The 58,440-nt window shown below is 42.0% G+C and overlaps 1 protein-coding gene across 1 annotated transcript; it reads right to left on the reverse strand.

Moving 5' to 3' along the window:
- Positions 1 to 10,850: 10,850 nt before the first annotated feature.
- Positions 10,851 to 48,645, reverse strand: trim71 (tripartite motif containing 71, E3 ubiquitin protein ligase). The gene is made up of 7 exons (XM_065471212.1): positions 45,858 to 48,645; positions 28,535 to 28,702; positions 25,016 to 25,150; positions 18,990 to 19,232; positions 18,369 to 18,866; positions 17,978 to 18,118; positions 10,851 to 17,782 (listed from the first exon to the last, which is right to left on the reverse strand). Exons 1-7 carry the CDS (start codon positions 46,611 to 46,613, stop codon positions 17,210 to 17,212), a joined length of 2,514 nt encoding a protein of 837 aa, XP_065327284.1. The 5' UTR covers positions 46,614 to 48,645; the 3' UTR covers positions 10,851 to 17,209.
- Positions 48,646 to 58,440: the final 9,795 nt, after the last annotated feature.

Below are 58,440 nucleotides of genomic sequence, written 5' to 3' on the forward strand. Positions count from 1 at the left end.
TATGAATGAGTGGGAGGTTAAGAGAAAGGACCCAGAAAAGAACACAATCGTGACACAGATGCAGGAAAATGGGTGATGATGATTGATCTGTGTTCATGTGATGACCTGCGTGCATGTATGTATGTGTGCTGACCTTTTCACACCGGCAACATGGGAGTTTAGTTTTTAAGAGTAGTTCATTCAGTCTTCAGGCTGTTGACAGACTTGCAAGAAACAAGAACAAGAAAGATGAGGAGACATGCTGAATGAATAAATAAAAGTATTATATTGACAGCAGCACCTGTTTATGCATGGCTGACTTCAAGGGGGTTGATTTAACAAACAAGAGAAGTGGGGGGGAAAAAATCACAAATTGGCTGGGCGAATTATTAAAAAACAGACAAATTGTTAAATTAAGCCAATCTCTGGAGAGACAGAGCTTATCTGGAAGCAAGACATAGACCAAAAAACAAGTGAATAGATGAATATTTATACTGAAAACGTAAAGATGTTTTATGTTTTAGCAGGAAGCCTGTGTCTTTTCCTTTGCATCCTGCTGTGATTTCAAATCTGTGGGGACCTCAAAACTGCAGCTGCTTGGAAAAACTTTCTGTATTACTGTCCACCAGCCAGTGCATGAAACGTAATTGGGCAGTTTCACTCATTGTGGCCAACTTGTACATGAAAGGAGTGGAAAAGAGGGCTCTGTTATCCTACCCTGGAACACCAAGTCATCAGTTCAGGTATGTGGATGGCACCTGGGTGAAAATCAAATAACTCGGTGGACCAACACATTCACCTCGGACGACATAAAAAAGGACAGGTTAGACTTCTTAGACTGTGAGATTTCTATCAGTAATGGGGGACACCTAAAAGCTGATGTGTACCGTAAACCCACGCATATGGATCAGTATTTAAGGTTTGACTCTCATCGTCTCAGCATAAACTAGGTGTCATCAGGACGCTACAACACAGAGTGAAGACCATCCACACAGAAACAGCGGCCAGGGAAGCAGAAGAAAATCATATTAAGAAGGCCCTGAGTAAATGTGGTTGTCCCAGCTGGACATTTGTCAAAGCTGAGAAGGCACCTAAAGAAAACTCCAGGTGATCCAGGAGAGAAGAAGGACAGCTGCTTCTTAAGCGAAAATCCTTAGTGATCCTTTATGTGTCAGGAGTGTCAGAACAGCTGAGACAATTTTTCTCCAAACACGGCATTTTAAAACAAGAAATGCCAAAAATTGGTCCACCCTAAGGATCGGGTCCCCGGCACAAACAGAGTATTATAGTTTACGCTGTTTGTGCCAGGAGGATTGCCATGATTTATACATCGGGAAACCAAACAACCTTTGGGGAGGCGGATGGCACAACACAAAAGAGCTAACTCGTCAGGCTAGGACTCCGCAGTCTATTTACACCTACAGGCCAGTGGACACTCTTTGAGGGATGAGGATGTACACATCCTGGACAGGGAGGAACGCTGGTTTGAGCGGGGAGTCAAAGAGGCCATTTACGTGAAAAGGGAAAGACCATCGAGGAGGGGGCTGGTGTTTACCTTCAGGGGACCGTCATATGAATTTTTCGGTCACTTAGATTCTGACACCACATGTACAAACTTTTAAACACTTCAGTTTTGAGATTCTCATATGACACCATGCACACATTAGAGTTGTCCGCCATATTGAATGTGATGCAACCACCAGTTGCTAGGGAAACATTTGCTTTTGGAGGCGGTTCCTGGAGGCTGGTGGTGGACCAAAAAACCTCGTGGTCATTGCTTTGGTTGCTAGCAGAACAGTTGCCTGTAATTTTTCCTTTCAGGGCAAGCAGGGCTTACCTAGTCATATCTAAAAACAGTCACCAATTATCAATTAAAAAGTGAAAGTGATATTTCCCATCCTCTTATAAAGCTTCTTGCCTATTTGCTTCCATTCTTTGCATCACTGCCATCTTGTGACCGCAGTTCGCTTTTGTCTCTGAAAGCTGTTCTTGCCTTGGATCCAGCTGAAAACTGTAGCATGTCTCCATTTCACAGGTGCGGTGACAATGCCTGGTGCTCTCCGAGCTAACAGGTTAGCAGCTTTTTTGGTTGTTTGCACATGCACATTATGGATAAACCTGTGGTGTTTGACACAAGACTAATGGGAGGCGTGCAATGAAAGCTGCCTCTGGCTCTACTTTTACTGCTCTGAGACAAGTTGCACTTTGGAAACAGCAAGCATTACCTGGTAAACAACCTTCTATGATTTGGCATCATGACATGGGTTTCTTCTCGCCAACCACCTTGGCAAATATCTTTGATGTAGAAAAGATGGAGTGTGAAAAAGTTATTAGTAACTACTTTAGCATTTTAGCAAGGAAAGCTTTGGCGATGAAGAGGAGACGTCAAATTTGAAAAAAACAAAAACAAAACAGGCGTGCTGAATAGGTCAAACCTCAGCTAGCACATTCAGAGCAGCATCTCTGCGTAATCACTCAAGTTTAAACAACTGTTTTGCCAACACAGAGATATAGATTTAGAGATATGTGGTCCTCACAGGAGAGTCACACAAACATTATTTTATAGAATATGATGTACTATAGTAGATTAGACAGTTAGTTTGTGTGTTTCAGTAGTAGTATTAATCCATATAACACTGATTTGGAACATATTCCTGCAGAATCATGTTTTTATTCTTACATTTATGTACAACACAGATCTGTGTGTGGTGAGGTTTAACAGGATTTAGATATATTTTCTTTCCTGTGCTTCCTCTGTGACTTTACTGCTCATAAACACAAATGAAAGAAGCCTAATCTCTGGAAAGGAGGGGGTTACATCTGTGAAGGAAAGTCAGTCATCCAGAGTCAGTCTCCTTGTGCTAAGAGGGTACGTGGGATGGATGGACAGGTAATTTGCACCGGAGAATAACTGTGCCCAGAACAGCAGGGGTCAGTGGGCTCCAACATGACTCTATGTTGCACCAGTCACTTCATGTGGTTGTCAGTGCACTGCTTTCTATGAAGGCTTGCTTAAATGTGTGTGTGTGTGTATCTTATAAACAGCTCTGATGCACGATGACCACGTAGAGAAGTGGTCAGCCTAGGCAAACTTTGAGGTTACAAGGCTGCTGTGAGTCTGTATTGATTTATGTCCCGCCTCACATTACTCACATTGTGTCTGACAATGGTGCAATTGTGGAGTTGCCATGACTCCCTGACAGGATGGGAGAAAGCTGAAGATGTCATGATGAAATCAACATGGGAAGAAATAAATCAGAGTTCATTGTATACGTCTATAACTTACCCTATGGCTCCAGCTGCTACATGAGCACAGTGTCTTCCACGCTGCTCTATCCCATTTTCTGAAAAGAGGAGTTACCAAAAAAAAAAAAAAAAACTACCAGGAAGGAAAATGAGCCAAAGCATGACTCACCATGTCACTTCGATCTTCCTCGGTAGAAAAGGGGGCATGAACTTCTTAGGTTAGCATTCATTGAGTATTGTTGTCATCTGTGTAGAAGAGCTGGGTGAGTAAGTGTGCTCAGGATGTATGAGAGTGGGTTTGTGTGTGAGAGTGAAACTCATGGACTGTCCTGAAAATGGGTCTTTGCTTCCGTTAAGAAGGTTAGCTTGTATACATGAAATATTTCAGAGGTGGTCCAGTGCCGGTGAGTACTGACACTGTATTTAAAAGATGGATGCAGCAACTGTGACATCACCCACACGAACATATGAAGTCTCAAGTTTGGCATTATGGCCATCTTTGTTTTTTGGAGGGGGGAGTGAGTACATTTGGAAGAAAAGATGCAAGTTATGAACTAAGACTAGCAAGCTCGATTGGGAGTCTGTAGCAAAAATTTCTTGAATGCCTTGTGGCAATATTAACCACACAGCGAGCCCTGTTATCACATATTTGAATTAAAAACACGACAAATAGTCTTGAGAGATCTTAAGAGTCTTAAGTGTGGGTGACAGCAGACTGTAAGCACTTTCCTCGTAATCCAGGCAGCTAGCAGCCTCTAACAATGCAATAATGCTAAGCCACAATATTAATAAGAGCTAGCTCAAGCAGGCTTAGAGACCAGTTGCAGACCTGCTGGCAATCTGATTGCAAAGGAAAAATGCATGTTCCCCAACTGTTTGACAAGTAGTTACTGGCGGCTGTTGGGTGAAATTAGTTACAATAAGGGCCAAAAACCTCCTTGGTTGCTAGCTATTTGCCAGTGTCACCTTTACTTTGTATGGAAATTGCAGATTTGTTTGCAAACAATCATAAACTAACCACTGAATTGTAAATGGACTGGTTCTTATGTAGTGCTTTTCTACTCTACCCGAGCACTCAAAGCACTTCATACAGCATGCCTCATTTACCAATTCATACAAGCTATTTTATCTGTACTTGCTTTCTAACATTCACACACAGATGGACAAGGATATTTAGCATGCAGACTGGAGCAGGTAGGGATCAAACCGTCAATTTTCTGTAGTAGATGATCTGCTCTACCTCCTGAGTTGCAGGCACCCCAGTGGGATTGAAACTCTGTTTCCAAAACTGGAAAAGGTGAACATTCAGCATTGTGTAACTGAGGACTGGCAATCAACTTTAATGTCAGCAACCAATCACAAAGGGCTTAAAAGTTTTTGGGTATTTCAAAATGTGAGTCTTTGGGGACTTGCTCACTTTTGGAGCCAGAGTCAAGTGGTTACTCAGTGAATGACAGTTTTTGATGTTTTAGCTTCCTTCTTTAAATTGCTTGTTCCTTATAGATGAGGTGGATGAGGTAAAGTCTTGGCCTGACACAAACGGTCCCAGAAGCAACCACAGAGAACTAACAGTTGCTGCTTCTGGACATAAGGATGACTTTAACACCTTATTTTTAGCTCCCTGCTGAGCAAAATCTGTCTGTACATTTCTGTCCACAGCTCTGTTCAGCAGGCATGAAAAGAGGCAACAGAGAAAAATCCAACTGCACACATTACATGACACCGCGCACAGTAAGAGATGGAGCAGACATTAGCAACTTAGGACAACGCATGAGAGCTAAATGAAAAATAAAATGGGGAAAAATGCATAAAATGTTTTTATGTCAGTCCAGTCAGGAGAAGTTTTTTGAGTTTTTTGTTTTTCCCTGTCTTCACTGTGTGTGTCTTGTTATCTGTCTGAGTGGAAAGCCTCATTATCTCATGAACAGGCTTGTTTTCTGGTTGTCTCTGTGATGAGGCGGAGCGTAAACATTTCTTGGCTGTGAGTTGGGGTCAATCTGCTTGAAAAGTCTTTGAAGACTGTGAAATACAAGACAAAATCGATGTGCATCTCTCTCTCTGTGGTTTCCTCTCCCTGCCGCTCGTGCCACACATCTGCCCCCTCTTTACCGCCTTCCTGACACCACCTCAACTCAGAGGCTTCAATTGGATGTGAAGGCACATAAAGGGTGGGGGGGAGGGCGGAAGGGACGGTCACATTCCTCTGGAGCCTCGAGGACGTCACGACCGTCATCGCCTCAACGTCAAGACTGCGTCAGCTGCCAGCTCCGCTCCGTACGAATGGGGTCGGCCAAATCCGCCCACGCCTCGGAGTATCAGGTGAAAAATCAGGTCCCTCCAAGAAGAAAGAAAGAAACTTCTTAACTCGTTCACAGCAAACGTAGCAGTGCATAGATGACTCAAAATGACTTTTTACCCAGTAAAGTGTGTTTGAGTTATGATGCATTTTCTTCCCTTCTCCTTCCTTTCTTTTGCCCCCACTTGAGAACATCATTACTGAGATTTGATCTGATTTGACACCTCAATATACATGCAATGTGTCTCTAAGGGTAGCCCTATGAAGCTATATAAACTTGCAGTATTGCACAGCACTACTGTGTAGAGCTGTAATGCTCACCCTCGCCCAGCCATGTGACAGAAACTGCTCATTTCAGAAAACAGAAACAAGGGTTTCCTCAAGTAGGTGTCAGAGGGGGAAAGAGTTAAAAAGAATCACTTTTAATGGGACCGTAATGGGAATGTGCTGTTGATCACCTTCACGTTAAACCTCCATTTTTAACTTGTTAGTGGTTTTAATGGAGCTAGCTAGCTATCTGAAAGGTCCTGATGCATTTTAATCATTACTTCAATTTCTTCATGATTTCTTGATTCAGTTATTTTTCATTTTTTTCCTCTTATTAACTACTAAAAACTGTGAAACTATGCTGAAACTATCTTTCAGCTCTTTGGTGGCTAAAGGTGACTGAAGCTTTCGGCGGATTCTGGCAGAACAGTCGAGTTTGTGCCGCCACCAAGGCGAAGCAGTCTGGATCTCGGTGCTCTGCGGGGCCTTCTCAGTCTGCTGCAGCTAATTGGCTCCTCTGAGAGCCGCGTACAGTCACTCATAAACACAGTGGATGCAGAAATCCACACGAAAAACACTGACACACCAACTCAGGACCTCCCAGCCATCTGCTGGGGGCTCGCACATACAGGTGCTCCTGTTTTCCCAACTCTGAGCTCAGGAGACGCTCGGGGTCCCAGCAGCCTGCTGTTGTGTTTGATCAGTGACACCGCGCCGCTCCTTGTCATTGTGATTCTGCAAACCTGCGGTTCACGACTCATGTCTGTCCAAACAGCTGTTTCTTTTGTAAGAATCCCCCTCTCTCTGCCCGAGGACCAGAAGAGCACTTTACACAACAAGAGAGCTCATCATCATCATCACTTTTATGGCCCACAGAAGACCTGCATTTCACACAGCTTGCAAACCTCATCTTGATCGGAGCGCAGTCACTGCATCAACATGGTATCATACCACAAATCCACTGTGTCATAATTAACCCACAGTGGAGCACTCAGGGAGTGAGGTGTAGCACTGCTGACATCAAGTTGTAGAGAAAGGGAACTGCATTGGATGCACTTTTTTCCATCCTCGAGGGGGAGAGAGTGGCAGTCAGAAAAACACTCCAGCTCACGGGAACTTTAGAAGAAAAGAGCTGCTCAATACAGACGTCAAAACACAATCAGATTTAGAAATGGAAAAACTTGAGAGGATTAAAATACCCTCCATTAAACAGCTCACATTTAAAACAGCTGCCTTCAGGTTCAGCGGTTCCACCCTCCCAATGCTGCACAGTGGACCTCCATGTCCATTTTTGATTGATCTGCACCATCGTTGATCAATTTTGCTTTCAGAGAAACGGCCAAAAAAGTTTAATGCTATTGTCAGACGAAGATTTTAGGCAGTTTTGTACTTAATTATACTAATAGGTTTGCTTTCCTTGCTTTTATCAGTAGTCGGGAAATTTTATCAGGTATGAAAACGAGCCTTGTCCAAAGGATGGCTGGGCTTCCCTTAGTGATAAGAGACAGGGGTGCCAACAGGGATCTGGGGCCCCATGGGGGAAAACAAATGATCACTTTGGGCCCCACCACTTTAATATTGCAAACAATTCCAGCCCCAGAAATATAACACTGTGCAGACATGGATCAATATTCTGCTTAGATAAATAATTTTTTTGATTAGATTGATGAGAGATGTGCAAGCCATTTTTCTTCATTTTAATGTTGTTAATGAAATTATCAACATTATCAGGGTTTGTTTGTTTTGTTTTTAACATTGATTGGTTCCTTACACCAAAATAAACATTAACTTTTTGGAATGAAGTAAAGTTAAATTCTCGTCAATAAAATTGTGTAAAACTGTTTAAACATTTTCATTTATAATATTTAGTATTGGTAAATATAACCTAAATAATCTTGGAAAGAAAAGTGTCTGGACCCTTAAAGGTTTCTTGAAGACGTTTCACCTTTCATCCGAGAAGCTTTTTCAGTTCTAAGAGCAATTGGTGGAGAGTCCCAGATTTTGACTTTGGTGACCCACACCCGTTTTCACACCTTGGCTCATGTGATTAGGTAGACTAGAGGATCAATAGGGAGTCGAAGGCCCTTCAGATATCAGTGGGCCTGGTTCAGGGTCAGGAGTGTGGGGAAATGGGAGTGGGACTGAGCCTGAGCCAGAGGGTTGATCGGTTTAGCCGGGCAGCAGGTCGGCAGATTAGTTATTTAACACTCAAATGTACAAAGTGTCTGCGCGCTGGCTAAAATAACACAAACATTATCTTCTGTTAGGAATGAAGCTAACTAATAAGCAGTTTCTTTCGTGTGGACTCTCTAGGAGTTTAATTTCCACCTGTCTCTCTTTTCTTTTTTGAAACCCAACTAGCTGTTTAGGGTTTAGTGCTCATCATTAGCTAGGAGTGCGTGCACCTGGACCAAACCAAATCATGAAATAAGGAAGGGGTGTTAGCAGCTAACTGAATTTTATTATTTGTTGCCAATAATAAAATAAAGCTAATGATAGCAAACAAACACCTTTATAAGTTTAGACAGTTTTTAACGCCATCAATTTAATGGTTCTCAAATGTAACTTGATATCTGAGTCTTCCTTGTCTAATGTCCGCCCTCCCCTTGTTTAGTCAACTAAGAAATGAGTCACCAGAAACATACCTAGCTAAACAAGCTTGCTAGCCTTTGCTGTCAGCTCTCCACTCTGTCATCCAAATATGGTTTCCATTTCTTTCTAATGAAAAAACAACAACAAACAAAAATAGCGGCTGCCAAATTGGGCTATGTATGGGCAGTCTATGCATGTATCACCCAACCCTGGATTACCTTAGTACCTAAAGGTTTTCTTAATGACTCCTTTTCTATAAAACAGTGATTGTTTTTTTGTGTACAGTCTTCCTTTCAAAGCCTTTTCATATATTTTACTTAAATTCACGAAACCCCACCTGCTGTTTTTGGAGATAGAAGTCCAGCAGAGAGGATGTGAAGGTGTGGACTATTACATTAAAGACTAATCTAAATCTGCTTTAAGGTCTTTAATTCAAATAGGCTCTAAAATGTAGTCATCTTTAGGTTTCCTCTGAGAGTCCTTAAACACAAATATAGACCATCAGCACCCTGGAGAATGTGCTTAACCAGCTTATACCAGCTTTCCAAATTATTAATTTCATTTTTCTTGCTATGTGAAAGAAGAATAAATGAGACACCCACTTGATGCACATAGGAGCTCTGCAAGAAGTAATGATGTAGCGAGACGTTTCACTGAAAAGCAACATTAGAGAGAAGCTTTTTGCATTACTGATATTTAATGTAAATTTCCAGTGGGGTGAATGAGGTTTTCGCTCTACATTATGCAATTTTGCATTAGTTTAAATGATGTATCTTAAGGAGATGATGATTTTAGCAACATATCTTGTTGCTATTCCTACACTTCCACTGTAAGGCCTTTTACAAAATAAAAAATAATCATTGTGTGTAGATGGGGCTGCGGTCTCACTAGATGCAGTTTTCAAAATTCCACACAACACCTTAAAAAGTTCATTATGAGTTTTCCCTATACTCTTCTTTTAGCCTATTGCACATGTTTTGTAGCTACAGCTGACTGATTTAAAAGTCAGAGGCGAGTGCTTGTTTCTGGATTTTATACAGCAAAATGTTGGGAGTGTTGGTCTGTGCATGACAAAATTACTTGGATGTGGTTACTAAGGTTTAAATGTTTACAACCTACCCCAGCAGTAGGCCAGGTTGTAACAAAGGATATAGTCGAACAGGTTAAAAACTTTGCAGTGCACAAATAGTCTGTGAAGTGCTGACACGATCATCGCCGGTCTGGAGTTCAGTCCTGCATGTGAGCTTGTCTCATGATCTTGTAACTTCTTTGAACAAAGATTATTTTTACCCATCGTGTCCACTAGGTGGCAATGACAGCCCAGAATGCGCTAATCAAGGACCATCAACATGAGTTCCGTCAGTTTTTTTATAACTTAATGCACAATTTTAATCAAACAATACTGCTCCATTTCTTCACATATTTTTAAACTTCTCATTTTGTCCTTACTGTGGGGACTGTAAAGCAGCAAAGAAAGGATCATTGCCTAATAGGATGAAGTGCTTGCTTCCCTCCCCCAGTGAAACCAGTGTCTGTCCAATCCAGTTAAATAGTAATCTTGGGTGGGTGGGGGGGGGGTTCCAGCCTAGAGCAGGTTTACCTGTTTACTCAGTTATTCCTGGAAGCTTTAACTGGTGTGTGTGGTACTGCACATAAGAAACTTAACACAGACCCTTTAAAGTCAGTTCACAGTTATTTAGGCTCTAAATAAATGTGTGCTTTAATACACAGTATTGTGTTGTTTAACAGCTAAAGATTTTCCAGTTTCATGACCCAGCTCGGGCCAATGACCCCAAACAAATCAAGGTGCAACAGTGGTTCAAAGTCCAGACCTCAATCTGACTGAAATGAAAGCTGTACATAAACCACAAATATCAACACTGTAAAGAAGAGTGGGCCAGAACTCCTCCACAACAATGTGATGGACAGATAAAGTCATACAGAAGATTAGTTGATGTTATTGCTGATAGAAGTGGTGCTACAAGCTACTGAATTGTTGGGTGTGCTTAGTTTTTCCACTGGACTGCATACACTGTAAATACCAATATACTGTCTGGGGAAGTAAGCCAGGATTGGTCGACAAAAGGCAGCACGGCTCAGTGGACGTCTGAGCCACACCGTTTGAGAACTGCAGAGAACTGGGCATGACTTTTGTGTTTTTTCATTAGGAAGCAGTGGTTAGCTGTAGTGTTATCAGAGTGAGGTCTCGGCTGCAGCACTAACAGTGGTTGTGTCAAGGTTTCACTGATTATTGAATGTGTAGTGTCAAGCTGACCATTTGCTTTGAAAATGGGTGGCTCATTAAACAAAACCAAAAATCTCAGAAGGAAAAAAAAAAATTGTTATTTTAAAAGAATTTCACTGGTCTGGCCCACATGTGATGAAACAGGGCTGTGTGAAACAATCCTCATAAGTGTTTTAGCGTGGCCCAAGAGCAAAAAAAAAAAAAAAAAAAAAGAGTCACAGGAGGTTTAAGTCAAAGAAACGCAACTTTATTTAAGTGTAAACAAAGAAAACAACCCAAAAAAAAAAACTGCATAGGAAATGTTTAAAGTCCACAGAGTGCAGAGAGAGCAACACGTGGCCGTTATCTTATAGTCTCCAATGCCTTATTTAGACTGAAGACCTGACATTTGCACTTCCATCCATTACAACGTGCGTGTGTGTGCGCACGTGTGTAAAAAACACACACTGAGATTGAATTGATAACAACACACACTGCAGCGTGGATGAAAGCACCAGCAGCACCCATCTAAACTCAGCTGGCCACGCAGGCTCACCCCAGCTCTTGGACTGCGAGGAGGATACATTCAGTGGATTTCTGCACAGACGACACAGATGCAGCGCAAACACGCAGACACACGCACATGGCGCCCACTCGACACGCGACAACCAGCTGCTGGAAGAACAGGACACAGCTGACAGGACGAGCCGGCTCCCACCTCGGCCGGTGGTAACACCGATTTTCTGTGGTCTCTGCCGTGTTGTGTATCTGACACCAGCAGATGGCGCCGGCGAGTGAGCAGCAAGATGCCATTTAACCCTTTTCTTCACAAAATACATTCTAAAAGGGCCAATGAGCATCAAGTGGTGTGAATAGTTGTACTTTTTGTTAAAGATAAAAATAAACAAAACAAAACTTGAACCAGAGGGGGAAAGAAAAATAAAATCATGGTACAAATTGAAAGCATTATTTTCAAATTGAGAAATTATTTGTTTTATAATATGCAAGTGGACACACAAAAAGAATCAGACTAGTACAGAGATCATAACAGTGGGGGGTGGGGAGAAAAAAGTCACTACATTATCACTACACGATTCAATGAGACACCTGCAGCACAGCGCTGCTGAGAACTACCTGAGTTTTGTCTTTTTCCTTTCTAAACACATCCCAACCCCTTTTTTTTTTCCTCGTTCTTTTCTTAAGCGTATACAATCATTTAAAAGCAGGTCTATGACCTCGCACACCTGGCTTTGCTTTGTTCTCTCCTGTTAAATTGTGGGAGGCCAGAAATAAAATGGTAGCACAAAGAAACAAACAAAAAAACAAAAAAAGCAACGCAGAGCAGGGCCGCATCCGACTGATCGTGTGCTCAGCGGCCATCCCTGCACGCTGTCGGGTTCGGATTCGAGAAGGGGAGGCCATTTTTTTAGTTTGTGCTGTTCCTCACACCTACTAAAAGGATTTCTCATCTTAAATTTGAGCAGGGAAGGTTTTTACATCACTTCAGCATGAAAGGACAGCATGCCTATACGCCCGCTCATATAAAGCATTTTAGAGGGAGTTGAGGAAAATTCATTACTAACGGTCGAGGGTCACGCCAGTCAAAACTCTGCCGGTTGTTTCTGTGGATTCAAAGTATGGCTACCCAAACAGTGGGTGCTTTGCAGAGCCTCTAGAGAACAGGAAATACAATCACAAAAGTCAACGGTTAATTCCATCCAACGCAATCCTAACACACGCTCGCGCGCTCAAACACACGCATCTTTGGGTATCCATTTTGGAAACACCACCCCAATAATCAGCTACCCACTCCATCTCAGTTTATCAACATCTATCTAAAGAGACATCAGTATAATACATAGACTTTTTAAAGCATGCAACAAAATTAAAAATCAAAATAAAAAGGTTTAAAATACATTTTTTTCCTCTTTAAGAGTGAAGACCTAAGGATCTTAAAGATAGAATTCTGTAATCTTAATTAAAAAATAAAACCCGATGCAACACGAACGAACATGTCAAAGAGTAATACTGAGAAGAAGAGGAAAAAAAATGTTTTACTTTACTGGTTGAAACTGGGTGTTGTAGTCAAAGCAGCAGTGGTTAAATGTGCTAACAGCTACATCTACAATCCTGTCATGCATTTGTTTAAACCAGTGATTCCAACCTATTTCACGATGTTCCCGCCATTCATTCACTAGTAGCTATTACTACTACTACTATTACTACTACTACATTTTTATTTTTATTTTTTTGACATTCCAACTGGCTATTTTAACTATTCAATCCAAGCTATTAGCTAACAATTTATCTGCTACCTGTACTTTTAGTCAAATAACAGATGTTTTATAAAAATTGGAAAAATAATTTTAGCTAGCTGTTTAAGGTGTCCTTTACATCCTTTGTTTACCCATTCAGTTTTATTTGTTTATCCATACTGCCATTCAACTGTTTGGCTACGGTTTTAGCAAACAATTTAACAGTTCATCCATCATGTACTACAGCCTGGTCTCGCACCAAACCAGAAACTGTCAAAGAAAAATCCCAAAAAACATAGCGGCTAATTTTTGTCTTCTTGATCGATTGTGTTTTTAAAATTTTTATTCATAGACATGAATTGTGACCGAGCGCAAATTTGTGAGTCATTTGTCAGAAGCAAGCAGAATTTTCACCACAGAGTATGATGAAACATGGACGTAGCTTTTGAATGGAAAAACGAAGCAGATACGTCAGTGCCTTAAACCTGCATTCTATCCAAAGGCCACTAGATGGCGATAGCTATAGTTCTAAAAAAAGGCTTCTGGTCCTTCAGAAATATGTGGGAAAATGGCTGTCTTGTCTTTCCTCCTAAGTTTATGTGCTCAGCCACCTGTCTCAAGTCATACTAAAGTCCATTTTGTAAATCTTGTACGTACCATGTTTTTAAATGGAGGCCTATCCGTGGTTCGCTCATTGGCTAATGATTTATGATTAACTACTCGTTAGCCAAATAGTAAGATTCACAATCTGACCTGCCCCTCATCAAAAATGTGGTTTTTGCGAGATTCACATAACAGTGGATGCCATCATGGTAGCCAAGTCTATCTTTTGTATACAGTCTACGATTTTATCCAGAGAAAGTGGGGACGTGTCACCATGGAAACCAAGAAAACAAAGATTTAAAAAGGAGGTGACAACTGTGATATTCTAACCCAAATTAAATGAAATCCCATCTTGAAATGATACAAATCTGAAATGCAAGACTCCACCATTGATTCCTCAGAATATCCTCAGATATTTGACACCCCCCCCCCTTTTAAAAAGTGGGAAAAAAAAAATCTATTTCATACAAAAATTAGTACAAGGGTAGTGAACAGTTTAAATGTCATTTTCAGGGACATCATATAACATTTAAATTATAAGTATTCATTTAAATTTGTGTAGAAACAACAGATTAAAGTTGTGACTACATTGCATGCCATTGGCCTACCATCAAGCTTTCCAACCATTTTCTCACTTTTTGATACTAGTTAATCATTTTGCAGCTTTTTCCGGATTTATTTTTTGTTAACTTTACACCTCATATTTCTTCATCTTCACTCGATCTTTATTGGGGAACAGCTTTTGCTCAGTTGGGAATCACTGCTTTAAACCACCAGTCTGAAAGGATACTCCCAGAGGCTACTCCTCTGGAAGAGCCAACACCAAGCATCCTGAAAATCCACGCGGCAATATTGTGCTGAAATAAGAGGTAATTCATGTGCAGTCAAAAAAGGCGGACATGTGACGGTAACGCTTTAAAAAGAGGACATTTCCCCTTGCCCTCACCCCCGGCTCACTAGAACAACTTACAAGTGGAATGGACATGTCCATTATCATCATGAGGTAAAGGTAAACGGGGCCCAGCCCTCTTAAGTGCATCCAGTCAGAGGAAGAGGATTTATCCTCAGGTGCTCTGATTTAACATTTGTATCTTTGATAATAGTCCAGTGACATTAGTCGTCTACAAAGGCGTGGTCCAAATATTTTTAACTCTGCTTGGCACAGAACTATCACAGATCATTTTGGCACAATGCTTTCGTCTAAATCATTTGGTTTCTTGGTGAGAAAAAGCATAAACATACCACGACATTTACAGTAGATGCAACAAACCAAGGGCTGTTCAGGTTTACGAGCATGGAGCGATGACCATAAAGCGCATTTCATTCAAACTTTGAACAGTACCGTGGATCTTTGGTCCTAGAACTATGGGGCATGTACTGTACTGTGAGGTATGTGAATGAGGTATAAATATCCTAGGAGGTATGCATAAATAAAAGAGTAAACACGATCTATTCAGAATGAATAACAAAAGTAGAGGTATTTGAAGGTTTACATGCACAGTAGCAACGAGTGACAAACTTGAGGTATTTTTTAAGAGTTGAGGTATATGAAACAGGAGTTCTGAGGTAAAGGAAATGTGAGATGAGAGGATGGAAATCCTGATCACGTGCAGACAGACCTCACCTCAGAGGTGAGAGCCAGTCAGCCAATATTTAATAGTTCAAGAACTTTGCAAGGCTAAGGAAGTGGCTAAGAAAACCGCAATAGTCTGGTGTTTGTGGTGAGAGGCAGATTGAAGGACAAGGGGATTCCCATAGTGCTTTCACCACAAATGAGTCTCCATCACTTTATGGGAATCTGGATATGTGCGAGGATGACCAAAGACGCTACTTTGAGCCTATGGTAAAACTGTGGCACTGCTCGATGAGCTGGGGGTGATAAATGTGAGGGGGGAGGGAGAATTTCTCTTTGGTGCAAGTATCTCCTGTACTCTATGACAAGGATCTAATTTAAAAATGCACTCACACAGGCAGGGCCTCTGTCTTAGTGGGAAGCGGAAGTACTTGTGCACAACTAACTGTGACCCCAAGCACGTGTTCTTCTTCAAAACCCACAACTCATTTCAATGAGTGTTATCAACTTTTAGACTTCTCAACAACAATGATTATTTGAGAAATGTTTTACAATTGAGATTCTGATTTTCTTTAAAATCGCCAAATCTTCTGTTGGCCATTGTGCAGAATTTCTAACTTTGGTTGACTCTAGTAGTTATTCTGTAGACCTCCATCTTTAGAGGAATTGGTCTACTAGCGTTCAGTCTGGAGGCGTCTCAACTCCAAGCATCAATAAGTAGGGCCGGGCTTTGGAGGTGGTCCTCTCTCATTGGACAGGACTGAATACTTGGCCCCTGGAGCCAAAGAAAGTGGCTTTGAACCACAATGTGAATGCAGAGGATTGTAATGTTAGGCCTTTAATCTGATGTCATTAATGTCATCTGGATGGCCAAATGAGGTGTCCATTTCCGAGGCTTTCGTCACACAGCACGCCTCATAAGGGTGTCATTCGATTACTTAAATAACCATTTTAATTTATTTTCTTAATTAAACGTTCAGACAATTCTATTAGGTACAGATCTTGGAAGATTCAATTCTAAAATCCTTTATCTAGTCCTCCTATTGGGAGACCAGACAAAGGATGCTGCTTTCCTTGCATATTACTCTCTCTTTAATTAACTGACTGGGTAGTAATTACTAATCCAGTCAGTGGGTTAGAGGTGAGGCCAGGGTTTATGGGGGGTTATTCAAAGAATTCATATCATTAGAGGGGCTATGTAAATCTGACCTCCTGAACTTTATATTTCTACACATCAGTAAATTCATCATAAAAGCCTTAGCCAGTAAAGCTAGAGGGAGAGCCTGAGGTTACAGTTAATTAATGACCTGAGCTCATTTTAAGTCTATCAAGTTTGGCATCGCTTCACACAGTCTTCTTAGGCTATCATGACACTAACACCACCACAGAGCCGCACAAAGACGACGGTAAATGCGAGAGCAAAAAAAAAAAAACAAAAAAAAAACAAAAAAAGTGAAACTACAAACATCAAAAGACGCTATTCTACGAGTTTCCTCTCAGCCAAGCCTTCTAATTAGGGCGAATCATGCAACCTCTACAGCGGTCTGAGTATTGTCTCAGCAACAACATTCAGGAGGTTTACTCAAATTTCAAAATGCACAGAAAGAATTCTATTAATCCTGTGCAAATATTAAATGTAGAGTCTATTGTTTTTTTGGTTTTTTTTGTCTCTCTTAAATAACAAAGTATAGAGGTAGACTTTTCTTCTTTGTAAAACTTCACGGACAAAAACCTCTGCTCGGAGACTGTGTACATTCATAAGCTAAATGAGGTAGGTACGGAGCAGAGAGTACAAGATTTGAACAAGTGAGAAATTCCCTGAGATGTTTCCTTAAGGAGAGCCGATGCAGAGAATTCGGAACAGCTGAGGCAGAGGAAGGGAACTATGGCTCTTTTTCTATTGATTATCAATTTTTAGAGGTCCCCCTTTGATGTATATATCACAGGTATCAGATTTTTTTTTTTTAAAGAATAGAAATGAAAATGACAAAAATAATCTATAGTTTCAATTTCCCTTCTTTTCAGCATGCTCCCAATCATCTTTGAGCTCTCCTTTCTGCCGATCCATTCTCTCTCCACCGTTTCCTTCATCGGAAAAACTGCAAAAAAAAAAAAAAAGGAAAAAAAAAGGCAAAGGTAGGGAGAGAATACAAAAAAAGTTTGTGTTTTTCCTTTTAGAACTTGAGGATGCGATTATTTCCAAAGTCAACGACCACAATGGCTCCATCGGGCGACACGGCCACACCGGAGGGGCGATCCATCTGTCCGAAGCTGCTCCCCTGCGAGCCGAATTTGCATAAGAAGTTTCCGTTGGGCTCGAATATTTGGATTCGGTGGTTGCGGGAGTCGGCCACGATGATGCGGTTCTCTTGGTCCACGGCGACGCCCTGGGGACGCAGAAACTGTCCGTTCCCAGTGCCCTCGGAGCCCAGGAAGCGAGCAGACTGGCAATCTGGTCGAATAACCAAGAGGCGGTGGTTGTTGAAGTCGGTCACCACCAGGTGGTCTTCGTGGTTAAAGGCTACACCTCTGGGAGAGTCGAAGTGTTTCCACAGGGCCCCTTCAAACCCGTACTTGTTGAGGAAAGAACCGTCAGGGGCAAAGAGCTGCACACGATGGTTTCGGGTGTCTGAGACCAGGATCTTACCCTCAGAGTTGACAGCCACATCCCAGGGATAATTAAACTGCCCATTCTTGGTACCCTTTTCCCCAAACTTCAGCAGGAACTGGCCTTCGAAAGTAAACACCTGTCAGAGAGAGCAAACATTTTAGAGTCTCGTATGTTTACATGAGGAGTAGATAGAAAGTAAGCGTGAGGAGCTATGTTTTATCAAAAGCCGACTTTTTAAAGGGCTTTACCCTCCCACCTAATTTTTCTGTGAATAATGGAAAGTCAAAGGCAATTCCAGCTGTGTTGATCAGCTCTAATGGGGCTTTCATACCTGCACACGGTGATTGTCCTTATCAGCCACAACAATTCGCCTCTGACAGTCACATGCAACCCCAGCCGGACGATCAAACTGACCAGGCCGAGAACCCAGAGAGCCAAACTTATGGTGGAAGGCACCGCAAGGCTTGAATATCTGGAGAGAAAACACCGCTTTATTACTCTTTAAAAGTCTCACAGCGCTCCATACTGCAAGACTCATTCATGCACTCACACTAATGTAAACACAGCTAATGCTTTCATGCTAAGCATCACTAACACCTCAAAGACCTCAAACCAAGCTGTTCCTTGTATTGTACATCTAAAATTCATGCTCACTCTTTAATTCGATAAAGTGCTATTTCTAAGTCTTTCCGTTAGTGATGACATCACAATAACAAACCTACCTGTATACGGTTGTTGCTGCGATCAGCCACCACCACGTATCCCTCCTTGTCCACACAGATGCCCCAGGGTCGACAAAGTTGACCGTCTCCCTCGCCCTCACAGCCAAAGGATGACACTTGGGTGCCGAGTGACCCATAGCTCCGCCCAGACTTCACAATCACCTTGAAGGGGCTGCCCTGGATGTGCTGGTTGCACACCAGCACGGACACGAGATGCTCCCCCTCACATTTTGGCAGGTAGCCGACGGTGTACGAGCCGTTCTGGTGATCCGTTACATCAGCTGCGGACACGTTACCATCTGTAACCGACATGACTATTGCAGACACCGCGTCCCCACCTGAAAGACGTGGCTCGCCATCATGATCGTATCCAACCACAGTGAAGGAGGCAGGCTTACTGCGAAGGGCACTTTTCAGACCCTCACCGTGGGCTTTGGTCACGGGGGCAAAAGCCCCGCTGCTAATCAGGCCCATGGACTGGATGGCAATGTAGAGAGCCTGCAGGGACCATTGATGCAGTTAATTGAGCTTCTGTGTTATAACATTTATTTGTAAATGTGAAAATACTGAACAGTGAAATGAGGTAAGCTAAGACTGGCTTGCGATCGTTCTAATGCTGACCTGGTCTGGAGGAGTGAACATGAAGCGGTCGTCCTCTTGTGGCTGCAGCAAGCCTCTGAGGGCCTTGAGTTCATGGATCTGAGTGAGCATTCGCTCCCTCGCCAGCAACACATCCAGGTGGTGGCCCTCATCCAACACCTGGCTTACAGCAGCAATGGTGCTGTCCAGCTTGGTGAGACTCTGGTGGAGTTTCTCCACCTGCAGGTACAGAGACTTGGCCTTCACCTGGCGGATCTTCTCCACCTGCAAGGAGTTGGTACGGGTGATTAGGAAGACAGCTACAGCGAATGTTTACCCACATTCAAGAGCATCCTGTTCGACAAGATTCAACTCATTAGAAATGCACTTTGACTCACAATAGCAAAGTAGAGTCTTGCAAAAATAAATGTACCCATCAACACACACAGTTAGACTTATTTTGTTTCATGGTGTCACCCCCTCTTGTTCAAAAGAACTTAAAGGCTGAAAATGAAAAAGATCATTAAGAGAAATTTTAATTTTCACCCAAAATCCTGCCGCTCACTCGATATTTTCCCTTTTTCAGACCATTCCCTGTGAACTCCAGAGATGTTTCTGCGGGAAATTCCCAGAACATCAGCAGCTTCTTAAATACTCCAAAGACCATCAACCATGCCACGTTAAAAGTCACTTAAATCACCTTCCTTCCCCATTCCTATGCCATTTGATCTACAGCAGATCATCCTGACCATGTCTATATACTAAATAGCATTGCATAGCTGCCATGTGATTGATTGATTAGATGTGTGTTTTAACAAGCAGTTAGCGAGCCTAATGATGTGCCTAATGAAGTGGCCGGTGAATAGTTTCTGCCATGTGGATCAGGTCACACACCAATAATGTCTGTCAATATTAAACCACTGAGTTTAATGAAGGCTAGTAATGTTACTGTTATAAGTTACTTTCAATAATTTTATCAAACTGTTTAAACTACGACTAGAAGGAAACCGATTGCGCACCTTCTTATTTTCTATCATATACATACTAGAGATGGCACGATACCACTTTTTTATGTCCGATACCGATACCATAAATTTGGATATCTGCCGATACCGATATTAATCCGATATAGTGTGTTTTTTAATCAATAAAACTGTTTTTTTTAATATCTTGCTGCATTTTGTATAAGTTCATACTCAAGTTTAAATAAACAACAACACTAAAGCTATTCTGTTATACCTGTATGTAAAAAATACACTGCACCCAAAATATTTCATAGTTCAGCAATACTGATCAATCTAATAAACTTAAACCTACTCCATCCTTACTATTCTGGTATTTTAAAAAGTACTTAGCAGAAATATTAAGCAACCTAACTAATAGGGTTGCAAACTCCCAGCAAAAAAAAAAAAAAAGGGAACCACCCCCACCCTCCACCTCATGATGCTTAATCGACGTAATCAACTTTAATTTGATGCAGTGTGAAAAAAATGCACAGAAATAAATTATTTTTCAAGAATAATTAAATATATTCAACATCTTTCTTCTACAGAATTGCAGACTGCACAGATGGTACTTTCCGAAAGGAAAAAGTACTATAGCTTACTAGGGTATATTAGACTTAACAGTTACTATATACAGTAATGGACTTCTATACATTTTACATCAGATTAAAACTTTGGGTGTAAGATTCAGATAATTATTTATTAAAAGCTAGACATTTTAAATGAGAATAAGAAAGATAAGTATGTCTTTGTGCCCCCTTTTCCCTGTTAATGCCCTATCGGCCCCCCTGGCTAAACTTTGCTAGATCCGCCCCTGCACAGTTACCAGCCGTCAGCTACGTAGAAAAGGATCCTGGTGTAGAAAGTAATATTAAATAAATTCTAACAACAACTTATCAAGGTTAAACGTGCTGCTGTTGTTCAGCCGCTGGTTTCCTCTTTCTGGTGCAAAGTGGGCCAAAAACAAACAAGAGAGACAGACTCGCGACAGAAAAGCCGATCAGCTGATCATTATTAAGGTCATCTTATTAAGCAGTTTCACGATTGAAGTAGCAGCAAGAGAGGGAGAGAGAAGAGGCTCCATATATCGGTTGTTAAGCTTAACGTAGGTACGCTTTACAAACATTCAGAGATGAACTTACACACTTGCTTTACTTCTCTCTGGGATAACTTCCTCGGAGATGAAATGCTGGATTGCTAGCGAGGCTACAAATAAACACAGCCGCTCTATCATGTGAGCACACTGCTTCGACGTGCTACGGTTACAAGCCGAGTTACGTCGTGTCGCAAGTTTTGTGAGGTGCTTTTTTGATATTTAATGGATCGGATTACATTTTTTAATTTCTCGCTGATATCCGATCCAGTAATTTAGGTCAGTATTGGACCGATACCGATACGTAATATCGGATCGGTCCATCTCTAATACATACACAGTGAAAATATCAGGTCAGTGTATGTTTTACCCCGAACCAAAAAGCTCAGACATCAGGCTGCTCTAAATGTGCCGTTTCAGACAGTTTTTTCTACTGTTAGCCCTGTATGATGTCAGATAGGATATATAACCGTCTCAGGTACGCATCATCAGCTGTGACCAGCTGTGGCCTTTTAAATTTTCCATTTGTGAAGGCCAGCCAATCCAAAGAAAGTTGGCCTTAAGTCAGAGCAGCTCAACAGCTGGTTTCAAGAGCATGAACTGAGGAGCTGCGCCGAGCACCAGCATAACATACGTGATGATTATTCTGAACTGTGAAGCAAAGAGAAAACGGTCTCCTCTTTTATAAACTGAAAGAAAAACATTTTCTTTATCCAGGTAATAAAATCATGATGTAGCACATATTCTTAATACCTTTTTGGAAGACCTTTGCAAGTGAAAAACACTGATAAAGATTTGTTTAAATGTTCTAAATAGTTGCTTATATATTTCTGTTATATTTTAAATGCAACATTCACAAAACAAAATATCATCATCTATGCAAAAAGATGACTCTAGTCAAGATTTGCTAAACAATGTCAAGAGACCTTTTTTCCTTTGTTGAACAACAGAACACAATAAAGTGCGTAACACTGTATCAAAAACACCAGGACTGGAGATGAAAAGCTGAGAGGGGAAGAACCAAAATGATTTATTAGTTTAAAAAAATAATAAAAAAAAAGTGTGGTTTTTTCCCACCTCTTTTTAAGTACTTTGACTCTCGTTTAACTGTAACACTGCTCCTGTTAGAAGTCATATTAGGTTCCAGTAGAGTCAGAGAGTATAAAGCATTAAAGAGGGTGCTATAACCTGAGAAGCACCAACTGGGCTCTTACTTACTGCAACCCAACAAAAAAGAAAAAGTAAAACACAATAGCCCGACTGCCTCTGTGGTTAGAAGGACTTCTGATAGCGGGGAGGGACCCTGAAAGAAACAAAGACCCCAGAAGAGAGGGATTCTTTGTTAACCCGTGGCATAGGTGAAACTGTAATTTGCATCTGTGAGACTAGAGTTACACTTAAGAGTCGCCGAGGACAAAGACTCAAGTTGGGCTTTCTGATGAACCGACAACTAGTTTTAGTCCCTCGGCTGAATGTGGTGAAGAGAAGAATGGCTGAGGTGGTGTGCATTTCAACGAGACAGAGCAAAGCAGGACCAGCTCCTGTCCTAGTTATTCAAGCGCACACCGACTCAGTCACGTATGCAGCATGTTTACCCTCAACTCAGAATCATGAAACTGTCCACTTTCAGATATACAGTGCTGGGTGACTGAAGAGCACCTGACTAGAGACTGTTTCCTTTATTCTAGCACCACTGGGCCCACCAGTAACCCTCACAGTGGCCAGCAGAAGACGACATCCCTGTCCTGTTTCACGTGTGGTACGACCGGTCTGTTGGCGAACCATCCTTATGCTCAAGTTGGTTGTTGGAGCATTTGGAGAGATGTGCAGCTGGTATGTTGGAAGACAGAACAGGAGCCCATTTGCATTGGTTTAAAATGCAGTACGGTAAGTCAAACATGAGGAGCTGCTCAGTGCACCCTGCAAGCTCTCCATAGTATGAGAGCAAAGTCCGGAAACAGTCCTCATAGATAACACTGGTTACATTGTTACACTGCACTTAGGTTGATGGCTCATCGTGTTTTACTCCAATTAGCCATTATAAAAACCTCTTTAAATTGTGTTTTTACTGAAAAATAGTTACAAATAACCCAAATACCATTTTGTTTAAATTAACAGACACATAATGGAACAAAACTAGCTTGCAAAACTCACTCATAGCACATCAATATTATGCTAAGGACTTCCAAAGTGTTGTGAGGATGAAAGGCTGCTATTACTGTGGTGAGGATTCAAAATGAGAAAAATGAAAAACCACAAGAATGACTAAAATAATAGAAGAGTTTGGAGGAGCACTGTGTCACGCGCCATCAGGTCATAATATCAGACTTAGTCATATTTCCTAAACTCGCGACATACGGATTATTTTCATGTGATTCAAATAATGGTGCGCATGTTGGAGAATTGGAAGCAGAGTTATCCCAGAGTGATGGATCTTCCTTTAAACCTGAGTGGCCCTGCTTCTTCTGTAGGCTTTAGGCCAAACTGTCAGCGTAACAGCTGCCGCCTTGATTTTGTTTAATTAACCAATCTCGACATGTACGCTTTCAAGCACTGCGTATTCCCCTTAACTATGATTTACAGCCCTGTGTTTAATCCCCACGGAGACTGCGCCCCAATGGGTGCTATCATTTGCATTTTTACTCCTGCACTGGTGTGCGTGAATGCTAAAGCTGAGATGATTACATTGGATATGAACCACTTAAAGTAACAGTTATTTTACTGAAAGGTAGAAAAGAGAGAAGACCTCAGCTTGTGTCGAGCATAGATGGATTGTCAGAGTGATGAAAAGGAGAAAGAAAATGGATGGAGCAAACCAGATAAAAAAATAAAAAAAAAAACCCTCCATCCTGAAGTCCTTTAAAGACTGGGTGTCTAAAGTGTATGTGAATATTTCCTGCATTAAAAATATTTCTGGACTATTTTTGAACCAAGCTCCATTTTTCACATGCAAATAAACAGATCCAGCCAATCACATCACTGCATTTCCCAACAAATGCACTCACAGCTCAAGACATGCACAGATGCTGGATATATAATGATATAGAAATGGTAACATCCTGAAATATGTAAGCGGTTGTGATACAGCTTCAACTTGAAAATGGATTAATCCAGAATCTCTGTTTCTCGCTTTCGTGTTTAGAAACGTCAGGACCAGCTCATCGTCACTTGATGCTGACTTCAGTGCATTTTTGAGGGAAAATCTTTTATATATTTTGTTTATACGTTACAACAAGTTTGAATCCAAAAAAATTCTGAAGTGTGGGGTGTTTTTCTTCTGTGTGTAATGTCCTTTATCCTTGTTGTTGTGGTGTTGTTGCTACAACATGACCTGTAGTTACTTTTCCTATAGGAAGGTGTAACTCGGCGACACTGGAGGCAACATCTGAGTCTAATTTGCGTTGTTTAAGTCCCACTTTCACAGGAAAAACACATACACTCCACATAGAAAGACACAAGCCGGTCAGTAGATTAAAACCCAGGATGTTCTTAATGTGAGGACAGTGCTAACCCACCACACCACCATGCTGACCATGAACAGTGACCAGTAGTATACCTTTTAGACATCCAATATTTAGTAAAATAGTGTTATCAGTCAAACGTAGTGACATTTGGACTAATATTCCAGCTATAATAAGACAATGCACTACCGCCAATCCATTTAAAACTCAATGGCTAAAGAGGAATCAGATCCGTGAGCATTCATTTTGGACTGACCTGTAATCTTTGATGGTGTGTGTTTTTACTTTTATTTGCTGTTCTAGCTTTTCTTATTGGATTTTCACAATGTAATCTTATGTATTTGTTATACGCTGTCTGGTGGTGCTTTAAAGGACTACAGATAAAATGGTAGCCGTTTGGCTAACTCTGGCACATTTACACTAATATGGCCCTTTTGAATAAAATGAGTTCAAAGTCAGGTGTAAAAATGTTTCACTAAAGGCTGATAAATACACAAAGTAGCAGCTCACCTTCCATAGAAGCTCACACTCCCTCTCCTCCAGCGCTTTCTTGTGTCTCAGGACAAGAGCCTTCACTTCCGTTTGCACCACTTTAGCCTTGATCTCCACCTGCTCGGCCATGGCCTGGACCTTGTCCATGCTTAGCTAGAGACACACAACACAAAATTGTAAGATGTGACATAGAAATGCTGTCAGCTTTGGAGACAATCAGAACAGGAAAGAAAACCCAGGCTGCTATTTAAAAAAATAAAATAAAAAAAATACCACTAGCAACGGAAAGGCACAAAGAGAGGACTATAACGTGCAAATGTAGCTGTCACTCTGTAGTGACAAAGGGCTGGAACGTATAAAGACTGGCCTGTTTTATTAGCCAGATGGGACACAGAAACAGGACGCAGAGGATCAGGAAACATAAAAGGACACTGTATGTGACATCCAAATCAGTGCAGGAGCACCTGCAGAGATTTTGTGATCTATTCTTTTGTCACATTTGGTGGTACTTTTAGAAGGGAAGAGGAAACATGGGCCAGGAATAGGAAGTCACTTCACACTGCCCAAAAATGATGCAACTTCCTGCTGGAAGGGACAGACTTTGAAAAAAGAAAAAAAAAAATCACGTGAAGATGATGTTTGAAGTGGATTTCTCCATTTGCTGAGACACTGAGGATTTAAAGTCCACAGAATGGATACTGAAGAGTATTGGAAGATGCCACTGCATGGCTGGACTGGTTAGATTAGACTAAAGTATTTACAATGTGAATCTCGGTGAACTTAAAAGCAGTCTCATTTTACAGTCGGGCTCAACGGAAAGAGCACGTTTATAACCTGGATCAATACAAGCACTGAAAAGCAATAGCACCAAACAAAAGGTCTTAGCTTTTACAACACTGAGTTTCCCTTTGCCTCCCCCCGCCTCTCAGTTTTATCTGGCCTTTCCTCTGGCAGTTTCTGGGGGGTCAGAGGGTGATCAGGACCTCACAGGGACGAAGGGGAGGAGGGTTTAAGTCTTCCTTTGTGATATCGGCCGCAAGGATCAAAGGTCAGCTAAACCACCGCTCGCGATCTGCAGCCCCGGTCTTAAGACACGTAACAACCCCCACCCCCCCCAATGCATCCCTGCAGCAACAAAGCCTGGCAGCAGGGCTCTTTTCTCTTTGGCCTGGCTATCTGAAACAGCCAGCTAAAGGGACAACTAAATCAGGCCCCCAGAGAAGAGACAGCAGGACGGGAATTCTGAAGGAATCAGAGGGGCCAACTGTTATCAATAAAGTTAATAAGGAGCCACGTTGAAATTAAAACGCTACCACCTTTTTCTCACCGTCTGCACATTTCTACAAGATTGATTTTGATACTGATAGGAAATCTATTTAACGATTTCTTTCACCCTCTCTTCTCTTAACCATCTCGGTTTCCCTCCCCGTGATTTTTATTTTGCATCTCCTGCTTCCACCCCTCCATCTCTCTCTCTCTCCCTCGCAGTCTCTGTGTCTCCATCATCTTCCGCCTTTCTCTTCACATTCCCAGAGGAGCACAGCTTGCAGCACAAAGAGAGTCAAACTAACCAATCAAACCTTCTGAGGCATAGAGCTCCGGCCAACCAGGAGGTCACAAGTCCAGGGTCAGGGGTCAAGGAAGATAATGGATATAGAGTGGGCGGAAATTTCCTACCTCAGGGGACAGCAGAGTGTCTGTGTCTGTGTGTGTGTGTGTGTGTGTTGCCTATGCCTACGTGTGTGTTTGCACATTATCTGGCGTCAGTATTTACTCCTGCGGTGACCTGGACAAAAGTGGACAGACACACAAACACACACACAAAGCCCAAGGTGCTGCCAGATGGCAGGTGGTGTATCTTATGACTCAGCTACTCATACCCCAGTGCTTCTCATTAAACCAAGTGTGTGGTGTTTGTTGTTGTTGTTGATGATAATGATGATTCCCAGTGTGTGCTGTGGGACATGATTTTTATTTCTGGCCAGAAGTTTGGCAAATCTGTGTGGTGACATTTCAGAATTTGTTGACATAAGCGCTCCTCACGCACCAATAAATCAGCCGAGCAGCACAAAGATACAGAGAGTGTGACAAAGACCAAGGGTTAAAACAAACAACAAAACGAACACACGAAAAAGCCACATTTGTTAACTTGCTATTTTAAACACGGGTATCGGCTGAGAATTTCACAATCAGTGCATCCCTACAAGTACCCATCCATTAAGGTACAAAGCAGGGCGCGGTCACACAGAGGTTAAGCTGGGAAATGGATAGGTGAGGCACATGCTCTACTGAATAGATAGTACGTGCCAGCAAGTCATGTGACCTCAGCGCAATGAGCTAGTGTTTCATGTTTTGGGTGAGTGTTTACCAAGGTCACAACCACCACCCCGCCTTTGAGGCAAATTAGATAACACTCGTGTGTCTGACGTATCCCTGTGAGCCAGTTACCATTTCAAACTAACAACTAATCTATTACCCGACTTTACGATTGGCTGAGTGTTTGACAACAAGGTATTCAAAAAGGAATTTCTAAACTCCTTTTTTTTTTTTTTTTTAGAACTGCTCATTGCAATTTATCCATTCTTCCCCCTACCTTAATCAAAATTTAGATTGACATGTGAATAACTGAAGATTCCACTATTACTCACAGAAATCACAGGAAATCCTTCTGCTCATTGTTTGGAATTTTTAATGTGAAAAACTACAAGTGTAAAAAGAACCAAAAAAAAAACCCATAAAACCAAAACAAGACCAGGCAGACTAAAGTGTTAATAAAACTCACATTTTTTCCTCCAACTTATTCATGTGTCACTGTATAAGCAGGAATTTCGGTTGGGGGTGGGGGGGGGGGGGCTTAGGAAGCTGCCACCCAATCTATAATTATGTAAATGAAGAGAGGTGTTGTGTGTTTGTGTGGGAGTGGGAGAAAGAGGTGGAGGGGGAGCGAGTGAATACAGGGGGGCAAAGTGCTGCACTTCTGTGAAAGAAGAGGGGAGTTTTCCTTTCTCTGAAATCCTTTAAATACCTCATCTACCCTCCCCCATGCTCCTTTCCACTCCTCCTCCCCTTTGACCTTCAGCCTTATCCCCCCCACCCTCACCCCCACTCAAAAGAACTCATTCCATACAGCCCCACCCCCCTTTTTTTAGGGCCAGCTGGAGACCTCTAACCCCTAAGGCTTCCCAGCACCAGGGACTGGTCACTCTCAAACATATTGAAGCTGATCGTCTCCCATAGGTGGTCACTCTGTCCTGAAGGAAGACGGGGGGCGCGCACAGCTGCTCTCTAGTTTCCACTCAGCTTCATTAAGCAGTGATAAAGGTTCATTTGGATATTTTAATCTTCACAAGAACCTTGTTTTTGTCAGAAGTAGGACAACCTTACCTGTAAGTCCTTGAATTGTTTGGGTTTGTTGAGTTAACACTCAAATCACTTTCTTCTGATTCTGCTCCAATATTACACACAGTGCGTTGAGTCACCTCACCACCACCAACATACAAACAACAGAATTTATCATCAGTGAGGTTGTGGTCCTACCTGCACCGCCTGTCGTCCCTGCTGTGCATCTGCCAGCAGCTGGATGGTGATGGCCCGGCAGTCCTGAACGGCGTCTTGCAGGTAAACGAAAGTGTGGCCCATGTGACGGCCCACGCTGCACTCTCTGCAGATAGGCACCGTGCAGGTTTCACAGAAGAACAGAAACACCTGAGAAAACAGGTAGCACACACATCGTTTCAGCTGTGCGTTCAGACATCAACATCAAGCTCAAAGGGGCCAAAGTCTGGGTGCTGACCACAGCAACTCCAGTCTGCATGCCAAATATCCTTGGGCCAGATATTAACCTCAAATTGCTCTCAGAGGCATGCATCAGAGTATGAATGTGTGTGAATGCTAGATAGCTAGATAGCACTTACATAAAAAAGGAAAAAAAAGTGCTTATATGAATGGGTGAGTGAAGCATGTTGTACAAAGCGCTTTGAGTACTCAGGTAGAGTAGAAAAGTGCTATATAATAACCGGTCCATTTAACATAAGGCTTAATGCTACATACATGCTGACACATGAACCTCATCTCCAAATAATAAAATCAAGTCTTCTCTTTCAGATACTGCTAATATGGTTGTGTCTGGCAAAGAAAGCCCCACCCATCTGCTTCTCGAACCGTCGGTTTATGTGGAGCAACCAAACAGAAGAAAGCTGGCTTAAAGGGAGGGCGGGACCTAAAGCAGCTCGTTTCAGAGAGTGGATACAATGAGGGCGATGCACTGAGGTCCAGTGTAAAATAAACGAGTCTGCATAAACAATTATGCAGCACAGTAGCAACAGGTCTCCTTTAAATTTCCAAATTGCCACAAAATATGGCAATGCCACATAAAATGGTAAATGGACTTGTACTACTACCACCATCATCATTCACATATGCGTTCATTATTCAGCACGGGACTAGTAGACCTGAGCCACTGCCCGCCTACATGTGAATTTTATACTTTCAACCACAACAATCCGTCCTCTCAATACCCAGCTGTAATAACGTAGTGAACGTAGCTTTACCTGTGACTCAGTGTCTACGTTTCTATCATCTGTGACTCGTGTCCACACCACTTTGATGTCACTGGACCACTGAGAATTTAAACTTTCAGTTCAATCAGATTATATTGCACCAAAGACAAATTATTATAATTATATTGTCAAAGACAAAAACTAAGACCTGTGGCTATTCAGGTGATGGAGACACAGTTTTGCATCATTCACTATTGCTTTTCATTCACTGATTTAACATGGATAATGATTTTAGATGCATGGTTGACTTCCATCTATGCTGTATTTTGTTTTTTCGCATTTTAAAACGCTACTAGCACGAGCAGCAAATGTTCAGGTGATATGCGTTTTCATGCCTGTTACTGATGGATGTTATTTCTGAAACATTACCCGACCCCTCATCTCGACTGTAATGTGGATGCAGCGTCGGCGTTTGAAAAGCTGTTGTGTTTTGCTGCTGTGAGTCAAAAGGTCGACGGTAAAATGAGACAAGCAGCATGAATAAATTAAACACCACAATAAGTGTCATTCCCTTTCTCCCACACACACACACACACACACACACACACACACCTAATTAAAGAGAAAAGGCCTTGAATGATAAAGAAGTTATCCATATGCATGTCCTAGCAGGGAGGCTCAAACAGAGCTCAAAACCCCTGAGAGCACTTCTCTTCTTAAACATGGCGGCCAAGAGGCCACCGAAATTCAATCAATACTCAATCTGGAAAGAAATCTTGGGCTTGTTGAGATTTTTAACACAAATGTTGCTAATATGCTCCCATGTTTATCAGGATGCACCACATACAGGAGATGAGGTAAAAGCTGCACTGATCATTGTGGACAAAAATGTCCCTCAGGACAGAAATGGAAGATGTCATTTAACCTTTGCTGCTAAACACTGAGCTTTGCTTTAAACCCCCCTGCTTGAATACCGATCGCTTGTAATGGAGGGCTAATTAAATATGCACAGGGCGTCATATCCCAAAGAGACACCAGATCAGTGGCACCCAATAGCAGGAGACCTGAGTGGATGGGGAGGGGCCTGCAATCAATCCATCAATATTGGCTGTTCCCCTGGGGAGCAGGATAATCTAATAGGACGCACACCTCCCCCTTTATCCGACTTCCTCCTCTTTCTGCCTCTGGCTGTTGCATCCTTTTCTTCTTGTGCTTTTCTTACAATCTCTCCTTCTGTTAACCTCAGTGCCTCACTTCGGTCTCGGCACCACTTTGTCACTCAGTGCCTTCCTCTTCCCGGCTTTCCTGTCCCATCCCTCCCCCGATGACTTCTCGCAAATTCCAGGAGCACAGGACACACAAAAGCGAGGAATGCAGCTGGTTTGGAGAGGAGGGGGTGAGGAGGACGAGGAAGGTGATGTGGGGTGGGGTGGGGTTGAGCGATTGACGAATAGCTGCAAATCAGCAGTACAGGGATCAAACGCAGCTCCTCCAAGTGACTACTGCATGACCAGTTATATAATGAAATCCATAATGTTTAACCTCCTAGGACCTGGCGTCCACATATGTGGACATCACATTTTGGGATGTCTAGACCAAAATAATACATTTTGCTCTACAAGGGCCTGATACCCAGTTACGAGAACATTATACTGCCACTGTTCTATCGAAATTTAAAACGAATGTCCTCCTATGTGGATCTCATTTCTCTCAGAAACAAAAATCAGGTAAAAAAAAAAAAAAAAAAAAAAAAAAAAATCTGGAAATTCTTTGTTTTTACATTCATCAGGTCCCAACGTGCCTAAATATCAAAGAGAAATGAAAAATGCATGCCATGGAAGAGTTCGGGTCTTAGGAGGTTAAGGCGGGTGGCAAAATAATTTTAGATGAAGACTCTTCTTATAATCATTTAGGGTGATAAATAGAGGAGGGAATCAATTCCACTGAACACCTCTATCATCACTAAAGTTTAATATGGGTCATTCAGAAACCAATACCTCAAAGCTGTGTTATTTCAGGCTGCCATTTGTGCATGCTGTAACATGGCCAAGGGAAAAACAACGGGAGTCTTCTTTCACGGTAGCAGATCTTAGCTGCAAGGCCCTTCACACATTTTTAATCCTATCTGCTCCACACGTGTCATCAACAGTCCTTGAGGTGAATCATACTCTCTCATACACACAGTGTTGGAGATTACATAACACACCAGGCCTCTAGGAGCAAGGATCGATATTATTGACTTGCACAGAATACAGTCTCTTTAAGGCAGTGCTCTCTCTCTCTCAGCCTGCCTCTGTCTTCAGTACCTCTTTCAGTCTGAGGCAGGTTCTTTCTAGGAGATCGGTTGAAGTGGATTTGCAAGTTTTAAACTGTATAAGGACTGTGTTTTTATCAGAAATAGGAGAATCATGCCTGAGAGTTGTGGCTTTAAGTTAGGATCACAGATTGTACATGAAAGAGAGACACTGCCATCCTGTCGTTGCCCAGAGGTTTCTAGACTCTGTATTTCATTAAATGCTAACATTTGATGAAACAGTGATGTCTCAAGCTATTTGCAAAGGACGGGGGTATTACACAGTCACTGATTTTAAAATTTAAAGGGGGAAAAAATATGTAAAAAATTGAATCTGCCCCGAGTCCTTTTACTGCTCGTCTTCCCCCTGCTCTCTCACATTTTTCATGTCTTCTCTCTAACACCCTATATTAATAAAGGTTCAAAATTCTTTCCCTGGAGCTGTTATGAAGGAGGAAACCAGTTTTTGTAAAAGACTATGAACTTTCTTTTTAAAAAGGAGTTTAGCTAAAAAATTTATTTACAGATGCAGCCCACAGGCTTTTGGACAGTGAGACACTCTGTAATTGTGTTTATGTACCACCACAACTTTGCATTACCTGTTTAGGACTTATGGTCATTTTTAAGTAAACAGTGCCCCAATTTCAGAGGCTCAAAAGTAACTGGCCAATTTATTGATGAGCAGTGTCATTGTCAGGTGAAGCCTGTTCCCTGGTCACCCCATTACAAATTACGTAAAGATTCTGAGATGACTACAGGTGTTGGACTTGTATTTGAAAGCGTCTGACTAGAACTTCAATTTCCAAATCAAAATAACATTTGCCTCGAGGCGCTTTATAACTGTAAGGTAAAGGTTCTACAATAATACAGAGAAACCTCCAAATAGCAGACGTCCCCCTATCAGCAAACACTTGGCAACAGTGGGAAGGAAAAACATGCTTTTAACAGGAAGAAACCTCTGGTAGACCCAGGCTCAGAGAGAGCCCATCACTAGGTTGGAGAAAAAAAAACAAAGCTATCAAAAGAGATAGCAAAGCTTTAACAGTCTGCAGACTTTGAAGGACCTAACTGTAACATTCACTTTTCACTTTTCAAACTTAACATGTGCACTGGTGTTGAAAATTGTTAATAGTCGACGCGTCGTTTGAAGCTTTGTAAGATCCCAAAAGACGCAGGAATAAGTAGTAGGATTTAAGAGTGTAATAACGGACTGAAACAGAAGATGGCAGCACTGCATGTACAAGGATGCCAGCTGCCGTTAAACCCCGAAGAAGAAGAAGCAGTGTCCGGTATCATAGCTGTGTCCAAATTCAGGAACCGCATCCTCCTGTGCCCGCATTTGTAGGCCGATTACGTTACAGCGACACGACGAAGACTGTCCAAATTCGAAGACTCCGACAAATGCGCCCTTCATTTCCCCAGATTTGAAGGATGGGTCGGGTGTATACTTCGTGGCCCAACCTATCCCAGAATTCATGGCGCGGCCCTGCTCAGTTTCCAACAATGGCGGCAGCTAGTTAGTTTTAATATTACTCTTATTATTCTTTCTGGGTCACAAAATAAACATTTAACATATTTTCAGGCGAGAATGTAGCTGTGTAAACTTCTGTGTGTAAACAAACATCTGCTCAGTTTATCAAGACACCACATATTTTCAAAAGCGCTCCAACATTTTCGGAGACGTCTGTTACCCACCAGCTCGATAGCTAGCCGGGGTTCAAGGCTCACTAGAGCCGGTGAGAACACCGGACTCCCGGCAAATCGTTTTCAAACCCACCTCCGTCTTTCGCTACTCAGGTTAAACATGATAAAAGTTACTTAGATAACTTAAAAATGTTATTGTTTGGCTTTTTTCAGTATTTTCTTTGTTCCTGACTAAATCGGTTTGGCTGAGATTAAAGTTATAGTTTTTACACAGCTGAATAAACGTCTGATTATCAGAAGTGTGAGACGCTCGAGAATATACTCCGGTGTCCTGTTATATTTTAGATAGCAAGGAGCAGACGACTGAGTTTATTAAACTCCACCGAAACAATCTGCAAATTTCATTAAAATTTAATAAACTATCATCTTGTCTTTATTTTTAGTTAGCACATACCTTAAACACTTAAAACTGTAAGCTAATGATAGTTATATAAGAGCATATGCATGCTGGTGCAATAAGCTGTACGTTTTACGTCCAATGAATGCATGATCTGATTAGTCGACTAATCGCAAAAATTATCGGTGACTAGTCGACTATCAAAATAATCGTTTGTGGCAGCCCTAGAGACAATTGTACAATATTTTGGACATGTCGGATGTCACATCAGGCAGCACCATGTGCTTGCCATGAAGAAATGAGAACAACAACATGAAAAGATGTGAGATGTGGGTAATGCCATCAAAGTTGTAAATTCCACAGAGAACAGCCTGGAGGGGAGGCCTCGAGGCAGAGCAGACTCACCGACATTATTTATTACACACTAATGTCTGGCACAAGCAAAAGCTTCAGGCAGAGGGACATTCTGCTCGTCTACATCCAAAAGGCATGGTGACACAGAGGGTCAAGTACCAATCACGTCCAGACTGCTGGATCTTTGCACACTTTTATTGCTTGAATGTTATTTTGCTCCTATACCTTCTTGGTTCTTCTGCATTCGGCTCCACACAGTTCACAAAAGCCTTGTGCCGTAATGAGAATGTTAAATTAAATGACGATTTCATGAAAATGGTAAACACCTTAGCTAACACATCATTATAAATACTATTTTTCAGTTGTGTGATGTAGTGCAAAAGGTACATTATTGGGTAATTCATAATAGCGAAACGACTAATGTCAATACGCGTTAATATTAGCCATTTAATCATTAAACAACTTTAACTTTTTAAAATTTAAGATAACCTATGTTTACCACTTTAATGTTGTTCAAACAGGAGGTCTGACCCCCAAAATTCACCCTAAAATCATTGTTCAGTGTTGTGAACTTCATCAATTTTAGCTGTTAGTATTGCTGTATGAAATGTAGGCATCCCATATCTTAAAATTATAAAACTAAAAACAAAGAGGAGAAGCTGGAGAGGAAGAGGAGGAAAGAGAAACTGATTCAACGACAAAAATAAATACATACAAAATTTAGCGTTGATCTTTGTAACCTCAAAATCATGAATTGATTAATACACTGATGGGTTGGGTGTGCATTTTCACCCGAATCTGACATTGTGTTGCATTTTTGTTTTTTTAAATAAATGCCAATAGTTTCACACCGCAGCACCGTCACAAAGCAAAAAGGTTAACTCTTGAGGGAAATAACAGCGATGCACAATGGCTGCGAGTTCCCCATCTTTGTATTCACACAGCAGCAGGATCAATCCTGTTTCCCCTTTCCCACCATGCAATGCACTGGGAATGGGAGGGGGGGGGGCACAACCTTCAATAGCCAATTTAAAAAAAAAGAAAAAAAAAATCACTGCATGCAGCATGCGCTCCCTGCGTGCACAGCCGAGTGGGGGGAAGGGACGAGGGCCATGTAATGTCACACAGTGGTGCCACAGAAACAGGGCTGCTTGGGAAACTGAAAACAAGTTTGCTCAAAAAAAAAAAACAAAACAAAAAAAACTAATCGTCACACGCATTGCAGCAGTGAATTTCTAGAGCTGCCCACTGGTACCAGACAATGAATAGACGTTAACCTGCTGGATAGTAGTGTCAATAAAGCAGGTAACCATCACATCATTTGACCAGCCCGCAACACGCTTTATCCACGAACCAACACAAGAAAAAAAACTGAGTTTTTCCTGCTGCCAAGATTGCCGGGCAGAGACACTTGGACATCTATAAACTTCCGGCTTAATTCAGCTTATTACCAGTTAAGAGACTCTTGTTAACACGACCTTTAAACTACATTTGAGATTTGAAAAGGAAAATTTCAAGAATTTATTAAATTACACAAAAGACCAAGCAATTTTCAGACCATATTTCTGTCAGCCCCTACAAAGCACTTATGTCTGACAGCTGAAATTTGTAGGTATTTGTCTACAAAGGGTGACGGTCTATGTAGACTGACTGAACTATTGTAATGGTTTTTAAACACTTTGTATATCAGAACCTCGTCTCCTCCAAAGCCGACTCAATGATCAACAGCAGCACAAGCAGAAGATGGTTGTCTCCAGTGTTGTTGACAGTAAGCAGCTCCAGCATCTAGAAGGACGACTCACAGCCCTGCTAGCAACTGCATGTCCGTATGTGCAGCCTCCTCTAATTTGTACAAACACTATCATTTTAAACTCAACTGAAGTAAATTGAAGTAACCTGAAGCCAGCAAGATTTAGCAAGTTTATACTTTAATTTCATAATTCTAAAAACAGCTGTGATCCAAACGCGTTTCCTCCTGTATTTTATTTTTCCACCAACAGTGTGTAAGAGCTCTGTGAGAAAACTCATGAACATTTTAACCCAGAATGAATCTGTTTAGGAAAAGGCATTTTAAAGTTGAATTCATTTAAAACATCTTTTAAATGGAAATGGCTTCCAAAGTTCAAAAAGTGACCCATGAGTACAACAGGACTCGCTTGAATCATTTAAATAGAGACCTTCTGTTAATCTGTGTCAGCGCCTCAGGTCTCTGTGCTCTTTTCTTTAACTGCCTGTCAACACAAAGACACAGGAAAGGTCAGAGCGAAAAGGAAAATTCCTAGAAGCTGATGTCACATGTCAGTGTGAATTTGTGAAAGGCAGTTTTATTCACCAGTGGAAAAAATAAAGCTTAAAGTAACCAAGTAATTAAGTAACTCACTTTATGTAATTACTATAATCAGACTGCTCATCTCTTTTTTGAAGAAAACAACAAAACTTCAAACACTGCTTTTAAAGATAGTTATACTGGATTTCACTTGGAAGATGTTTTTATGTAAAACAAAGTTCAGTAATAAATATATTTCACACAATCATAAAGAGGCAAAAAAAGCTAAATAAATACTGTTGTTATCATTTTTAGAAAGTGTCTGTTTTAAACTTCCAAACACTTGATTACCAGTCCAGAATTGCAGCACACCCCATTGCAACACTTCAGGCAGGAGCAGACGTCAGGACATAAGGTTAAGCATGTGCACGTACACACACAAAACCTTCCTTTACTAAGACATGACTTAGAGGCCACAATGTGAAGTGCAAAAAAAAAAAAAGCTGTCTCAGCTACAGCAGAGGTCCTTTTTTCTTCAAACAGGCTGTTACACCAGGCAGCTTTCATGCATCAGTCATCCTTCAGTGAGTAAACTAACTTCAGCATGTGCTGGAGTTAAATTAGGAAACTAGAGGAAGATCAGCAGAGTTACTCCACTTATGAAAGCCTAACCAGCCAGCATCAGCACTAAGCCACTTTGGTATGTTCGGGCTGGATAATCTGAGGAATAACTGATCCTAACATTCCCAGCAATCCTTGGAAAGCCATCTGGCAGACAAAGGTCCTTCTATGTAAATCACAAACACCTACTCTTATCTTTTGAGAAAACGCTCTGCATATCTTGTTCACAAAGTTTCTCCCTCCCCTCTTTGTTCCCACCATTGCTCTCTCTCTCCCCTCCTCTCGCCATTCTCAACACCTCACCCTCGCCCCCACCCCCACCGGCCGCTGCTCCGCCCTCTTGTGGCAACCCCCGTTGGCTCGCTGCCACGAACACAACATGCACACGGACACTCCTGCCGATGTTTTGAAACTCTGCCAGATACGACACGCGGAGGGCGGTGGCTGTAATCCAACGATCTGATTGGACAGCCCTGCTGAAGGAAAACAAACCCACAGTCAGCTGGCCTCCTTTGCATGGACAGCATGCGAGTGATTGTGATGCGCTTACTGGAGCAGTGAAGCTTAAAAAAATAAATAAATAAACTGAAGTAATGACACAGAGATGGGGCAGATAAAAGGAATAATCGCAACAATGCAATTATGAAACACAAGCCAGCAGAAAAGAGGAATTAAATGAAGAGAATGTAATGTGCAGTAGCGTTCTGACTAATAAACAACCCACACGCTCCATGAGCCTCAGCTTGTCACAGCCGGCTCTTCCCCTCTTTTTCTTAACATAAGGCTTCAACTGTTGTCTTGAAAGCTCATTTGCTGGAAAATATTCACAACGTATATAATAAATTCTGTGACTGCAGGTAAGCAGTATTTCACAGTTACTCTGAAAATGCTTTTTTTTTTTCGAAACACTACGGCCATCGTTAACAGGATTGCTGTCAGGCTGTCTGAAGTGGCAGTAAGACCTGAAGTGTGAGCTGCATCAAAAACTGGTGCACATGTTCCTCAAGCACAGAGCCATCACTCAAAAACTGAAGGAGCCATAGCAATCACCACAAATCAGGCAATAAGCTACTCTTACGTATGAAAGGCTAAGATATTGATACAGACTAACCCAAAACTACTAATATTATGAAGGAAGGATTAAGACGTATTTTTCTATTTTCTTTTACAGCTACAGCTTCCCTGCTACACATATTCTTAATATGAAACATTCAAATGACTGAAAGCAAGTCTTGTGTTATTCTGAATGTTTGTGGGGTTTTTTTCTTAAGTTCTCTTAATTTTTACAACTACTGTGTATATCAGCTTTTTTCTAACTTATTGGAAAAAGAAAGCACGTTAGTCACTGGTCAAATCCAGTTGGTACAGTACAAAGATTACTTCTTCATGTTAGCGTCGCTTCTGTTTTGGAGGCATGGAGGAGGACACTTAACATCTTTATGATTAATAAACGTTCTCTTTTATTGGAAGAGGAAACCTTTAATGTTGGAATGTGAGCCAGAGTAAGTAGCAAATGTGACTGGTTTGCCTTTTGTGTTGAACAACTTAGCGTTATCACACAGTGTTTCACTTGCACAAATGAGCAGTCTTTCAGAAAAAGCCGCTCATGGAGAACACATCCAAAAGTAACAACAAAGCACGCAAACTACCGCAACTGCATCAAACACCTGCTTAAAGCTTAAAGACTAAATAAAGTGAGGTGCACAAATTATGACTGGAAGCTGTGCAGTGTTACCCAAATAAAGTCAAATGTGTTAACAACACAATCCCACTGAGTGAGGTCAAATAATGGCCAATTAAAACCCCATTTGGACACAGCCACGGAGGAGGAAGTGGCAGGCTCCAGGTTTTGAATGGGTTTTAAATCCAGTTGTCAGAGAGAATGTGATAAATGCCTTCCTTTCTATCCATTAAATTTATATGGCCCAAAGTCCTCAAATGGACTTCAAAGTCAACACACACACACACACACACACACACACACACACACACACACACACACACTTCCCTTTAGCCTACATGAAACACAGTCACAACACACAGGAAACAAGGAATGCTTTCTAATTACTAGGCACATGTTGCACATTAAAACTCTGGAGTCCAACTTCATATAATCCAACTCTGGTGGCTGTGTGGAAACACACACACAGAAACACTAAAATCCTCTTCAGAGGATAACTACCTACAGATGGGAGATGCTCTTGGATGAAAATGCTGCTGCCACACTAGCACGGATACTTCGAGGAGTGATGAAAAGTAATCACTCGCTCCTCAACAGCAACAGCTGCTACATCACGCCGAGGAGACTTTCTGCATCTATAATGTTCATCGTCTCTGACACAGAACAGAGTGCTGATGAGAAAGACAGGAGTCGACAGAGGAAATACCCGGTGTGTGTGTGTGTGTGTGAGTGAGAGAGAGAGAGGGGGGAGAAAGAGAACCCAGGAGGTATAAACTCAAGTTACAGGAATTCCTCTGGCCTTGTATCAGCGTCAGTGTTGGGTTAGGTTTCCTTACAAACATTCTGTGCTAGCGAGCTCTGGGAGAGGGGGGAGTAGCGCTCAGGATCACAGAGCCGAGCATGCATGTGTTTTAAGTGATCACATTCCTCTGCAGAACATGACAATGGTTCAGTAAAGTTTAACAAATAACAAGATGAACTGTGGAAATGCCTGACAAACGCTCCTCGCCAGTACTGACTTTAACTCCTGACCCAAGTGGTCCCTGAGCAGATACGAGAGCACCGTCAAAGTAATTAGTTCAACTTCACCTCATCCTTACACCGCTGCACAATTTAGGTACTCACTGCCCAACATCCACTTTGTGCCTGCTCTCAGGCTGCTCCACCAACCCCCGAGACTATTTGGGCGTGTGCTGCTGAAAAACCACGCACGTGCACAACCACCCACGTAGCTATGGCGACAACAATTTAATTTGAAGCACAGGGTGACATTCTGTGGGATTATCATACCATTATCCCTCTCTCAGAAGGGGGATCCATATGTATTTGGGTATTGGAGGGTGACACCACAGCAAGCAGAGGGCACTCCTTCGATGTAATCCAATTTTCCATTTCTGCTTCACACTAACACATAGACGCAGCGTGGGACACTCTCTGCGCAGTCCAGATTAGGAGCAGGGGCATTTATGCTGCCAAAGTAGACCAACATATTCACTTAGCCGTCGTCTATAGTGAAGCAATACCAGCTCTCCAGCCAGAAGCATTAAGAGCAATTTAAAACTCAAGTTTTAAAGTTATATTTCTTTTAGAGGAAGAGAATAAAGTCGCAGAAAGCTTCAGCCATAAAAAAAAAGAACTCTGGATGACCACAGTTCATTAACCCAAGTTTCTCCACCATCTTCTTGACAAGAGGATAGCATACACAAAGTCACAAATTTAAATCTTTACATCCTCATTTCGCATTTTATTTTTCTTCTCATAAATCAATCAATATCAGCATGCTGCAGCACTTGAGAGTGAAAAGTTGATGGACATTACTGATGCAGTAACAGTGAAAGAGCAGAGCTGGTTAAAAAGCTTCACCCAAGATATGACATCCCAGGTAGAAAATATTTGTATTACCTGACAACACTGTGCATTCCTGACTGGTAACAAGATTGCGTTCTTCTAGTTGTGAAACAGCAATGTTGTACTTTTATTTGAGGTTTTCAGCCAGAACACTACAACTTGACAGTGCTGTGTCACTGGATATAATGCTGAGTCACTACTATTGCACTGTGATACTGCTGTTGCCACTGTTTGAGAAGATTCACACCTCAAATTAGACGGTGTGTCATCAGCGCCTGCAGCTAACTGGAAAAGGAGGATGGAAAATGCTCTTGATTTGCTCACACTCACAAGTGCTGCTGCCTGCAAACATGAATAAAATGATATTCCCTATTTTTTTACATTTTAAATGATAAATACATTTAAATAAAATGTTAATATTACCACATGTTTTCTTGAAATATCAATAATATCTGCAGTGCAGACCAGCTAACATTAGCCATTTGATGATTGATCAGTATCGTCATTTATAACAGCCGGTAGAAGTGAAGAAGAGTCGAGGGAAACACCCTTCAGCAATGTTGTGACAGTTGACGTTGCACAGTTTATCCACCAGAAGGTGCTCTTCAACTTCCTTATTGGACACATGCTTTTGGAACGCCACAAAGCGCCTTTTAAATTACAACCTACTCGGATCGACTGTTTTTCCATAACAATCGAGTACCACATGCATAATGTGCGTGGTCGTCATCATAGTAATGCAGCCGAGCGTCCTGTGATGTAATTAATATGTAACGCGAACGTGACAACAAAGGTGGACGTCAAGGCGATGATATATCTGCTGCTCAGTCTGTAGCTTTTCGTCACTGTGGTGTTGTTTTTGTAGCCATTTCCCTTGTTGCCAGATTTCAAAAAAGGCTGTTTTGATTTTTGTGAACAATTCTTAGCGAGTATGCATGGACCGGTCTATCACATCTTATACCACGTGGCCAGTTTCCTTTACGGCCTACAGAGCTTTGTCTCCCATCCACAACTCTTCACTGGCAATTCCACCAGTTGGAAATCAATCAAATCAAAGCTGTAGCCAAATTACCTTAAACGAGTTATCTGTAGATTAAACCAGTAGGGTAAATATGCAAACGGCAAGAAAACTCAAGCCAGAGCAAATTAACATTCATTATACGGATTCTTTAAACGGGGAGAGGGGTGGCTTTCTCCATTACAGCTAATGAGGTTAAACATGAGTGCGGGTTTCAGCACGTCTCTCCAAAACCATCACATCTTTCCTTACAACACTTGAAGAGGCTGAAAAACCTGATCATGCACAGAGTATCAACAGACAGGATTCCCACTGCACGTCAGCAGCTGCCAGTACAAACAGTCGAAATAAGAAGCATCAGCTGCTGACAATTAACACCAAACCTTTACACGTCTGCAGACTGCACTGCATCATTTCTTTTAGTGTTTCTCCAAACCAAACCGCTGCCCGAACCAGTGTGCTTCAGAATGTTTTCTGGGGGAGTTTGGAAGTTCAGCACATATTATCAAAAGTCCTTCTGGAGGCAAGTTTTGCCTCTTCATGGCCATCTTGAATCTCAGAACAGCTCAAAACAGTACCTCAGTGGGCTTGCTTAACTCTTCAGATGGAACAGCTCCTAGAAAAACTCTTGAGGGCCCTCGCAGACCAAGCCAGCCTCGAAGAACTAGCCCAGACAAAAGCCGCACATAACACCTCTCAACTTCTGCTAAGAGTTACACCTGAATACACACAGAGCCTACAGCTGATGGCCAGCTGAACGCCAGACAAACATGAATATCTGGACTTACGTGAGAGGGAGCAACTAGTCAGAATATATTCTGCAGACGGACAAGCAGAAAACCTTTATTGCTCTAGTACATGTCTATTTATAAAGGATACTAAAAGGATAATTCAAATAAAGAGCCCCATGATCAGTAACTAGCTCCCATGATCCACACAATTACAGTACATAAACATCTGATTAAAACGTTGCTGTATAAGAGTATTAAGAGGCCTTTTCATTCTCACACCCAGAACTGTACGAGACTATATGTGGTATATGACGAAGCTATACTGACTCACTTTGCACAAGTGAAGCCGTAAATGTCAGTAACTGGATGACAGAAAAAAGAGATGTGAAATTTATCACTTCAGCGATTACATCAAATTATCTCCTATTGATACTTTGCTGCCAGATATTGAAATCATGTTGTCACTCTTAAAAGGTTGCCCGACGTCCCGGAGCTAGCGATATCTCCGGTCGGGCGACCAAGATCTATCTCAGCCCCGCCCGTTGGGCCATTATATAGCCCGACGGGCGGGGCTGAGATAGATTTTGGTCGCCCGACCGGAGATATCGCTAGCTCCGGGACGTCAGGCTAGCGATTTTGCGAGCCCTGCAACTCTTAATAGATCAGCAATGATAATATGGAGCAAAGTAACCAATCCCCTACCTCAGACAACCTAAGAAATTGTCTTTCAAATAGGTTTCTGAAAAAACGTGTAAACTGTAAGGCAGACTAGTATACAGGATTTAGTAGAACACAAGAAACTGATTTTAATTTTGATGAATAATTACCAACTATAGAAAAGCTAAAATTGTTTCTCCCGTCAGTCAGAAAGACTAGGCAGTTGATGAAAGTTTAAGATATGATGGACACAGTCCTGGATGCTGGACAATGTCTCAGCTTTCTCAGTGCTTGTAGGCAAAGAAAGACTCGCCTGCTCCTGTGTCATTCCCTCCCCCAGGGCTGAAGCTGTGAGTAAGTGAATGGGAAATGAAGCCCTTACTGGAAAACTGAACCCACCTACTTACTGGCAGCGGACAGGGGGTATGTGGGGGTAGGGGTTATTTAAAAAAACAAAAACAAAAAAACAAACTTAAATTGGAAATTTGAACTGGGCTTTAGTGATTAGTTGGGTTACGTTTTTAACACTGCCCCGTTTACTTAAATTTCACACATTTTAACGAACACCGGGTAACTGAACCCCACTCACGCCAGTAAACAGCTAAAAGTAAAGCAAGAGGAAGCTGAGCTAAACAGCGCTAATGGTGGGGAGGCAAAGTCATTAAACTGAAAACTTTACTTGGGAGACATTACCTGTGTTGTTACATTATTGTTGGCAAAATAAAATGGCAACATTTGATTTTCCTAACATCTGTTTCAAACAGAGAGGGTTAAGGCTGTTTGTTCTCTTTTTTACCCTTCACAAGCCTCCGCCTTGTGGGAGCTTTAAGGCTGAGCACTTAACACACCCTGAGAAGTTTTTGAGCACTAATGACAGGCTTTCCCCTTAGGTATCTGGGGGTCCTCAGGCACTGCACGTAGAGGGTGAGCATTTTCAGGCTGTTTTTTCAATCATCTGTGACAGCCACCATTTCTCCCTGCTTGTCATGGATTTATTTCCTGTGACGCACTAACACACAGCACAGGAGCCTTCATCACCTCCGGCAAATTAAACTGGGCTAACCACCCTAATGCTCCAAAGGCACCAACAGCACAAATACAGCTGATACGTGCAGGTCATTGGCTCAAATTAGGCAAGCCGAGAACTGGGAAAACAGCCACACCCCTAACTTTAAGCCTTAGCAAATTCTAAATATCACCCCTCCTACATTTGTTATTAAGGGGTTAAACCACTCATAGAGACCAAACATGTGTTTTAAGCCAGACTGTAAACAGGTTTATATTTGCTCTAAAGGCATTTTAACATGAGACTCTATGAAGAGAGACTCATTTTTGGAGCTGGCGTCAAGTGGCCAATCAAGGAACTGCAGTTGTGTTTTTTTTGGCAGCTTCAGGGGTTGTCACTTGAAAACCAATAGCTAGCCCAACAAGGTGCAAACTGAACAAATTTTTCGTGTGTGACATGATGGTAGATTTGTGTGTGTTTTGCTCATAAAAAGGTTCATCTTGGAAACAATGGAAACAACAGTCCCCAATGCATTTCTGTTCTTATACTCACAATTGGGGGCCAATATCTGTATTGGCCGATACTGGCCTTATAGACCGATATTGACAAATAACCTTTACTGATGTTAGCGGCATCACATCAATCCCATATTAGTTAAAACTTGTCTCATGGCAAGTTCAAACCATAAAACAAGTCAATTACTTTTGTTATTTAACAAAAATCAGCAACAAATGATGACAAAAACAAAGTAAAAAGACATCACCATCACCTTCTGGCTGATGGTGATGACAATTTGCTTCAGTTTAGAACAAAGCAAATAGCCGTCTGGTCATGAAAGGGCACATTTTCATAAAGTCAAACCCTTTCTTTATTTCTCAGCGTTGTATTCTCAGGGTGCACAGCGAGCCTTAAGTCATTGCAAGGTTCTGTTAACAATGAATGGCATCCTGCGGTGTCTGCAGCGTTTAACTGCTGGGACAAGGCTACACATGCTGCTGCAACTTAAAAGATTGATGTGCAACCCACGTCTGTTATTGGTTATGTGAAAAAGTTAGCTCTGCTTTAACATTTGCAGTCTATTATTCTCTTTGATTAAGTGACTTACTAGAATGCAGGTAAATGTACCAGGTGATATTCTGCACTGGTCTGCGTCTGCTGACCACTCTCGATCAACCGGTTTGCTGACCTGCTCGGGCAAAACTGCGTTTTGTTTCTAGAAGATGCGGCGAGAACTATTTGGAAGTAACTCAACAGAAACCAGAAGTGGGTCAAAAATGACATTCCAAGACCTCCTGCTGGTGCTATTTGTTATTCTTCCTGACCATATGACTCTACCAAGAAAAAGCTGTTTTCCTGTTTGACGGGCCTTTGTAGTTCTGCCCAGATCACACAGCGCACAAGGAGAGAATTCCAACTTGTCTTTCCCATTACCAGAGCAAAGGTAGATCTCCACAGAATGTCCAATGCCAAGAACTTCTAACAGTCAGAGAAACATGTGTGCACTTACTACAGGGGCCTCTGTCTGCCCTGAATGGATGGTGTGGTACAGATTAACCAGACTGTGTGCACACACAGAGCCTGTGTGTGTGTGTGTGTGTGTGTGTGTGTGTGTAAATCCAGCTTAACACACGTGCCTGTTCATCTCCAGGGAACTAGGTGAAGAGCCACTCAGCTCCCTTTGAATCCAAGGCCATATGGCCCCCCAGTATGACGCCATACTACATACATAATGCTATTACACTATAAGAGCATATGTGAACGTGTGCGTGAGACTAAAAACTAGCCAGTATCTAGAACTTACTGGTACTATGAATGAGTGTTTGTCCTCCCCAGTGCTGGACTTACCTCGCTGTCGTGGTGCTGGCAGTAGCTCATGCGATCCTGGAAGAGGGACAGCAGCGCGAAGTTGTTCTGCAGGGACTGGGCGAGGGACACGGACATCCCTGGCTGGCTGGCGTTGCTGTTAGCGTTGACCCTGCTCAGATGGAGGTTCTCTCCCAGGCGCTCGATGAAGTGGTCTTTGGTGAGTCGCACCCGCTGGTGTGCTCGCACGCAGTTATCACACAGGTACTCCTGGCAGTCAAGGCAGTGGGATGTGGCCAGGTTCTCCTCGTCGCAGGAGCTGCACTGAGGCTCTCCCAGGTGGTGCGAGTGCAACAGGCTTCCACGTGATGGATGACTGAAGCCAGAGGAGCCTCCACCCAGACCTCCCCGGGAGTGGTGGTGGTGGTGGTGATGGTGGCCATTCTTGTTCTGGATCTGCTCCTCTGAGCTCACCACCACATCCAGCAGGTTGCTGAAGAGGAAATTGGAGGAAGGCAGGGAGTCCACTCCGGCCTCTGAGATGGACACCTTCTGGTCGCAGGTGGGGCACCGCAGCTTCAGCGGGTCCCCGGGACTGCGCTGTCCCTCCAGGCACTGCCTGCAGAAGGCGTGCAGGCAGGGCAGAACGTGGAGCCTCTTGGTGGTTTGGCTGGAGGAAGACGAGGTGTGAGACGAAGACGATGAGGTAGAAGAGCTGGAGGAAATGGGAGCAGAAGAGCCGCACAGCTCCTTGCAGAGCGGGCACGTCTGCAGGTCCGAGTCGGGAAAAGAAGCCATCTGCAGCGTCACCAAAACTGGGCTCAGTTTACAACATGCGCGGCGACGAGGCTGAGATATTCATTTGGAGACACATCAGCCCGTTTGGGGTGTGTAGAAGATAATTCTCTCTCCACGTTAATGTGGTGTTTGAGGTAGATTCAACGATTTAAAAAATGAAAAAGGAAGAAAGATTTGCCACAAAAAAACAAAACAAGGAGGTAGCCACTTATTCAAAAAGTTACTCAAAACAGTTGTGAGATCAGATGAAAAATCAGAATACTTAAATCAGCTGTGTAAGGCGTTTTTTTTCTCTTTAGCAGAACCGACAGTCCTCCTTTTAAATACAGCATTCAGCAACAGACGACGCTGGTGCTTCCGTGGAGAAAAATAGTGCGATGCTGTTAGGGATAGCTCATAACATAAACCCGAAAATGGAAAGATACTGGGTCGGCTGGGGGACTCGGTCTCTCCTCCCCCACCAGCTCGGCAACATGACTACAGGACTGAGAGCTACAAAGCAGCACCCGGACGAGTAGCTACCTCAAATTTTTCCCTTTACTTCTCCGTTATCTCTAAGCCTCCAAATTCAGACCGGTGTGGCTGACCGTCGGGATCCGTTCAGGCGGCCAACGGTCGTATGGTTGTCGCAGCGCGAGCCTTGGACCGCGAGAGCTTAAATTATTCATCAAAGCAAGGGTATCATAGCGTGCCTCTGGTCACCGAGGGTTCACCAACAACCACAGCGAGCCTCCAACGAAGCCAAACCACAAGACAGCGCGTCTATCCCCAGTGTGGGAGAATTCACCGGCCCACCTTGTGAGGAGGCCCCCTTCCAGCTCACCTTTCCCCGCTGCTGGTCGCTCCCTCCGGGCTCTCTGCGTGGAGGAATGCGCAGGGTTTTCTCCCCGGCTCGGTGTATGGGGGTGGGTGTGGGAACGGTGGCTTACAACCAGGTGAAACTCGGTACAGCGACAGTTTGGACCTTTAATGTGCTGCTGCTGCTGGTTTTTCTTTTATTCTCGGATGAATTTTTTTTTTTTTAAAAAAGTCAAATTAAAAACAAGCTGTGCGCTCTCATGCGCGCGTGCTGCTGGGCTTACAGCTCCTCGAGCTGCTCTTATCGGACTGAGGAGGAGAAATGGAGCCAGCTACTTCCGCCCTAGGGGAGGAGAGAAGGGTGTGCGCCAAACGCACGCTCCCGATAGCTGGGGGTATGTGGTCACGTACGCGTGAGTGCGAATTTAAAGGGATTCGCTGTCATCAATTTACCTTCCATTCATAATATACTGCGCGTATATTTTATTATAAAAGAGTTTTGTTGTTGTTTTTAGTTTAGACTAGCTAATGGCTGCCGAAGTCGAGAATCTGGGCCTGAAAATGTCAATTTTACTGAGTAACCTCAATGGTGTTCTTGTACATCGCACGAAATATCACGATCCTCGTGTACTGACGATAACTGTAAGGTCTGGGGTTCGAACCCTGCCTGGTCCAAAATGTAATTCAAAATGTCCTCTGGTGAGATATTATCGCTGTGCAATAGTCCACATTTTTATATTGATCTGTTACCAAGTGAATACACTGTCAGTATTGCTGAAAACAATACCGATACTTTTAATTTACAAACCATCTTATGTAGGGGAGAGGAGTTTGTCATATTTTAAAGACCTCCAAATCACTGTGATTTTTAAGTTCAGCAATAATTAGTTAATACAGCAAAACAAACTAAACTTTTCGTGTATTTTTAAATTGTTTTTTGTGGGGGGAGGGGGATTTGAAATGTAAATGTGCCTGTCTCTTTGGGTCAGCTTCTCTTGTTTAACTGTGTTATAGGCTATATTGTGCATGTTTGAGATACTTTTTTTCACTTCCAAAATAATAATTAATTTCACACAATTCAGTGGGCTGCATACTGAACTTGGAGGACAGAAACAAAGCATTAATCATACCATGCTAGTGTTGAACCGACACCAATACCATCGATATTTTGATCAGTCTCTACAAGATACTGAACCCCGAGTTTCCCCTGACGCATCTCTGTATGTGGATGATGGATGGATGGATGTTTTACAGATGTAGTTACAGACTCTCTCGCCACCTCTACGCATGTGTGCATGTTTTTGGGTTGTTGTTTTTTTTAAACTTTAAAAAAAAAAACAACCCAAATCCATTAATCCATTGTATCAAACAAAGAATTTTCTGTTTTCTCTAAAATAACAGTAGATGGTCTGCTAAGCTAATGCCACAGGGTTCACCAACACAGGGGTGTGGCTAAAGTGGGCTAAAGGGTGGCATCCACCCTCAGTTTTGTCATGTCAAAGCAATCATGGGTGGAAATGATCAAAGTGAGAGAACATTGCTCTCAACTGTCCACGAAGCATGATGTGTTACACTGTTCCTCGAATAAGCTACTGCAGGCACAGCGGATGATTGCTCGTGGCGCTGACTGCAGAATCAGTGTATTCTTTAAAGCTGAAGAAGAAGAATTCCCTGTTTGTCAGATGACACGGGCCAAAGTGCAAAGGGTTGTTTTGAGAGACTGAAGAAGGCGCTCATTAAGACCACTGCTCTGAGTGAAAATGAGTCAGACAAACGGCCCTCTGTAAGGGTGCCATCCTGGAATGACACATGCACAGGCGCCCGTTTTCCTGCTCGCTGTATCATCTGACTCAGTGATCTCTTGACAGTGTTCACATAAAGTGCCATCTCTACAGATATTCATAGTCCACAGACACGTGAGGGCTTATTTTGATTCTCTCATTGTTGAAGACATATCTCCTTATTACTTGAGCGTCTCTCAAAATGAAGCTCTAGAAAGGCAGTGAAGCTTGTGGGTTGAAAAGTGATTTCACCATCACATACTGACATATTGTAAGAAACCGAGGGGTTAGTAAAGGGACCATTAAAGGCTGTATTGTACTCCACTTGCCTTTTTAAATGGCAGCATTTGTCTCATGGCTGACCGCACCTTAACACAATACTTCCCCCTGGTGGGTATGAAGCTCTGCCACACCTTCACAGTGCTGTTTAATCACTGCAGAGTAGACACACATGCAGTGGACGTCAGCATGTAAAGAATGACCCATCTGGACAGTCTTGATGCATGCTCAACCATCCAGGTAAGGAAATCCCAGAAAGTTGATTCTGTTCATCTGGATGAAGAGTTTTCAGTGGGAGAAACCTTTCGTCACAGTCTCAGCTGACTGCAGGTTTTACCCACCTTATAAACAGTACATTTGCATAATAACTGAAACGAGCACCACTGAATGAACAATGAGCTGTGAGGTCAGTTTCTTGATCATTTATAGGCAAATTGTCTTGACCATTGATCACTGGCCATGAGTACCATTGAAGAAGTGGAAAAAAGGGCTCTGTTATCCTGCCCAGAAACACCAAGTCATTGGTTCAGGTATGTGATGACACCTGGGTGAAAATCAAATCTCAAGACATACCACAGTTCACTGATCACAGTAACTCGGTGGACCACAGCATTAAGATCATGAGGAAGGATATGAAAAATGACACGGGTAGCCTTCTTAGACTGTGAGACTTCCATCAGTAATAGGGGAACATTTAAAATCATCTACTGGAGCTCAAACTGGGTGTCATCAGGACGCTACAACACAGAGCAAACACCATCCCCACAGAAACAGCGGCCAAATGTATATTATACATTTGTTTTGTATAATATTAAAAGAGGAGGACAACTGCTTCCTGAGCAAAAACCTTTAGTGCTCCTTTATGTGTCAGGAGTATCAGAACAGCTGAGAAACATTCTCTCTAAACACCGGTCTCTGTGGCTTTCAAACCCGCGTGTCAGCAAATGTGTTTATTTTATGGTCTGCTCATTTCAAAGTTCGCCATCTAGTGGCTGAATAGCGGAAACACCACGTAAGGGCTACAGCAGGGCTTTTACTCCAAGCACTGAAGGGAAAGTCAAGTCTATGAGCTCTGGATAGAAGCAACTAAATTACATTAAATTATTTAGCTGTTCTGCCACAAAGTAAAAAAATCAAATAAAAATCTCACCACATGGTATGCAACAACTTTTATTGTCAATCAGCACTTTGATATTTTTGTGACAGAACTACTGGCCTTAAATTAACAATTAACATTTCAACCCATGCTGCAAAGACTCTGCAACAAATGTTAAATCCACCTTTCTGTCACGCACGATCAGACATGTCAGTCAGCCAGTGTTGTGTTTTTTAACCAACACACCGCGTCAAATGCTTCACGCCTCAACTGATGTTCCAGTAATCAAGCTCCTCAAACATGTCGCAGTCACAGATAACTGATTTTTTCCTTTCATGAGGAACCCGTCTGCTACTACAGGGACCATAAAATGAGACCCGTACAGTGAGCGATGCTGGCTGCGAGAAGAAGAGGAAAACATGCCTGAAAGAATTTAGAATAGGAAAGTTGTCTGGAACAGAAATTATAAGTAATGTTGTGTATTGTGAAGTGGCCAGAATCTGGGATTCCAGTAACGCTGTATTTACCCGCTACACCGTCGCTGGAAGAGAAATGTTAAAGACTGCAGGGAAGCAACTGTGGTCAAATCCAACTGTGACATTGCACGCACGCACGCACGCACGCACGCACATACATACATACATACACACACACATACACACACACATACACACACACACACACATATATATATACACACACATATATACCCACACATATATACCCACACATATATACCCACACATATATACCCACACATATATACCCACACATATATACCCACATATATATACCCACATATATATACCCACATATATATACCCACATATATATACCCACATATATATACCCACATATATATACCCACATATATATACCCACATATATATATATACACACACATACAGAAAGACAATGGCATAATGTAAAAGCCAAGAGTAATACTTTCTTTATGAAAATCACTTTTTAGAGAAATGTCCTTTCTCATTGAAGGAAGAAAAAAAAAGCCTTTTTTTTTTTTAAAGTAGAACCTTTTTTTTTTTTTTTAATATATATATAGATACATAAAAACTTCATACAAAGAAAATGTAAATCACAGCTCCTTAACTGGCAACAATTGAGGTTTTGACATTAATATAACAACATAATACTGTCAAAGACTAAACACCATTATAAATATATACCTATTTACACTCAGATGTTATTTACAATGAAGTAAACACAATCGTGCAACAACACACGCTGGACTCTGTTCCTAAACAGACTTTTTGGTTTCAAAGAGTCAATCTCACAAACAGATTGACAAATCAGCTAAAAGAACTCAGGAAACAGCCTCTTAACATATTTGAAAACTACTCTGAACCAAAAAAAATAAAGATAGAAAGAAAGAAAGAAAAGAATAGTAGTTTTTGGTCTTTGTGTTTTTCTGCTCCTCAGTTCAAGTCAATTGAAACATGACCAAGAAATATGCAATCTTTCATATTCCTGATTTCATTGGTTGTTTTCCTGAGAGTCAGCGGCTGTTGAGCACAAGCAGTTTCTAAAGGAAAGAGAAGGAGTAGTTCTGTAGACAGCAAAGAAATAAACAGCTGGTGGTTTAGTGTGTCCACACCTCGTGGGCCCACAGATGATTGTGGCGGAGCCAGCGGCGGGCAGAGGGAACGTCCAGCATGAACACTTGTTCTTGTTCCGAGTTGACTGCTGTGTAATGGACTATTAGTTTGGGCTGAGGGATACAAGCTGCAGAGAGGAGGCGGCTGCCAGCAGAGAGGTACTCGCTCTCACAGCTTTGAGTCCTGGAAGAGGAGAAAGCACGAGCATCACGTACCACTGCAGTCAAATCTTTACACACACTCACCATGGACAATCGTTTTTTATAATTTTGAATGCAAAGAGTTCTTCATTTCTGGGTGAAATTATCACATATCAAAGTTAATTGACATCAATCCAGCCCCCCCCCCCCCCAATGCCAATATTTCACTGATACCATCTGAACAGGCTCCTTATACACAAAAACACAATTTACCTTTTCAGAGTAATGGTGAGAGAAGCAGTGGGCTCTGATAGGTGGTGAATGACTGTTGCGTTGACAGTGATGAACATCTCGAAGGTGAGAGCCAGCTCCACCTCCCCCAGTCGACAGGGGACAATCAGTGTCATGAAACCAGGGGGAGCTGAGACTCCAGGGTAGTAGCCCACACTCAGAGAATCTAATGAACATGAACACAGCGAGCACACCTCAGAGTCTAATCTAATCCAAATCTTTGACCATCTTGTAAACGTTAGCTGAGACTGATCACACTCAACATCTGGTGCCGTAATAGAATCTGCAGCTGTTTCCTGCCTTCGACAACTCACATTTATGATGCAGTGATGTAAGTGTAGCAGTAAAAACCACAGTGTGGTACTCACGTCTGAAGACTTCCCGAGCCCGGAGCCAGAGGTTTTGCTTGCCCAGTTTCTGTAAAAGTATCCGAAGCACTGTGTGGTCAACAGCCAGGTTTTTAGAGAGCATAAAGTCCACCGTGTCTGAAGCCACAGGAAGTATCTGCCTGTCCACACACACTTGAAGGTGAGAGTTAAACAAAGGGCTGTACCTGGAGATATCCATCGAGTCTGGAAAAAACAGAAAAACCTCTTTATCAACTAAATTTTTCTCACAGCTCAGCATATATTAGCGCTAGCAAACACTGTACAAAATTAAACCAGCACTTTCTAATCAGAATGTAGCGGTTCAGTTAAACTTGTGGGATATTGATCTGGCCAGTTTAGTAGCAAAGCTGACTAACCTGATGTATCATTGTTTGTTTGTTTTTAACTTTAATTTCATCTCCTTTTAGGTTACTCACCACTTGACTCTTTAACTCCAGGAAGATTACAGAGAAGCTCCAGAGTGTCTCTGTGAGAGGTTTTTTCAGCCAGACGTATCAGCACACGAGTTCTACTCTCCAGATCGGCAGGCTCACATGGCCATGGGGACGAACTCAGGAACCACTTGTTTTCTGGATTAACAGATGTATAAACAAAATTTAAACAATTCAGCAAATAACTGGTTTCACAGTTCTACAACGTTACCTACAAGACTATGAAAGCTAACATTTCTCAGGGCAGCGAGACGACTATCACTTTTAAGGTTTCCACATAAAGTCTGAGGACATAAAACCAAATTTGCTTTTACTGATTTACAGTGAAAGGAACTTTAAGTTTGTGAGTGTTAAGAAAAGACATTAATGGAAACCTATTATTGAGTATTGTGCAAAGTCTTGAGTCATTTTTTACACTTTCCTCACAAGAAGTCAGACTCGTCTTTGTTACACAACTGATCCTGAGCAGCAGCTCTCAGCACTTTCTGATGATCATTCAAATCTTTCTTTTAGACATTGGTTGCTTTTCCCCTCATCTTCAGCGCAGTCCTTGCACCTGACCACTTTCTTGTTTGCAAAGCTACTTAACACTGACGTACAACTCATCCAAGCATAAAATGATTCATAATGGCCCATACATATCAGACAATTTCTGACATTGATTCTTCAGGCACTTTGTTTTTAGCCAGTCACAAAAACAAAAACAAAAGAAATCATGTTTTCATCTTAAGAGCTCAGAAAAAGAAGAAAACTTCAGTTCCGAAAAAGCCTCTTGGATCAAATGTCTTGACAAACTTAATGAAGTCTCCTTTTTTCCAAGCTCTTAAGACTACCATGAATGAGAAACTACACAGACATCATTTGTTCCCATTTCTTTATGCCAAAGATGATACAGTTTAGACAGGCGCAAAATAATATCCTTGGGAATCAGCTTGTTGACACAAACAGCTATTAGCTGTAAAGTTGACATATCTCAGCACCAGTTAAAAGTTGGCCCTTTAGATGACTTTGCTTTGCTAATGCAGAATAAATCGCATTTTTATTCAAGCTGTGAAACTCTGCGCTTATAAACCATGAAAATAAAACGCTGGTTACATTTTAAGCATGACGACATTAGCTAAATGAACATCGATCAGCTTCACGAGTCACTACCTCGGAGTGTGTTCAGAGCTCCCTCCACACTGCCACTCAGGAGGAAGAGCTCTGCAGCCACAGTGATCAGGCAGCATCGTGACGCTCCATCCTCGTTCCCAAACAGACCTTTCAGAGTTGAGAAGCCGACTTTTAAAACAGACAGCGTCTCGACCACCCTGCGACCCTGCATCAGTAAACATGACACAGACAAACAATGACATCCTAAATTCGAAGATGCTGCTCGGATGTGACATGGAGAGAGTGATGCGACCTGATTACCTTGGCCCACTGATGCGTTTTGTGGTACCGTAACATCAGAGAGACTCCAATTCTGCCTACGAAACTCCTCACCATGCTGTCCTCACTTTCATTCTGACACACTAAAGAAAATTTGAATGAATAAATAATTGAACAGCTATTTTTTTTCTCCAGATTGGAATCTGGAAGGTGCTAGTACACAGAACCACTCCAGGGGAAGAAAACTGATGTTTATCTCTACTTAGAGCTTTTACCTGTCTCAGCAAATACAGAAAAGGGCAGTGACAGCTTGTCTTTGCCCTCAGACAGGAGCGCGACAGCAATGCGACCGCTGATGCGCTCCACTTGGCTGGGGTGCTGGCTGGACTGGCAGATCCCTCTAAAAACCTCACCTATCCTCCTCCAGTCCTCTTGTTTCATACAAAGCTGACACAGACGACAAATGTACACACATGAGCACAACGCACCACCATCTTTACAGACAAAGCTGTCAAAAGATGTGAAGCTCTTACCTCCATTTCCACAATGGAATGGGCCAAATTCAGGTACTCTGGAAACGGTGCACCAGGGGAAACCCTTTAAGAGGGAAAATAAGAATTATAAGAGTTATGATTAACAAATGAAAACAATTGTGAACTTTGTGGCTCACTCACTTGTTGTTGCCGGACACCGAAGGCGAGTTTGGATGAATCATTTGCTGGAAAACAGGAGTGTTCCTTACACAGTCAAGGCAGTCCAAACTCAGCTCTAGTCCAGCGTTGGCCATCTGTAAGTATACAGACAGATAGTCTAAATTCTTCCAGAGGCACATAAAACAAATGAGCTAAACTCGGAGCATAATGAAAGGCAAACAACTGATACCTTGAAAGTGAGCTGCATGAGTTCAGGCACAAAGCCCATCAGACCCTTTTCTCTCACGCAGTTAAAAAGGGAGAGGAGGAACTCATGGCTGGGCTAAAAAGAAAACAAGTTCAGCGTCTAATCTCATGTCTGCATCAATCAGTTGTTTAGTTTTCTCCGCGGTTAATGTCAGGACTGCTACACTGACCACTATGTTGTGAGCCAAGCCAACACTGAGGACGGAGAAGACCTCGGACACCATGCCAGCTTTCAGCAGAGCCCAGAGGAGGGAGAAAAATATCGGCAAAGAGAAATACACTCCTGGTGGGTTTTTCTGGTAATATCCTGTAAACACAGCTCCTGAGGAGAACAGGAGTAGAGCAGGAGAGGAGAAAGGAGACCGATGACACAGCAAAGATGGGCAATCAGTTTAGCATGCAGCATGCACAAAGGCTGTGGGAGAGAAAGAGAAGTGGGAAGGAAAGGAAGGAAACTCACCTGCTTTCTGAAGGCACATTGGATTTTTGATGAATCTTGTCACGTTTTCAATACAAAACTAGCAAATGAAAAAGAAAGTGTGCAATTACAGCGATGTCACAGCAGAGGGTGATGTTGGCCCTGCAATCTCCAACAATTCAATTTGATTTTTTAAATTCAAGATTAAAAACATAAAATTTACACAATACACAAACAATTTACTGTCTTTGGTGAAATCAAGAAAAATAAATAAATAAATAAAGTAAAAATCAGAGTGTACCTTTTCATCCCCCTCCATAGGCAGATGTTGGAAGCGACACATTTTGAACCCACAGGTCAGTGATTCACTGAAGTACAGCCTGCAGTACTGAGCGTTTAGACAGCATCACACAGTCAAGTTATAGCAATGCAATTCACCCACAGTGCAAAACATATTTATTGTACAGAAGAACAAACTGTACATCTACAGTAACCACGGCGACATCAGTTTAATTCTTTTGGGAAACCTCAAGCTGAAACCGAATGATTGTTAGAGCAGACCGTGAAACTGAGGCCATTTCTGTTCATAGTTTAGAAAATGGAAATCGTGCTGTATTCAGCAAGGATTCATTAGTTTTAGAGACCACAAACTCATCGGTGAGTTGTTTACTGAGGTCAGAGATTTAAAGGTATTTGAGATTCATTTTCAAATGGCCACATCCATCTTTATATACAGACTATGGAAAGGACCCTTATATCTCCAGATATATATGACAGTAATTTCTTTATAAGTTTAAAATTAGTTGTCCCACTAGAACTTCTAAAACCAGTTCTGACTTTTCCAGATTTATTTCAGTTATATTCTATTAAATAACTGGAAAGTCCAATCTATGCTAACGCCACCGAACATGTATTTAAACTGAGCATTTTTTCAGTAGCAATATGGTAATATACAAAGGAACACTTACAGAACTTGATTTCAGGCGCCTAAAATCCATCATGTTTGCTGAGTTCGTGATCCATGCCCCTGCTTGGAGACCAGAAGAGCCAAAGAATAAAGTAATGCTGTACTGAGCACTCACATTGGCAATTAAGTTATAAAATGAGGAGTTATTAGTGAGAACAAGATAAACGTAACAGCAATTAAAGTTCATTGTCTGAGCCCTTTTCATTTTCCCTCACCGGTTCCCATGGACATGAGTGGGGGGATGTTTTGAAAGGAGTTCACCGTCTTGATGGGCTGGCTCCTGTTACAGAACATAAACAATATGATGATCGCGAGACTGAAAGATTAATGTGACAAATCAAAGATCAGGTCATGTGCACTAAGCAAACTGGTACCTTTCTGGGCCACTATTTACATGATTGTTGTTGGTATCAGATTGAACCTATTGGAGAAAAAAACAAAACAACACATGACAGATACACCATTGTGCATTTATTATATTTTAGAAGCAGGATAACGTATGAAACACCTATTCCTTTGAAAATAAAATTATTTAAATTCAGTATTTGATGTGTCACATCTTTAAACATTGTCGCTGTAATACATCAGACTCAGTGCTTTCTAAAATGCACAGAGAGGATTTATGCAGGAGAAGCCCTGTTAAAAGCCCTGCCATGTTTTTCTACAAAACCTCAGGGAAGCTAAAACCACTGACGTGCACGCTGCTCATTTCTCTCTCTCTCTAAATATATATATATATGATTGTGCAGAGGTGCAGAGGATCCATTACTTTACCACATGTTTGCTTTGCTTCTCAGTGGAGGTAGGGCATGTGTCGCTCTGTGTTCCAGTATGGGTGCTGCTAGAATGAGGTCTCCATGGCCTGCTGTTACTCTCCTCTATAGGATTGGAAGAAGAAAAAAAAACAATCACAAGTTAATCTCTGGACTACTGAAGTCTGTTCCAATCATAGAGGGGAACATTTTTTTTTACCATCCATATGTCAAAGTTTTGGGTCATTTGAAAATTTCAGGCCATTGTCTCCATTATAAGGGCCATTATCAAAGTTAGTTGAGTTAGGCATCTTAAAATTTCCACTTACTAACTAAAACGTCTGAGAAAATAACTTGAAATTTTGAACAAACGTCTGTACTGGACAAAATATAATCACATTTACCACATTTCATTTCTCACAAAAGGACCACAAGCTTTGAAACTCATGTAAGCAAATCAACTTACTGCACAATATTAACCACAAAAAAAAGAAAATCAATGCTTTTAAGCTTAATGGCGATAAACAACTTAGACATGTTGGTATTTTCATGTGAGACATCATAAGCAGTCAGTTAAATATAAAATGCAAAAAAATTTAATT

Source organism: Pelmatolapia mariae, linkage group LG22 (genome assembly GCF_036321145.2).
Source record: "Pelmatolapia mariae isolate MD_Pm_ZW linkage group LG22, Pm_UMD_F_2, whole genome shotgun sequence".
NCBI classification, from domain to species: domain Eukaryota; kingdom Metazoa; phylum Chordata; class Actinopteri; order Cichliformes; family Cichlidae; genus Pelmatolapia; species Pelmatolapia mariae.

Excerpts from the sequence above, each read along its gene's own strand:
- trim71 (XM_065471212.1), bottom strand. The coding sequence starts at position 46,613 with ATGGCTTCTTTTCCCGACTCGGACCTGCAGACGTGCCCGCTCTGCAAG. Across the intron at positions 28,703-45,857 it reads GCCAGCACCACGACAGCGAG|GTGTTTCTGTTCTTCTGTGA; the intron begins GTAAGTCCAGCA and ends CTGTTTTCTCAG. Across the intron at positions 19,233-25,015 it reads AGTGTGAGCTTCTATGGAAG|GTGGAGAAGATCCGCCAGGT; the intron begins GTGAGCTGCTAC and ends AACTCCTTGCAG.